Source organism: Miniopterus natalensis, chromosome 7, assembly GCF_054644295.1.
Source record: "Miniopterus natalensis isolate mMinNat1 chromosome 7, mMinNat1.hap1, whole genome shotgun sequence".
In the NCBI taxonomy this organism is placed as follows: domain Eukaryota; kingdom Metazoa; phylum Chordata; class Mammalia; order Chiroptera; family Miniopteridae; genus Miniopterus; species Miniopterus natalensis.
Genome location: NC_142087.1, coordinates 50,010,580 through 50,069,137, shown reverse-complemented (window position 1 = coordinate 50,069,137; position 58,558 = coordinate 50,010,580). Strand labels below are relative to the sequence as shown.

The window sequence follows — 58,558 nt, the reverse complement described above, 5'->3', positions numbered from 1 at the left end:
CAACCATCCTCTCAATCTCCTCTCTTTGCTTTCTATTGTCTACTCTCCTATACTCCAACCTCACAGTTTTCTGAACAGATTCTCATTCCATCTGCCCCTGGGCAGGTTTCTTTTTCCAGGTAGCGTAAGGGCCTGTCAGGGGCTATGCCTTGGCAGCTTGGATTTCCAGTAAGGCAAAACTAGCAATCTGCTGAATAAACCTAGCATTAAGCTGAGAAAAAGAATGGATAAATGCATAGCCCATGGACAGACAATAGTTCAGGGAAGGCCTGGGGAGGGGGCAGGAGCAGGGTGGATGGGGGTCATTGAAGGGAAAAAGTGGGGACATCTGTAATACTTTCAATAATAAAGTTAAATTTTAAAAGAAGAATGGATAAAGCAAACAATTAATTTTCTCATTTTGGACTTTAAGAGAAGTTTCTGTACTGCAACAATACTGTGGAATATATATTCCATTTTATGAATCATGCCAATGTCTAACTTTTATACAAACTACATTCCAATTACATAACTGTCTAAACATAATCCATCAACCTAACAATTTTCTTTAACTGAATCTCAGATGCTGAGACATGTATTTAAATATATAAATTACTATATTTAATCAGTGATCGTAATACAGAGGTCTGAACCCTCAGCTAGTGTAAAAGTGAGTTTCTAGGTGCTACTTTCTTTCCAAATCCACAGAAAAAAAGGCATTGACTTTTACTTTACCAAGGTTGGGAGCAAATCCAAAGCACTTAAAGGATATTGTTTAACCTCACTCATTTAGCATGGACCAAGTAAAATGTCATCCATCTCATTAAACAGTTTTTAAAAGTATACATATTTTTTGTTGTAATTGAAATCTCAGTAATATATTTCTGATTAATACAAATAGAAAATGATTAGTTATAACTTAACTTATTCAGTTTTATATCCAAATATTTATGAGCATGGGGTCTCTAGTGGGCAGGAAATAATAAAAGGAATACTTGGTGGTAAGAAATGTAGAACAAAGCAGTTAAGTGAAATTTACTTGTGATTTACTATTAGTTATGCTATACTATTAAGTAAAAAAATATCTTACTCTTATAAGTTTAAGGTCTCTTTGATATCATAAAATTAAACTTAGTAGATTTCTGCAAGGTCAATGTTGTGGGCCTTACTTGGCTCCTGAGAAAGTATCAGTTGAGATAATCTTGAAAAGGTTTGGTTAGCACTTCTTGGGCTCTTGAGTATTTCATCTCTCAAATAAATGAGATGAGATCCTAAAGCATCCCTCAGACAGAGACTTCCTGGGTGGTGCAGTAGAACATTTGGTTTTTAAACAGGAAGAGACCAGCATCACTTGTTACTGTTGGCGGAGGGATCTAAAGAAGAGGTTTAAAAAATAAATTTAACAAGTATCGAAATAGTGTTTACAAGGTACCAGGCTCTTCTAAACTCTTTAGAGGCATTAACTCATTTAATTTAATGCCCACAACAACCCTAATAGGTACCACTATTATCTTCTTTAGCTGATGGGGAAATAGAAGCACAGGGAGCTTAAGTAACCTTTGCCATCACTGGACTAGAGAGTGACTAAGATTCAGCCCCTGGCTGCCTGGCTTCGGAGGCTTGGCTGCCTGTGTGTGGCTGGTGATAAACAATGCTAACCTGTGCATCGGTTGAACTGGTTTTCTGGCACAGGCTTTACACCAAGGAGAACCAATCACTCTCAGCAAGTACTGTCGTGAACTTAGGAGAGATACCAAAGGCAGTCATCTATGCCAGCCAGGCACATCAATACATGGACTTCAGATTTAAAAAAATAAGATTAGTCATCAATTTCTAAGATGTTAACAGTTCCCTTTTAGTTTTATTGTAAACGTTCCTTTTAAAAATTCAATCTTGCCTGAGAAGAATTATCCATCACGAGGCCAGCATGGTTGTATTACTTTTGTAAACCACCAGTTGAACTGGTGCAAATAAACTGATGAAAAGTCAGCAGGGTTGGAGAGGGCAATACTAAAATTTTGCTTCCTCACCATTCATGGATTTCTTTCACTTGCACAGGTGTTTTTTTTTAAAATCCTCACCCGAGGATATTTTTCCATTGCTTTTCAGAGAGAGAAAAGGGGATGGGGAGAGAGAAATATTGATGTGAGAGAGATACATCGATCAAGGTTGCCTCCACACGCCCTGACCAGGCCGGGGATAGAGCCTGCAACCAAGGTATGTGCCCTGGGCTGGAAATGAACCCAGGGCCCACACTCTAACCACTGAACCATACCGACTAGGGCTAGGTGTTTTTTGTGTGTTTTTTAACAAGTGAATTTTACCTTTTATTTAACACTGTATGTTTTAGATTCCCCGTAAGCACCTAAAAATGTTACAAAATAGTGTCATATATTTTCACATTATCAATTAGCTAGAGAAGTTGAGTAACTTATAAGTACTCCAAAAAGCAAAATATTAAAAATTGAATTTGAATTAGTGATTTCATCTAGTCAACTCATGGGGTACAAATGAACCTCTTAGGTGCCAGACTTGAGCATTTTACAGTTATCCCGTTTAATTCCACAGCCTTGCAAGGTGGTATCACACCACCATCTGAGGGCTGAGAAAAGAGGCTTGCAGAGGGTAATATAGCTTGCCATAAGTTTCATAGTTAAAAAAAGGCCTTAGTGGAATTATAGGCTCAGGTGTTTCAGGCTCCACATAGCATAGCACTATCTCAGAGACAATCTAAGGCATGGATATCTTGCTAGGAAGGTACCAAATTTGCTGGCAATCAAACTTTGCCTTTTCATTTGGTTTGAAGCAAACCAAACTCGCTTCAGACCTACTGCATCTAGAAATACTGAACAAAATAATGGCAATAGGGAGCATCCACGTTACTAGCTGAAAAACAAACATCTGCACACACCTTGGAAAAATGTGATATAGCTAAGGATCCACATAATTTAGCTAGCAAAAAGGAGCAGCTTTTGAACAAAGGGTGGGCCACGGCCTAGACGGTGAATTAAAACAATTTGCCCATTAAAGCTCAAAGGCCTACAGGCTGCACGGGAGCCCTTTCCGCCCAGCTGAATGGATATACAGCAGTGACAGTGGGACTACCCAGTTCTCACCTTCATATGGGAAGGCAAGTCCTACTATCAGGGACATATATGGATCCAGATCACGTCGTGACAGTTCGTTTCCATAAGAAGTGCGGGAGGGGAGGTTTCATTAATCCAGGATGGGAAAAACACCTTGTTCCCGGAGCGTGTATTTTGGGAGGAAATTGCCCCATTGAAGTCACTTCCTCGAGATACCCCTTTCCCTTCAGGTATCGCATCCTTCATTACTGATCCCCAGGGTGGAGCTGAGCATCAGAGGCTCAAGACCAGCCTCTCAGCCCCAAATAGCGCAGCGAGCTCCGGGGTCCCCAGGCGAGCGGGGGCGGCGGTGACGCAGGAGGCGGTGGGGGCCCCGGTCCCGGCGCCTGGCGAGGGGGCCGATATTCCCGCGGTGCCGGCCAATCAGGAGGCGCGGTGTTTGGGAAGCGGGGTGGGCGGGGGGCCCCAGGTTTCCGCGGGTGCCGGCGCGGCGCGGCGCAGCGCAGCCCGCAGTTTCCAGCGAACGCGCGCAGCCCCCAGGGGTCTCCGGGCTCTCCCGCGCGTCCCGCTTTTCCTCCCCCGGCTCCCCGCCCCTGCAGAGCCGACAGCCCCGCCACCCACACGCGGCTCCGACGGCGCCCGGGCTCCTCCTCTCCGGGCCCCGCGGCTCTGCCCGCAGCGCCAGTCGCTGGGCCGCTCTTCGCGTGCGGGGGCGGTGCCGGCGGGGGAGCCTCACCCGCGCTGGCGGCTGTGATGCTGCTGCGGTTGCCGCCTCTGCGGGCGGACGGGCAGCTGGCAGCGGCAGGAGCCGGAGCCAGAGCCGGAGCGCGCTGGTCGCTGGCCCGGACGCTGCCTTCGCCCGCGCTCGGTTTCCGCGGCCGCCGCGGGGCGCCGGGGCCCGGTGCGGCATGAGGAGGAGGCTGCACGCCGGCGAGCTCGCAGCTCCTCGGCCCCCAGGGCCCCCGCAGGCCCCCGCGTGCCGCGTGCCCCGGCGCGCACGCTAGTCCCGCGCAGGCACCAGACGCCGCAGCCGAGCAGGAGGCGGCGGCCCAGGCCTGCGGCGCGCGGGCGGCCGGATCCCCAGCGCCGCGGCTCCTCGTCCCGGACCCCGGACGCGGCCGCCGGAGCCGCGGGGCAGCGGGGCGCGCTGCAGGCAGCTGCCCTTCTCCGCAGGGGCGCCGCGGGGCGCAGCCCGCGCCTCTCCCCGCCTGGGGTCCCGGCGGCCGCCTCTGCCGAGCGCTTAAGGCGTGCGTCCCCGGCCTCCGCCGGTCCCTGCGGCCCCTCTGCCCCCGCCGCCCTCCCGCGCCTCCCCTCCCCCGGCCTTCGGGCCTCCCATTCATTCCGTCCGCCCCCTCCCTCCCCGGCTTCCCTCCCGGGCCCTCGCCCCCGGGGCGCCCCGCGCAGACCCCCTCGCGGGCTCCGAGTTCTTGGCACGTTCATGGAAGTTTAGGGCCTGGACGGTGCCCAGTCCGGCCCGAGAGCGCAGCCCGAGCTGCCGGCCGGGAAGAGGAAGATGTCTGTGCTGCGGCGCGTGATGCGGGTCTCCAATCGCTCCCTCCTCGCCTTCCTCTTCTTCTTCTCGCTGTCCTCGTCCTGTCTCTACTTCATCTATGTGGCTCCGGGCATCGGTAAGCACCGCGACACGCCCTCGCCTCCCGCGGTTCCCGCTGGAGGAGACGCGGGCTGTTACTTAGGGGATTTGGAAGCGGTATAAGCAGAGGCCCGGCAGAAAGTGTTTTTATTTGAAATGCTGTTTCACGTGTGTCAAACTGCCTCGGGGCATAGCTTCGGTATGTGAGTTTTGTTAATGCACGTTTAAATTACCTAAAGACTGCATTAAATGGACATAGCAAAATTAAGGGGTGATGGCCTGGATGCCCCCGGTCTCTTTCTTGCGTGTTCATGACAGCTTTATCCGTGTAACATCAAGCCCTTAGGCTTAAGCGCAGGGCTTCATCGTAGTTTGATTCAAACACCCTCGTGTATAACATCAGGCTGTAAAAATGTGATAGAGAAACCAAGGGCAGGAAATGTGATTGAGTTCAAGAATGTAGGTGTTCTAGTGTTCTAGGTCACTTTATAAGAATGGGGTCAGTGAACATTTGTGCCATACTTTAGAAATTTTTAGGCCATGGGTTGTCTTGTATAAAAAAAAATGCTGCATTATTTAGTCTGCTTTTCAAGGATGGGTACCCTCTCCTACCTGTTAGGATGACTTCTGAGATAAAATAATAATTAAAATAACAATTATGCAAGTTAGTAGTTTAACATTTTAACCTATTTATCATCTTTTGGCCTTTGGGCTAAAATACACTTTTGTATAATCTGCTTGAATTGGCTTCTTTATTAAATACTCTAATTCCTCATCCCCCTTTGGTTGAAAAGATGTGCCAGTGTGGCATTCTAATGAATGAGAAATACCGACTTCAGATGATTGTTAAGACACACTGTGTTTCCAAAACTTTTCTGAGTTTCCCCTGGTTGTTATGTATTTAATGTTATATTGCTTAGTACCAGTGTGGCATCTCTTTTCATTTCTTGTTAGACACTAAGGGCCTTTTAAGCCAGTGTCATTTCTGCCTTTGATTTAGCTAAAAATGTATGGCCTCTTACAGAGTAAAAACACCTGCAGAATTTTGAGATGGAGTTATTATCAGGGCATTGTCTTGTGTGGCTATAGATTATTGTAATGAATTGTGGGGCAGGGTTGGAGGGAGAAGCAAACCTCATTGAGATAGTTTAATTTCATAAAATTACCATGAGACTTTTCCTTTTTTTAAGTGAAATACTTTTTAAACTCTTGAACAAGTTGGCATTTTAATTTATTTCAGTACTTCTCAAAGTAAAAAAATGGACTGAATTAATTTTTTATATCTTATTATTTTATTTTTTTACTAAAGTAGTTAAAATACGATATTATATTAGTTTCGGGTGTACAACTTGACTTTTTTCTTGGTTAAGTTTCGGATTCAGTGAAGATATAAGCTCAGAAGATGCTTGAGAAGACACAAATTGTTGAAACCTTGACTTATCCCAAAATAGAAGTTTGAGGTTAAAGTTGAAGAAGTATTAATATGTTAACATATTATTTCCCTATAACGCAGCTTTTCTTTAGGTTAATTAAGACACTCCTTGGAGCCTGTAGAAGAAATGACAGTGATAGCTTAGTGGATTTGAAAGTAGTTAGCTAAAATATTCAGCAGGCTTTTCTTAAGATCCTCTGCATTTTGGAAGTATTAGAAATTAACTCCTTATTCTAGTACTTTTAAAAATTTTCTCATGTAGCTCTTTAAGGATTGGACATCTTTGGGGGATGTTATTTTATTAGACACTTAACAGAGATTTTGGAGAAAAATTTTTTTTATATACTTAGATAACCATTTTCTTATTTTCTTGGTGTTTTGAGTAACATGTTAGAGTTATGTTACTCAGAAAGCTAACCAAAGGAAATCAGAGTTCCAGCTGGTACTTGATAGTCACCCATTTTTTGTTAGTGAGTTAATATGTAGATTCTTAAAATCCAGTTGAAGTGAAAGACTAATAAATTTTTCTTATTTATGCTTAATGTTTGCCATAGATCACTGATACGTCATTAAAATTTTGGCAATTTTCTTAGGTTCACACACTTTAAACTACTGTTTTGATGGGTCTTAGAATTTATAACTTTAAAAAATTGATTAAAAAGTAGCAAGAATGAAAAGCAGCACTTACAAAGTTCTATCAGTGTGCTAAATGGAATCCATTTCCTGAACCCAGTATTATTTAGTAGGGAAAAAAGCCTCCTTATTTATCTTTTAAGTATTGGGAAACAGTTTTCCAGAATTCACATTTTTGCTTGAAAGCTTGAATTTCATAATTGGCAACAGGTATTGTCAGTTTTTCTTGAAGTGTCAGGTTCACTTTGTTCATTTTTGGGAAAATGCAGGTCAAATACAGAAGGCTAACTAACCGTCAGTTCTTTCAAGTAAAAATAATATTCCATGAAAATCGTGGCTAGTTCCGCTCACAATGCAACAATCAGTTGCAGAATCTGAATTTCAAAACAACCATGGTAATTTGGTATGCTGCAGAAATGCTTTATGCATACTTTCCATTTCATCGTAGATTTCTTATTAATGTGACGGACTCAAAACTAATTAGGTTCTTATAAACTAGTTTACATTATAGGCACCTGGAATCTTTTTTAAATAATTCATATTTTAACCTGAATTGCATCTTGAGGCAAAATTTTCTTATGACTAAAGTATGCGTTGTATAAGAGAGCACTTTTTATGAATTTAAATAAATGTTTTGCATCTCCTCTGTTTAAAAGTTTGTATTAATCTTGTCCACATCACGCTGTTTAGTAGACGTGGATTGTATTTCCCTACCTTTTCCGTCCAGAGACCTGCTTTTCCGTGTGCCTACCCCAGGCGTCCTATCATTTTAGCTGCTCTTTCTTAGTCTCTGTCACCTGTGTTCTTCCCCCCCTCCCCTCACCCCTGTTTATGAGCAGATAGTACCACACTTGTAGGCAGCATAATCTGTTTAGCTTCTAATGTTTTCCCATGTTGCTCAACAATTTTTTGGCTGTTTGGGTCTTAATCTGCAATGAGTTCCATCAAACTCAAAGCTCATTATTTTATTTTAAGAATGATTTGAAACATTTTTCTCAAAGTTCTGAATCATGCAGGAAACATGAATAGTCTTTATATTATGAACTTGAGTAGTGAGGAAACTTGGTGTTTAGATACCCCCCACGAAAGCCCATGGACAAGTTGCCCTAGCCCACCTAGTAGAGGCAGGAGCCAAGAATTGGTTCTCCCTCAGTTTCTACCTCTGTGCATGCTTGCAGAAAGGTGAGTGCTGTTTCATTCCAGGGAAACTGGCTGGGTTGAGAATGGAATTCCATTTAGTATGAAAGCAGTTTCCAGTATAACTTCCACCACAACGTAGTCATTTTCCGGCTGTAGTGTTATAGGAGGAGGTGAGCTGACTTGCAGATTCCTTCAGCAACATGAGTAGAGAACCTCAGATAGGCTAGACATTGTTTGAGGCATGGAAGAGAGATGACTTAACACGCAGTTACTTCCTCCCTCACACTATGGGATGAGCACCACGAAAGAGCTGAAGCAAGTCCTTGAAAAGCATGTGGGGGGGAGAGGGGGGCAGTGGGGGAGGTGTTGAGGGCTGGTTAAGGATTTCCAGAGGAGGTGGTGGTTGCAGTGAGTCCTTGAGGATAGATAGGATTTATCTGGAGTAAGGAATTCTAGTCAGAGGGAACAGCATGGGGTTCCAGAAAACAGGAGTATTTCCATCTGGCTACCACTTCCGGTGTGGGGTGGTAGGTGGCCAGACTGGGAAAAGTCTCGGGGATCTCCTGCCTAGCCTAGTGTTTGGTGTTCTGGCGCTTGAGGTCCCTAAAATTCCTGGCAGAGAAAAACTGGTCTTGGCTCACGCAACTTTCTTGAAGCTGTCTGTGATTAAGAAAGAAGTTTATGTGCCTCTAATCATGGGGAAGATTGTATGACTCCCCTGGAAGTGGGGATTTCACTGTTCCTTTGACTCACCAGAGTCTTAGACAGCTGACAGGCTGCTTTATTCTTTGAGTAAAGGTGGAATCTGGTTGGGCCACTCGAGTCTGAATTCCCGTGGGCCCTTTGAAGGAATCTCTTGTCCAAGTGCTTTGTTATTTGGGCCTCAAGGGGGTTTGTGCCTTGCGGGGATTGGTGGAGTTGGTGATGGGTGGTCAGGATTTTGGGGTATATGTGCAAGTATCTGTGTTGTGGAAGTGGGTGGCTTAGTTAGGTTCTTGCTCAAAGCCCCTCCTGACCTTTGGCTGGGTTTTTCTTGATGAGCGCAGAAGTTCGCAGGTTGCCCTGCAGCTTTCCTACCGCAGCCCTTTAGCCTCTTGGCCCTGGCTGGGTGAGCCTGGTTGTGTTCCTTTTGATCTGTTATCTGCTTTGTGTTTCAAAGATCCTTTTAGTTTTCCCCTCACCAAGTGCTCTCATCTAGGTGGCACCTTTCAGGGGTTCTTTTTTTAAATTGAATTTATTGGGGTGACACTGGCTAACAAAATTATACAATTTCAGGTATACAGTTCTACAGTACATCATCTGTATATTGTATGTTCACTACCCCAAGTCAAGTGTCCTTCCATCTGTATATTGTGTGTTCACTGCCCCAAGTCAAGTGTCCTTCCATCACCATTTATCCCCCTTTTACCTTCCTCTACCTCCCCTTACTCCTCCCCTTCTGGTAATCACCGTAAGGGGTTCTTTTGATTTAAGCCACTGTGTTGGTCATTTCTTTCCTCTGGGCCTTTCTAACTAGCCATGCATCCCATGCAAAATTTTTTGTCTTGTGAGTCGTAGGAAACACCAGAAGTTTGGAAAAGGGGAATGATGCAGTCCTCTGTTTTAGTTTTTTATTTTATTTAAAAATATTTTTATTGATTTTTCGAGAGAGAGGAAGGGAGAGGGAGAGAGAGAAAGAGAAACTTTGACATGAGAGCGACCAAAAATGGAACCGACAACCTTTTGGTACTCGGAACAGTGCCCAACCAACTGAACCACACCGGCCAGGGCCAGTCCTCTGTTTTAGAGCAATTCTTCTATCTTGGAGTATGGATTATGGAGGACTGAACCAGTGGCAGGGAGGAAGTTATTTCAGTAGCTCAGTCAATAGAAGATTAGAACCTGATGATAACTGGATCAGGGCAGAGGTGAGAAGATGTGAATAGTTGGATTGAAGGAAAGGGAGATGCTTTAAGACAATGCTGGCATTCTAGCTTAGGTAACCAGGCTGTTGGTAATAAAGGGAATAAAGAAAGGCACATGCTGTAAGGGGGCTATTTTGGTTTTAGAGAAATTGAATTGGGATGCCTGTAGGATATCTAGGAAGAACTTGTCAGTAGGTAGGCAGGTGGAAATAAGAGCTTAGAGCCCAGGAGAAATGTGTAACAGGAGAGAGATTTGGGTGTCTTCAGCACAAAGGTGAGTGATACTTATCTATTTCTCACCTGACACACTTGAGTAGTAAAACTAACTCCAACAAGCAGAAGTGACTCCCAGGGTTAGTTACTCTTAAATGGGAAATATGGGGGCTAAATTGGAATATGAAGAAGATCCACGTGTAGTTTGAAAAGTTTCCCAGGAGACTCTGCTACCCTTTTTACTCCCCAATCCCAAATGGGAGTCAGTGAGGTTGACACCCTGGACAGTTTAGATGACTGGCTGCCTAAGAAGAGCTTGTGGAGGCTGAAGAGAAGGTAGCCACAGATGAGGTCCAACAGCTTAGAACAGGGGAGAAATAGGAGCAGGAAAATAAAGGGAGAGAGATCATGAAACTGAAGAGAGTTCTTTGTGAAAATAAATTAATTAATTAATTAAAATGATGCTCAGCAAGGCCAGTATTGCAGTGGGGTAAAGTTCAGTGGGGTGACGTCTGGAAGGAGAATTGTCGACTTGGTAAGTAGGAGACCTATGACAGCCACTGCAACAGCAGTTCTTGTGGTGTCATGGGGCTCCGACTAGTTGCCTTGAGTTGGGTAGTAAATTAGAGGTGGAGTGAAAGTGACTCATTTAGTGGAAGGCAGGGGCTGAGTAAAAGGGTATAGGGTCAGAGGAACTTTACAAGAGGGGAAGATCTGAGCTTATGTGGAGGCTTAGGGAGTAAAGGTGAGGTGTGAATATTTGAGAAAGGGAACATATTACGACATGATCTAGGAAGACTTCATTTTTACTTATTCATGCAGCAAATGTGTGTCTGTACAAGGAACTGTGGTTCAGCATTGAACAGGATCTACATGGCCCCTGTTCTCATAGAGCATGTAGCCAGTGGGAAATTCACAAACTTGACGGGTACCTATTCTAGAGTAGAGTGTGAAGTACAGTTATAGATGTACCAGTTTGCAGCCGGGAACACTAAAGTAGTTTAGGAATTAGGGAGAAGAGGAAGATTAAGCTGAAGTCAGAAGCTCTAGTTAGGTAATTAAAGGGTTGGGCAGGAATGGAGTATTTGAAGGCTAAGAGGTGAGAGAGAAATGGAAAGTTAAAAAAAAAAGGGGGGGGGGGACAGGGCTAAAGCATAGAGCCACAGGGGGGAGCGTGGGCTGAAGCCAGAGAGATAAATAGGAATCCATTCATACAAATTCTTGTAAGCTGGGTTTGAGAACTTGGACTTCAGCCTAAGGACAGTGTCAAACCATTGAGCTTGAATTTTAAGTAGGAGAGTGACATGATCAGATTTGCATTTTAGAAATATTTAGGCTGCACTGGTATGAATGTGCTAAAGGGAACAAGATTGGAATCAGGGAGACCAGGAGGAGGGAGCAGGATCAGTGCATAGATAGGTTAACTTTGGAGATGGGAGAGGGGAGGAGATAAAGGTGTTTGTGATGGCAAAAATTGGATGCACGTGGAGAGGGAAGTTGAGGGAGTTCCTATCCGATGATGTGGGTAACTGAGTTACCTGTTTAGAACGAGGGGCTCTGTTTTTGTGAACAATCCCAGCATGGAGTAAACTGTTGCCTAGACGAGGTGAAGAGATTTGGTTCCTGCCTTGACACATACTAGAGGCTTGGTAAAGAACTGTTGCCCTGGTTGGGTCGCTCCGTTAGAGCGTCATCACCCCGTGCACCAAAAGGTGGTGGATTCGATTCCCAGTCAGGGCACATACCTAGGTTGCGGGTTCAATCCCTGGTTGGGGCATGTATGGGGGGTAACTGATCGATGTTTCTCTCTCTTCCTTCCTCTCTCTCCAAAAATCAATAAGAATATATTCTTGGGTGAGAATGTAAAGGGGAAAAAAAAAAAGAATTGTTGACTGAACGTTCCTGATTAAATCACTTCTCTTGGTATGGCAGCTCCAGTTCGTTCTCTCGCCAGCCGACTCCTCAGTGCCTTTGTGGCGTTGGATGTTCAAGACGCCTTGGGGGAATATGGAGGGCATTAGGAACAGTGGAGAAAATGCCAGGATTGGCCAGTGTATTAGCTCTCTCTTGCTTTCCAGCAGATTACCCCAAAATGTAGGGGCTTAAAACAACACACATATCATCTCAGAGTTTATGCAGGTCAGGAACTTGGACATGGTTTGGCTGGTTGCCCCTGGTTCAGGGCCCCTTACTAGGCTATGAGGTGTTGGTCGGGGCTGTGGTCAGGGCTGTGGGTGACGGCTCCATTGGTGGAGGATCTGCTTCCAAGTTCACCCGCGTGGACTTGAAGGTGTGCAGGTTGTTGGCTGGAGGCCTCACTCAGTTCCTTGACACATGGGCCTCTCCATATTTTCTTTGCCATATTTTTGTTTTCAGCAAAGAGTCACTAGGTCCAGTCCACACTCCAGGACATGGGGAGGAGTTCCGAGAGATTGTCTGCCACAGTCAGCTTGCCGTTTTTGAGCAGTGTATGTAACTCAGCTCTATTGTTTCAGCGTTAGCGGATCTAAATCCTAGGGCCTTCTGGGAAATGAGGTAGTTTTGAAGGGAAAGTTGATTCATTGAACTCTGACAGTGCTAAACACCATTCTTCACGTTACTCTTTTATGAGTAAATTTGAGGTCTGTTAAACAATGTGGCAGGATGATATAGTGATGATTTTATTCTTCAACAGTGTTCATCATTACTGCCTTCTAATGTTTATCAAAGGTAAAAATAGCCCTGTCTGTGGATAGTTTTAAAAGAAAAACTCCTAATCTAGATTTGTAGTCTCTGTATATGGTAGATATTCCAAACACTGTTTGGAATTTGGTTGGGCACAGAAGGCATTTTCCTCTAGACTGTTATCAAGGGTGGGTAATTTTCTAACCCATCCTGAGAGCAGCCTGCTTAGTATTGGATGTATTAGAAGGTTTCTGAAGGCACTTGTACTGTGGCTTTAGTGATTGTAGGTGTTGCTACTCCCCTCCCCACCACAGCCCCTATATTTATTTACTCCTGTGACCAAGGGCCCAGGGCCATGAGAATCTTGGACACAGAGGCCTGTGTTTCTGGAGCCAAAGCTGTGTGCAAAGAAGCCTGAGGAACCAGATCCCAAAGTTAGCCCACTGCTTTGTCCGTGGAGGGGTCCCTGTCATACTCCCAACCCCACACTAGTAGGATAGCCTCGTTGTAAAGAAAGAGAAGGGAAGACAGGCTTCCAAAGATAGTCATTTGCCCAGAGTCTCACATTGCTGTTGGAAGAGCTGAAATGTACACCTTGGGATATCTAACTCTGTCCACTGTGCCTCAGTTGAAGGAACTGATTATTGTTGCCCTAGAAAATGGAAGATTTGGGGGAAATAGGAGCCCTCTCTTCTTCAGCTTAAAGGGATACCATATAAAAGAGAGATGAAACTTGTTTTGGATAGCTTCAGATAGCAGTGAGGGTAATTACAACGAGGAAGATTTTTGGTTCGTTGTAAAGAAACCAAACCAAATCACTCTAATTGAGCTGTAAACAATGAAATAAGTAGACTTATAAGCTCTCCTTTCATTTTATGCTTTCAAGTGGAGGGTTTCAGACCTCTTAAGGCAGGAGAAGGTGCCTTGCTTGGGAGACCGGACAGGCTTCTGATAGCCCTCTAAGCCCAGTTACTTTGTGCTGTGTTCTGCTCTGTAGCAGTCTTGCTCACCCAGCCAAAGGCAGACCTGCTCTTCCACCTGTCCCTTCTTCCACCCACACTTCCTTCTGTGACTTGTTTTCCCTTTCAGGGCTGCCTTTCATGTTTGTCTTAACCTAAGAAAAAATGTGGAGGTGGGTGGGGAGCTGCTGTGAACTGAGCCGAGAGGAAGGAGGTGCGTTGCAGTGATTTTTCTAGAGCTTGGATTTCCTAGGTCATGTTTGGGAGTCCTTAGAGCATTGAGAGCCTCTGAGGCTTTGTGTGTTTACAGTATTCTCCTTGTGGTCAGTTTTCCTGGCCTCTTTACTAAGCTCACTGTTGTCACCACTGCCTCAGACTGCAGTTTACCAGTTTAATCAGAACAGCCTGTCCATGTCATTTCTTTCATTCTTCTTTTTCCCTCTCTGAATCTATTTATTTATTTATTTATTTTAAATTTTTGGAGGACATGGTGATTTAATATTTAAAAGACCTTTTCTTTCCATTTCTGTCTTTTGTCAGGATAAAAAGACATGAAAATAATAGGTAGATTTTCTGAGGATGCCTAGAATGCCATGACATGCCCTTGCAAAATTAGGAGTTCCAATTATTACTAGGTATTTTTACCTCATGTCTTGGGACCACTGGAGAATTTCAAGTAGCACCCCAAATTTTATCTTTTCTCTACCATGTAAGTCCTATATTGGGCCAACTTGATTTGTTACGTATCATGGGCATATTTGGTTTTCATCATAGCAGAACTAAGCAGAGTTTGGTTTAAGCTACAGTTAAAACCATCCTCAGTTAAAATAAGAAAGGTAGCTTAGAGGATGTTCCTTGAAAAGATAAACAAAATTGACAGACCTTTAGCTAGATTTACCAAGACAGAAAGAGAGAGGGCTCAAGTAAATAAAATCAGTCTTGAAAGAGGAGAAATTACAGCTGATGCCAAAGAAATACAAAGGCTCACAAGGAGAGACTACTATGAACAGTTATACTCCAACAAATTGTACAACTCAAAAGAAATGGGTAAATTCTTAGAAACATATAATCTTCCAAGTTTGAATCAGGAAGAAATAGAAAATCTGAACAGCCTTGTTAATAGTAGTAATGAGATTGAATCAGTAATAAAAAAATTCCCCCAAAACAAAAGTCTAAGACGAGATAGCTTCATTGGTGAATTCTACCAAATATTCAAAGACTAATACTTATCCTTCACAAAATCTTCCGAATGGTTGAAGGGAAGGGAACACTTCGAAACTCATTTTACTAGGCCAATATTATACCAAAACCAGACAAGGACACCAGACAAAAAAGAAAATTACAGGCCAATATTACCGAAGAACATAGATATAAAAACCCTCAGGAAAATATTAGCAAACCAAATTGAACAATACATTAAAAGGTTCATACACCATGATCAAGGGAGATTTATTCCAAGGATGGTTTAACATCTCAAATCAATGTGATATACCACATTACCAATATAAAGAATAAAATCATATGATTATTTCAATAGATGCAGAAAAAGCATTTGATACAATTCAACATCCATTTATGATAAAACCTCTCAACAAAGTGAGTATAGACTGAATATACCTCAGCATAATAAAGGCTGTATATGACAACCTGACAGCTAACATCATACTCAACAGTGGAAAGCTGAAAGCTTTTCCTTTAAAATAAAAGTCAAGGATACTCACTCTCTACTTTTATTCAACATAGTATTAGAAGTCTTAGCCAGAGCAGTTAGGCAGGAAAAAGAAATAAAAAGTATCCAAATTGGAAAAGAAGATGTAAAATTGTCACTATTTATGGATTTATATATAGAAAACCGTAAAGACTCTACCAAAAAACTGCTAGAATTAATAAACAAATTCAGTAAAGTTGCAGGGTGCAAAATCAGTATGCAAAGATATGTTGCATTTTTATGTTAATAATGAACCATCAGAAGGAGAAAGTAAGAAAACAATCTGAATCACAGTTGTATCAAAAAGAATAAAATATCTAGGAATAAATTTAACCAAGGAGGTGAAAGACCTGTGTACACTGAAAACTATGACACTGCTGAAAGATATTAAAGACGACCCAAATAAATGGAAAGAGATTTTGTGCTCATGGATGGAAAAATTAATACTGTTAAAATGTTATTACCCAAGGCAATCTACAAATTCAGTGAAATCCCTATCAAAATTCCAATGGCATTTTTCATAGAAATAGAACAAACAATCCTAAAATTTGCCTGGACTCTGCGAACAGCCAAAGCAATCTTGAGAAAGAAGAGCAAAGCTGGAGCCATCATGCTCCTGGATTTCAAACTCTGTTACAAAGCTATAGTAATCCAAGCAGTATGGTATTGGCCTAAAAACAGACACACAGATCAGTAGAATAGGGAGCCCAGAAATAAGCCCAGGCATATGTGATCAATTAACTTACAACAAAGGAGGCAAGAATATACAATGGGGAAAAGATAGTTTCTTTAATAAATGGTGATGGGAAAACTGGATAGTCACATGCAAAAAGTGAAACTGGATCACTATCTTACACCATACACAAAATTAATTGAAAGTGGATTAAAGACTTGAGTGTAAGACCTGAAACCATAAAAGTCCTAGAAGGAAACACAGGCCGTGAGCTCCTTGACATCTGCCTTAGCTATGTGTTTATGGAACTGACTTCAAAGGCAAGAGCAACAAAAGCAAAAAGAAACAAATGGAACTACATCAAACTGAAAGGCTTCTGCATAGCAAAGGACATTATCAGCAAAATGGAAAGGCAAGCTACTGAATGGGAGAAGATATTTGTAAATCATACATCTGATAAGGGGTTAATATCTAAAACATAAAGAACTTTACAACTTGATAACCAAAAACCCCCAAACAATTTGATTTAAAAATGGGCCGAGGATCTGAACAGACATCTTTACAAAGACGGCAAATTAGGGCCAACAGGTATATGAAAAAATGCTCAACATCGCTAATCATCAGGAATGTGAGTGAAAACCACAATGAGATACCACCTCACACCTGTCAGAATGGCAGTTATCAAAAAGAAGAGAGAACAAGTGTTGGTAAGAATGTGAAGAAACAGGAACCCTAGTGCATGGTTGGTCAGAGTGTAAACTGGTGCAGACACTATGGAAAACAGTATGGAGGTTCCTCAAAAATTAAAAACAGAACTTTCAGATGATTCAGCAGTTCTATTTCTGGGTATTTACCCAAAGAAAATGAAAAACCTAATTCAGAAAATATATGCACCCCTATGTTCATTACAGCATTACTTACAGTAGCCAAGATAGGGAAGCAACCTAAGTGCCCGTTGATAGATGACTGGATAAAGAAGAGGTGGTACATATGTCCAATGGAATACTACTTAGCCATAAAGAAGAATGAAATCTTACCATTTGTAACAACAAAGGTATGCTAAGTGAAGTAAGTCAGGCATAGAAAGACAAACACTGTATGATTTTACTTATATAGATACAGATAACAAATTGGTGGTTGCCAGAGGCAGGAGAGGGTTTGGGGGGTAAGTGAAGTGGGTGAAGGGGATCAAGAGATAAAACTTCAGTTATAAAATGAAAAGTCATGGGGATGTAATGTACAGCATGGTGACTGGAATCAATAATACTGTATTGAAAAACTGAAATTTGCTAAGAAAGTAAAGCTTAAACATTTTTATCACAAGAAATTGTAACTTTGTATGGTGACAGATGTATGGCGATCGTTTTGCAATGTATACAAATGTCAAATCATGTTGTACATCTGAAACTAATATGTTGTAGGCCAATTATACTTTAAAAACAGAACAAATAAATTTTTAATCAGTATTTGGCTAGAAAAGGCTTTTGATAATATCTTTACAGTTAAGTAGTTATATGAAGTTTGTTTAACATGATATCTTGATTTAAATATTATCTTTTCTAATATTTGAGGCTTGTTAGTGCTAATATGACTTTACTGAAGCCATGTTATATATATTACCTTCTTGATAATTAAGTTAATCACTCAGAAGTTAAGACTTCTAATTATAGGGCAATTTCTTGTTTGACTCAGAGAAGGGAAAACTGGACTTTATTTACATTTAACTCAAGAGACCTATGGTAGAGAATTATAAGGTGCCTTGTTTATTGATTTGAAAATACTCTTTAGCTTTGGAAATCTTTGAAATTCATTTCCCATGCATTGTTCTTTTCTCTCCTGCTTATTTTACAGTAATTTTCCTTTCGTGAATAAGTAATTGTGAAAGGTATGTTAATTGTGAAAACACAAGGAAGTTGGGGATGATTATAAAACATAGAGTTCAGATTGGTCTCACTTATATTTTTTCCTCCTGATAGAATTTGTAAGTGGATTGAGATTCATTTCACATTCATCTTATGTACTCTGAAATCATAAATTTTCCATAATTATGTAGTGTTTCTGGGGGTTTTATTTATAGTTTCATCTTTTACTCTGTAATTTCATTAAGTAAATTTCCCTACTGATTTGATTCTAAAACTCTATTTAATTGTCTGCATTCTTCCTTCCCTGATTCCCTCATTTCCTTCTGATTCTGCTGTTCTCCAATGTATTGGTTTATAATTCTTAACTCTTTGGGCTCCTCTCATTCTTTAAAGAAGCTAAGCATTTATTTTAAGTAAATAACAGTGAATTAATAAATGACAGTGCTGATAGCTATCTTGTATTGGTGTTTTCATATTTCTATGTTCAGAATCTATTGTTTTCATTACCAGCTAAGTTTAAACTATCTTGAACTGATGATCTGGTTGTTGCAAAAGTATTTCCAATGTTTTAGGTGGTTTATGCCTCTTCAGGGTTTTGATATATATAGAGGCACTCCCATGGCTCCTTAGTTTCTGGTACTGCTTGGCAAATGGTAGGCATTCAGTAAGTACTGTTGAATAAATACATCTTTACCCTGAACTTCCTTAATAAGATCGTTGGAAAAGTCAATTTTTTAAAAAAATTCTCACCCGAGCACATATTTCATTGATTTTAGAGAGGCGGGGGGGTGGGGGTAGAGAGAGAGAAACATCGATGTGAGAGAGAAATATCCATTAGTTGCTTCCCTCTCCCACATGTGCCCTGACTGGGGATCGACCCCGTAACCTTGTTATGCGCCTTGACCAGGAATTGAACCTGAAACCTTTTGGTGCATGAGACAATGCTCCAACCAAATGAGCCGCCCAGCCAGGCTCAAATTTTATTTAAAAATATTTCACCTTGATCTGTACTCAAACACAAATAATCTCTAGAAATAACTTAAAACTGTTAAGCTGCAGAGTGCAATTGGCAAAACACCTGTTGTAAAGAATATCTTGTTAATTTTTAGTGTCTACATCATCAAAGCTTGAGCTGCTGGCTAAGTTCTGACCTACGTATGTACTGTATGTGATTGCTTGATCAAATGGGATGGTGAACACAGAATTCTTTCATTCTCTTTTCACTGGTCAGCCCATGGCTTGCTCTAAAGATGAGGAGGAGGAGATTGTAGGTTGGTAATTATTTGCACTGCGTATTTCCTTGAGCCCATACCTGACTGAATTATTATTACCATAGTAAGATACTGTTTAAATAGTACTTGGACATAAAGTGAATTGTTTGTTTTGTAGCCTGGCACAGCCTAGAAGTTATTTATTTATTATTATTTTTTTCTTTGTACTATTTTATTTTTGTCCCATTAAAAACTTTGAAATAATGTCCAAATAAAAATTATTTAAAATCATGTTTTTGAATAATATTTAATGGCTTAACCCAAGAGCGGTATTTCCTGTATAGTCTGATTTAATCCTGGGGTTTATAACATTATTATTGGAGAAAATATATCTAGCTTTATGAACTTGGATGAGTAATTTCTGGAAATTTGTTGAAAAGGGGCTAGATGTGGTAAGAAGAAAACCTTTAAGCTTCTGAACTAGATATTTAAAAGATTATTGTGAGTTCTTAGAAATTCAGAGATACCTGATTTGCATAGCTGTAGTTAACAACAAGGGGCGTAGGTAAGTGGTATTTTGCATTTTCCCCTATTGTTTATTTCCTTATGTGTTCTGTAGATAATATGGGAAACCGTTTTCTCTCTTGTAACTTTAAGGGCCCCCCTGACTTCCTCCTTGCATTAGTGGACATCTGGTTTATCCCTCCCATTGTCACTTCCCTTGTAACTGTTTACATTGAAGAGTTTTCTTTTCCTTTGTCCCTCCCTCTCCTTTATGACTTTCACCCATTTCTTCTTCCAACTTGCTGGCCCCCAGAGTCACTCAGACCTTTGCTTGAATCCTGATTTTTTAATTGTACCTATGTCACTTTTTTGATCTTATACTGGGGAAAGTTGTGACTATATCCTGGAGTGCTGTTCGTTTCTTAGGGCTGCCACACATCTCCACACACTGAGTGGCTTAAAACAACAAATTTATCATCTCACAGTTCTGAAGGCTCTAGAAAAGAATCCTTCCCTCCCTCCAGTTTCAAGGTGCCTGTTGGCGTTTCTTGGCTTCCTAGGCCACATCACTCCAGTTTCTTCCTCCATCGCCTCATTGCTTTCTCCCGTGCCTGTGTGTGTGTAAAGTCTCCCTCTGCCTTTTTCTTGTCTGAGCACTTGTCTCTGGATTTAGGGCCCACCCAGATAATCCAGGATGATCTCATTGATGAAAGAGAGGGAGAGAGAGAGAGAGAGAGAAACAGAGAAACACTGCTCAGTTGCCTCCCTCACTCCCACCAGGGGTCGAACCCGCAATCCAGATGTGTGCCTTGACCTGGAATCAAACCCTTCCTTCTTCACTGTGTTCATCTTCAGACTAATTTATTGTGGTTTGTCTCCACATCCACATCTGAACTTCACCTTCTTACCTCCTTTCTCGATAATTTTTCCTGTGGTAACTCACCACCATAGTTCCCGCTTTTACTTTTATACGAGTGTCTCCCCAAATTCTATTTCTAGCGCCTCTTTCTTAGCTCCAGTCCTACACTTTAAATTTTATAACTGCATGCCCAAATACCTGACCAACACGAACAGCCTCCCTCAAAATCAGATCTTGACGTGACTGACTTCTTGTTAAGGGACCTGCGGCTGTGTGTCCTAGTGGCTAGGAACGTGGACATCGGGCTTAGAGGGTCACTGTGTGTGAGTCCCTCAGAGCTCAGGAAGCCCCTCCAGGTCACTGTAGACGGGCATATTCTTGGCTTGAGTACTTTCACTGAACAAAGCTGGATGTGGAAAGGGATAGGGAGACGGTACTAGCCAGTGCGTTCCTTAGTTAAATTGAGAGTGAGACAAGTTCATAATCTCTTTCCATACAGACCCAGGGTAGGACGCCTAGAAGCTGTTGTAAACTGTTGATTTTTGAAGTGTGTGTGTGTTTTTTTTAAGTTGTCATAGTTTTTCTTCCCCTGGAAAGCAGAATGGTAAACAAGTTAAATTTCTGTCTCACCATGCAAAGGCAAATAGCAAATGAACTAAATTAGAGAACACAGCATGGTTTTAATTAAGCAAGAGTAGTTTTTAGTGTATTTGTGGTTGTGTTGAGACCGAAGGACAAGGCTGAGAAAGATTTGTTGATTTGTTTTTGAGATGTAGTTTCTTGTAAGTTGGAATAGAAATTTTAGACAAAGATTTCCTCCAACTTATTGGCTTGCCAATCAGACATTACATTTTATATTAAGGGTAATTAGGCATATGGTTATTTGAGTGTGGATTAACTTCGTTTTATGATGTTTGGAAATCAGATGATTTAAACATTTTCCTGCTGGCTTAGTGTGACTAGCAGCACTTTGACACATCGCTTCCTCCCTGTTAGCAGGACTCTCTGTTTAACCACAGCTTCATTTCTTAATGGGTTTTGATTTTTAGGGATTAAACCCATGAGGACCATTAACCTAAGGAATGTAACTCAATTAGCTGTACATGATTTAAAATAAATAGATTTTCCATTTGGAGAGGTTGTTATCTTTATTTTTTCTCACACTGATCTAATGAATAGTAACTATATTCTTTGGGTAAATGTTTCACCTTTGTCCCAGGTGCCATCAGTGATTTTTTTTTTTAAACAGTTTTGTTACCTGGTATTTTGAAAGTTTTTAGGAAAATTTGACTATTTTCTATCCCAGATCTTTCCTTTGCTACTTCAATTTGACTTGGTTTCAAGATGTCAAACAATTTTCTTTATGCAACTAGGTATGTTAATTAAAAGTAAAAGCTATATAGTTTTTAAAAATTCTGTTTCCAGGACACACAATAATGCACATAAGTTCTTACCTAGGATATCATTGAGTAGGCCAGTACTGCTTTCTGAAGTCTGGGTAACATTATTGGCCATGGCTTACCGCTTGGCTCAGTTCTGCTACTCTATGACTGGTCTTTTTACAGTTCGGTGCAGAACAGATATTGTAAGAAGGATATCTTATCCTTGTTAACACTGGTAAGTTTCGCGTATACCTTAGGATTAAATGATCCAAGGTGTTGTAAACCAATTGGTGTTAGTCATCTGTTTGATGTGTTTTTTTTCCCCTGCATCATTTCAGTTGAACTTGAGATCTTGGTTTAGGTAGAGTGGCTAAGGTTAGTTTGGCTTTTATTAAACATTTTCCACATTTTTGGTGGCCCTTTTTTCTGTCTTTGGTTTTCACTTTGTCTTTTTTTTCTTTTTCTTTTTAAAGTCCACTCAAGAGCAAAAACATAATCAAAACATGTGGTGTTTGTAACCCAGTATAATAAATTCAAGCCTAAACAAGTCAAATCTAATTATAGGACTGCTTTCTAGAGAGGATCGTAGACATGCTCTTAAAAATGATTGAGGTAAAGCTTATGCGAAGTCTGGATTCCTGTTTCTCTTTTATGAATCGAAGGTGAAAGGAAAAGTATTATTTTACTCTGTTTCTATACTAGTTTCATTTGCTCTCTGCCCATTTGTACTTTGAGCAGGTTCAGGTTTATATAAAAAATGGGAAAGGAGGGAGTAAACAATACATTTAGCTCATCTGTCTCTACTATCTTGAGGAAGTAGAACAGGGCCCAGAAACTGAGTTGGCATTTTCCGTTTTTTCCATTTGGCATTCATTCTTTCGAGAGTGTTGTGGCTGTGTTCAGAGGCAGCTTATCTTAAAATTGAAAGGGTCATTAGCTGAGCCTTGTACTTTCTTGGTTTTTCCTTGATAATGAGCCTCCTTCTCTTATCTGATTGGAATTTATGATGTTTGGGCTTTATGCTTGCATCATTTAGAGTAGAAGGGGCTTCAGAGAACATCTAGGGCAATATTGCCTTTTTGAGATGAAGAAACAGATCCTGTAAGCTGTCTAAAGTTGTGCACTGTGCCAGCAGAATCAGCACCGGGAGGGAAAGGATCTCTTGACTTTAGTCCTGTGCCTCTCTAAGGAGACGTGGCATCTCAAAAGGCAGGGATTTTTTTATAATCTTTGCCAGTTTACTAGTTTCTCCCAAAGGAAGAAATTAGGGGCCTATTTTTAAAGCGCTTACCACAAAGAATTAAATTGACCAACTTTGAGATGCACATTGATTTTGATTTTGTCTTGCTTTTACAATCCTGGTGGATAGATACGCGATTCAGAGGGAGTGCAAAAAAGCTCAAGTAATTAACTGTAGAGAGAAATGATCAAAGTAGATATTGATCCTAGGTAATCCTGCCCCAGCACGTTGAGAATTTGCAAACTCCATATCCACACGAGATATTGCAGTGATTTACGATACATTTAGAATTAGATGGGAGTCCTTGCTTTTGTGGGGTTTTTGGTTTGAAGGAAATCACATAGAATTGGAGAAAGTACATTTTTAAACTATATGATAGCATATTTGTAATAAAATGCCTCTGAAATTTCTAAGTATGTTTTATAGTAGAAAGTCATTTATGGATAACAGAATTCATTATGATATTTCAGGTTGTTCATTTGGTCTTAGTCTGTTTGATGGATATCACTACATTAATTTTTTTTTCATTTTTATTTTTAAAAAGCAGTGTTTGGGTAAGTTTTCGATAATGAGAAATAGTTATTTTATATTTCTACTTTCTCTTCGGACGTGCTAATGAAGTCAGTGTGGCTTTATTGGGCAGTTCCCCAACTCTGAATATTTTGTTAAATTTAACAAGAAAGCCTCCTGAGTCATGATATTCTCTCTCTCTTTTCCTTTTGTAGCCAACACATACCTCTTTATGGTACAAGCTCGAGGAATAATGTTGAGAGAAAATGTGAAAACAATAGGACATATGATCAGGCTTTACACAAATAAAAACACTACACTCAATGGTACAGGTAAGATTGCTTCCTGCTTCAGCTTGCTCTGCTTCTGCTGCTTATCCTTGTAGTTCCAAAGCAGGAACCAGATCTCTCAAGCTTTGGTTTTGCCTCCAGGTGACTCCCTGATAAAGGTGGGGGTATCTCCTACTAAGTGTACAGGAAAATTCTTTTACTGCCCGGGTTAGGACTGTTAAGTATTCTATTCTAGGATCTATAAAGGTATGGCCTCATGCCTCTGTGAAGGTGATGAGGGTTTTTATACAAAGATACTAAAGTGAATTCTTGCAAACATAAACAAAATAAAAAAGCAGCTTGTATTTTTTCAATTCTATTTAAGAGAAATGAACTACACAAAGAACAGTTTATTCATGGTAGCTATTCTGCCCCCTTTCTTTATGCTCATTCTAATTCCTAAAATGCTTTTCCAACTAGAAAATACTTACACTGTTTTTTTAAAAAAATATGTTTTTATTGATTTTAGAGGAAGGGAGAGAGAGAGAGAAACATCGATCTGCTGTTTCCTTCACGCCCCCTACTGGGGATTAAGCCCGAAACCCAGGCATGTGTGCTGACCAGGAATAGAACTGGTGACCTCTTGGTGCAAGTGATGACCCTCAACCAACTGAGCCACACCAGCTGGGCAATCCTTATTTTTAAGTATAGGTGGTTCTTAATAATTTTATGGACTCCTTAGGGGATAAAGGAGAAATTATACAAAATTGGAAATCAGTAGCTGCTCTTGTCTTTTAAAAATATTTTCTGGAAGAATGTTCATTAGAACCACATAAAGTTAAAATTTAAGCAGCAGGCCAAATTAATGGTGGTGAAATTGATGTAAATGGGTTTAACTATTGTGGGAGAATGCTTATGCTCCTCTACAGCGCTGTTTCCACATTGTCTCCCGAGAATTGTGAGGTGTTCTTTAGAGGGTTTGATGGCTGATTGTCAGTTGTTGCACCTTTAAACAAAGTTAAAGATTTAATTTGTGTCAGCAGTTCATTGTGTCACTGTAAACAGTATACATACATACTACTCAACTGGGACATTCCTATCTACCAACCACAGACTTTTTTCCTAAACACAAAAGGTAAATTCTTTTATGTTTTAGAGTAATAGTTTTTAAGGTAATAGTTTTTTAGGGTAATAGTTTTAGACCCTTCTAAAACTTCAAGACTGTAACATATAGATTCTTAATTTCACACATGCTTCTATAAAATCCATTCTAGTCATTTGCCAAATCTGTGTTATGATCACCACAAATCAAAACACTCTTAGTTGTTTTCTCTTTAATTTCTGTTACAAAGACTGTCTCACTGTAGTTGGTATTTTATTAGTACAGTGAAACTCATTAACTGGCCTTCATTAATTGGTCTTCTGAGTAGTAGGCCAACTTTAGGAGAAGTTTATACATTTTAAAAGCTTCTTTAGCACTTATTCTGGTTGAAAAAGTTGATTGTGAAGGTGTTCATTAACAGAGATATTAAGCATCTTTAGATGAATGAACTTGTACAAATGAATACTGAAAATCTGGGTATAATCAAGTTCTTTTCCTGGGGTATGAGTTAGTTATATGTGTGAATGTTAAGCATAATTAGGAGAACCGATTGCTTGGGCAAGAGGAACTTTTCCTCAAACCCCTAAAAGTGGAAAGAAAAAAAAGAAAAAGGAAATCCTCTCATCTCCTCACCAAGCCGTAGTTTCCATAAAGACCCCGTAGCCAATGCACACCTTAATTAAATTTTGCTTACTGGTGTGTGTTTTTTTTTAATCCTTGCCAAAGGACATGTTGATTGATTTTTAGAGAGAGGGGAAGGGAGAAAGAGAAACATTGATCATTTGCCTCCCAGCCAGAAATCAAACCTTAGTCCTTTCAGTCTACAGGACAGGACAACACTCCAACCAACTGAGCCACACTGGCCAGGGCAGATTTCGCTTACTTTTATGAACCGTTGAAAACTTCTCATGTGGTCCCCTTATTGGCGATAAACTGTTCTCAGGGACAGCCAGCTGCTGTATCACTTAGGAATTGGATTTGGTTGTAAGAGACCCCACTGGGACGCTTTGAACACGTGAGGATGATGTCCTTAAGTGAAAGAAGCTGGGCGGTCGGGCACCGCGGGCTCTGTGGGGAAAGGCTTCACAGGGCTGCCACCTTCTGCTTTGTTGTGGAGCTTCGCAGTCCGCGGTGGCTGCCAGGGCTCCCGTCTTTGTGTTGGTACCTGGGTCAGTAAGAAGGAAGAGAGGATGAGGGAAGAGAAAAAGAAGAAATAGAGTGCCCCTTTTAAGGGGCCGTCCCGGAAAGCCCCCGCGGTATTTGCTCGCATCTCACTGGCCACAACTTAGTCGTGAGGGCGCTGCGAACACAGCCTTTGAGCTGCCTCACTGGTGCTCTGAATGGAACTGGGGCTCTGTTACCTGGGGAGGAAGGGAAAGGGGAGCTTGAGTAGGCTGCTGTGAGGCTCTGCCATTTTCATTTATGGTGGGCAGTTAGTATAGTTTGCATGCTAACCTACGTATTGGGAATACAACTTTAACCCAAACATCCTCTCTCTATATGAGGCTCCTGGGAGAGATGGGAACATATTTGTAATGCAGTTGTTTATTTCTGTAGGAACCTTTGAAAACTTTTAATGTGGTTCCCTTATTGGCGATAAACTGTACTCAAATATTATACAAATACTATCTGCCAAAGAGGAGATAATTGCCAGTAAGATGTACAGAGAGGTAACTGAATTCCAGGGGAGAATTGATTAACATGTTTGGCTCATTTAAAATGTGATACTTAGACATTAGATCTTAAAAGTTCTCATCACCAGATAAAAATTTGTAACTATGTCAGGTGACAGTAACTAAACTTGTGGTAATCATTTTGCAACATAGACAAATATCAAATCATTATGTTGTACACCTTAAAGTAACACAATGTTATATGTTAATGGAAATATCTTATAAAAAATAAAAATTAACATTTAATGGTAAGTAAGTTGTGTTATTTATAAGTACATTTGATTTCAAAGAGGCGTTTTTAACCCTGTACCTGACTTTCTGAAGCATCAAATGTAAATAGATTATATGTAAAATATGTTTGTAAAGAAATCACATACTCTCATAATCAAATGGTGCCTGGCCTTGTAGCTGTGGAGTCAGTCGAATGACGAAGAGGACATCTGCAATACTTTCAACAATAAAGATAAATTAAAGAAAAAAAAAGAAGAAAGAAAACAAGATGTACTCAGTGAATGATTACCAGAGCAGATAATAAGGGTCATGCAATGTCAGAGCTGGTAGGTTTGTTAGAAAGAACCCGGCGCGCTTCCTTATGTAATGGATGCGTGTCCTGAGGCCCTGAGACACTGCCGGGCTGACGTGACGAGCTAGTGGTAAACAGATTAGAACTCTTATTGAGTTTCTATTACCGGTTTCATCTGCCCTTTTGCAGGAAAAACAAGGTCTGTGAGAGGTCTCCTTGGGTCCTGTTCTTTTCCCAGTGAGAGCTGGGGAGGGGACCTGTGCAGCAGTTTTCATCCTGTCTTTCCCCTTCCTCTGGGTGTGGCTCGGGAAGGGAGGAAGGAGGCAGAGGGCACAGGAGTCACTGTGTGTTCATCCATTCATTAGATGAAATAATGTCTACTCGTTAGAGCAGTTGTGGTGGATAGTCTCAGATGCATTTATCATGCATACCGTCTTAAAACTGCTCCTGATTTTGAAAGCAGTGGTTATGCCTGATGGACCTAACTGTTTTGTAGGAATAATGATTTTGTGGGTTTATTACAGCCAATCCCCCAAACCTTAAATTGTTGTTGGCCCTGTTATCAGTTGTGAAGTGTTCATTTGCAGTAAGTTTCTACTATGTTATAGGTATTTTATTAGATATTTTAAATTAGAGGCAATCTAATTTCAAAAAAGATATTCAGACTAGTGGGTACTAGTCAGGGGATACGTAACACACTGGAATGACATACTTGCCACTGGACTCAGTGCTCAAGGAGCACAGAGATACTTCTATAAGCCTGGCAATGAGTTGAGATCCGATGATAACTTATAATGTGGCCAAGAAAAACACTTTTAGCTCCAAAACTTTGTATTTAAAGGACGTGCATAAACTGACATTGCATGTCTTTAAGGTTTTTTTTAAACGTCGTTCTTTAAAAACTGATAAAAGTGATGCATGGGTTATTTTGTGAAAGATTCAGTCATTCTCTCAACTAAAATAAAAAGTGAGATAATCCTCTGGCTCTCCTGTTGCGAACAGACTGTCCAGGGGGAGCTAGAGTTAACAGTTTGTTTTGCAGCAGTGTCTAGAGAGCTTACTTTTTCTGTGACTTGGATGTGGATTTGCAGAATCGTAGTATGTAGCTAAGAGAAGGGGTCCCACGCATTAATGATGAGAATCAGTTATGCAGAGTAAGAAAATATTCTTGCTGAAAGTTAACTAATGACGCTAAGGATTGTACGAGAATGGTGATAGTTATCTGCCTCAGGATGGTAAGAAAATGAGTCTTTGGAACACATAAAGGCAGTGGACTCCCAAGGACAGCCTGATTTATCTTCTGTTTTTGGCTCCTGCAGATGCGTAGTGTGTAGCAGACGCATGAGCTAGCATAGCAAAAGTCCCTAGAAAATGAGAGCATTATTTTTGGAATATAACTTTAAATTTGGTATCTGTCTAGATATATTTTTAAAGGCACCTTAAGGAAAGAATCAGAACATTATTGGACTTCTGTATACTTATTTATGTTTAGCATCTTTAAATTTTTCAGTTATCTATGGGTGAGACACAGGGATTATGGGCTACTAGAGGGGTTTCTGTGGTTTTAGTCTGTCCCTGGGCACACAAAACAGTTACTGTCCCCTGAATCCCCCTCACCTTTGGCTTGGAAGATTTTCCTCAGATGTTTTCCAGGGCTTCTCCAGAGAAAAGCGTCTGGGAAGATGTTCTCATTGGGGCTTCCCATTCCTGGTGGAATAGGCCTTAGCCTATTGTACCATCATCAGTCCCTATTTGTCATGTTGAGGTTTTCTGGCAACACAGTTACTGATGCCCCGCCAAGTTCCTAACAGATTTCCGTGCAGTCCTTTAAAATGGACCTTCTGCTCCAGCTTCTGTCTCTTCCTCGGTACCGGATCCCCACAAACCTCTGCTTAGCAGCCTCTGCAGGGCCCCTTCCAGCAAGTGGACCTGGAGGTGGGCAGAGTCTCTTTGCTCTGAGTGCCATCCTGGCTCCCAGGCTGCATCCCTGGTGATTCCATTTTGATGATAAATGAATATTTATGTTAGGCAAAGGTATACAGAGAGGCGTTTAGTTTTCTTTGACTCTTTTCACATATGTACTTCATACTTAGTTTCCAGGAATCGACCATTTTTCCACAGTGAGGGGTTGGCTTGTATACCATTCAACAAGGTATATGATTTTGACCTTCAGGCTTTTCCGCTTGCTGGTCACTGACAGACAGGCCTCTCTTTTAAGTCAAGTGCCTGTTCTCTTTCCTATCTCTTTTCATGGAGGCCAGTTTGGATAGGACTCTTACTCTCATCAGAGCAGATCACTAAAGATTGAAAGAGCTTCTCCACGTTTTCCAGAAGTGTCTGCTAGAGCTTCATTTTCTGTGGGTCCAGGAGTCAGAGAGTAGTTTCATGGGCTGTTTCCACCTCTCATCTTTTACCCACTGCATGTTAGCCTCATCCTCTTAGACCGACTTCCTCTCACATAGCAGGGAACTGGAGGCAGACCCTTTGTTCCAGAAAGGGACTGAAATGTGATCTCTTTGGCTCCACGTACAAAACTCCTAAGGCTCTGACTGTCCCAGATTGGGTCAGGTGCTCATCTCTAAACCAGTTGCTCACAGCTACAGTTATTGAATATGTATATGGGCCAGGGATTGCTCTAGCACTTGATATATTTATCTTATTGGAATCTGAAAATGACTGCATGAGGTGGGCACACAGGAGAAACCACATTATTTTACCCTGGACCACAAGGTTAGTGTGTGTTGGGAGCAAGGATTTGTTTTTGTTTTTTTTTAACACTTTATATTAAATTTATTAGGATGACAATGGTTGATATGAACATGGGTTTCAGGTGTGGGTTTCTATGTTACAAGATCTGTATTTTGCTCTGCATGCCCACCACCCAAAGTCATATCTTCTCCCATCACCATATGTTAAGATCCCCTTCACCTTCCACAAAATGATTCTCCAAGCAAATTATATCCGCTGAAAAGCAGGTGTAGCCATACTTATATCTGACAAAATAGATGTCAAGACAACAAAGATAATAAGAGACAAAGATGAACACTTTATAATGATAAAGGGGGCACTCCATCAAGAAAACATGGTGAGAGGGACTGGAGAGGGGGGTGGGGCGGGGTGGAATAGGTCACTGGGGAGAAAAAGGGACATCTGTAATATTTTGAACAAAAATAAATAAAGTGAAAAGCCACCTCCCCCCCCAAGAAAAACACTTCTTAATATATATGCATCCAACCAGGGAGCACTGAAATATATAAAGCATCTACTCACAGAACTAAAGGGAGAAAAAGATAAAAACACAGTCATAGTTGAGGACCTTAATGCTCCATTGACAGCTCTAGACAGATCAACCAAACAAAATCAATAAAGAAATGTCGGCCTTAAATGATATGCTAGACCAAATGGACATCCTTGACATTTACAGAGCCTTTCATCCCAGAACATCAATTATACACTCTTCTCCAGGGCACATATTCTCAAGGATAGACCGTATGTTGGGTCACAGAACTAGCATCAACAGATTTAAGGGAGCAAGGATTTGAACTCAGCATTTGACTTCGGGGATCTAAACCAGTTCCCTCTATGCTTTATAGCTGGCTGAAACTAAAGATAATGGACCTAATGTAATAACAGTTCCCAGGCTCCCCAGGGAGTGCAGCCCACGGGTTGGAAACGACTAATTTAAAGATTTAAAATGAGCTGTGTTACAGAAATAAGTCGAGCGGGTAAATTTCAGATTCCTAAGTGTGGGGTGGTGAGAAAGCATTCCACCCACCCCTGTGTTCTGTGGATGCTAGCAGCAGTGCTGTGTCTGTGTGGTCGTCCTGAACACCCTGCTGTTGTAGTGGAGAGGATTCCCTGAGTCCCTGGTGTACTGTCATATGTCCTTTTGATCTGGGTCAGCCAGGGGAGGAATGGGAGCAGGTGTTCTCATGTGGTTGCAAATGGGCCTGCTGTGTGTGTGTGCACGGGTGAGGCCAGGCTGCTCTCTGGACTTGTTCTAGGGTTCCCTTGGGAAATCTTGCTGAGAGGTCCATTCTGGCAGCAGTAAATGATAAATGGGAGAGTAGCCATGGCAACTGCATTTTGCTTTTTGCTAATCCTTTATAGGTAATTCCTTGTAAGTATTTGTGTAGATTGTGTATTGCAGATCTTCTCACAGTAACAGGGACATATTTCATACTAGAAGCAAAGCAAAAGGCAATTTTTTTGGTTTTAACTTTTTTCTCTCTCTCCAAGATTATCCTGAAGGCAATAATTCAAGTGATTATCTTGTTCAAACAACAACATATCTTCCGGAAAACTTCACATATTCACCATACCTCCCCTGCCCAGAAAAACTGCCTTACATGCGTAAGTGTCATCTAATTTTGACTTAACTGTTTGCTTGTATTATAATAAAGTAATAAAAATCACATGATTTGAGCACACCAGGCTCAGATCATTATTATGGGTGCTAATGCTCACACTGTGTAGCATATTTGATTTTTTTTTCCCCCCAAGGATTTTTTTGGAGAGGGAGGGGGATTGAAAAGAGAAAGAAAAAGCTTATCCCTTACCCAGAAGTAACCTCTATTGTGGGTTTGATGTGTATTCTTACAGCTTATTTTAAAATTACTTTTTTAAACTCCTCACCCAAGGATATGTTTGTTGGTTTTAGAGAGAGAGGAAGGGAGAGAGAAAGAGAGAAAAATCACTGTGTGAGAGAAACATCTACGGGTTGCTTCCCGTATGTGCCACCAACCTGTGATCGAACCTGCAACCTAGTCCGTGCCCTGACCTGGAATCGAACCCCCTCCTTTTTGGCTTATGGAATGACCTCCAACCAACTGAGCCACACCAGCCAGGGCTAAAATGACTTTTTATAAAGATAGATGGCTGATAGAAAATTAAAATGTTTCAAAGGTTTTTAAGAATTTATATAAATGATCTTAAATTACATTTCATTCTGTCAGTTGCTTTTTTTAACGATTTTTGAGAACTATCCATGTGGATCCATGTAGATCTCTCTTATTTTCCTTAACTATTGTATAGTATGTCTTTGAATAAATGTACCAGATTTCATTTACCTTTTAGCTTGAAAATTTAGGTTGTTTCCAGCTTTTGCTCTCACAAAGCAATGCTGTAAGGAACAACAGAGTGCATATTTCTGTGTGCACATGTGTGTTGTATATGCTTGAAGGTTCATATCCAGAAGTGAGATTGCTGGGTAGCCTGGCTTGGTTGTGTGCCAAAGCAGCTGTACCAATTAACATCCCCAGCACCAAAGCATGAAAGTACCACTTTGATTTATTTTTTGAAATATGTTTTTATTAATTTTAGAGAGAGAGGAAGGGAGAGGGATAGAGAGAAACATTGATCAGCTGCCTCTGGCACGCCCCCTACTGGGGACTGAGCCCACAACCCAGGCATGTGCCCTGACTGGGAATTGAACCGGTGACCTCTTGGTTCATGGGTTGATGCTCAACCACTGAGCCATGCTGGCCGGTCCCACTTTGATATTGATGGACTTCTAAATTTTTGCTAATATGATAGATAAAAATTACATCTCATTGTTTCAACTTTTACTTTCCTCAAAACTGGTCAGCTCAAGTAACTTGTCATGTGTTTATGAGTGATTTTGAATTTTCTCCCAGTCACATATTTTATCATTCCCTTATTGGTTAATGAGACTTTTGTATTGATCAATGGGAGTTTTTTATATATGTTCTGGGAGTGACCTGTTGTCTGCTATATATGTTGTAATATCTTTCACAGGCCCTGGGTTTTTTAAAATTTTGTTTATGAAGTTTATTTTACAGCAGTTTAAAATTATGATGCTTTCAAGTGTATCAATCACTTTAAGGTTTTTGCTTTTTTTGTGTTAAGAAAGCTTTCTGTATCCCAATGCCATGAAAATGCTCTCCTTTATTTCCTTCTAATAATTTTACAATTTCATTTTTAACTTTTGTGTATAGTATGAGATAGGGATCAAGATACTGTATTTTAAGCATATATATTTTCAAAATTATAAAGATAACACATTATCACTATTAAAAAAACATAATCACTCATAAGCCACATGGCTATTATTTTGGCATTTTTTTCCCTTTTTATTCCCTCCACTTTAAATATACTTTATACATTTAAGTTTATATCTTGATTTTTATATAATTAAAATATAAACATCTTTTTGAATTACTTATTTATCATTGTGTTCTAATGTTCCTCAGTATCTAAGTGTGTTTCTGTGTGTCTTTACCTGAGTTTTCTTTACTGAAGAAATTAGCCTTTGCCTGCCCTATTTGTAGGATTCTTTTCAATTTGTAGTTCATAGATATTATATATGTATTTACAATAAAAAGAAAGATTTGTCTTTTAATATCATCTAAGACTGTGGTTCTCAAACTTTGGCATGTGTCACAATCACCTAGGTGGTCCTATAAAACACAGACTGCTGAGCCCTACCGTCAGTTTCAGATTGAGCCGTTGTGGAGATTTAATTTCTAACTGGTTCCTAGCTGACCCTGATACTAGTGATCCGTGGGCCACATTTTGAGACCCACTGATCTAGAGTAGTGAGTGGATCTCATTTCTGGTTGCACATAGCCTGGGGAGCTTTTATAATTCTTGGGCCTGACCCCTAAGTTTCTGACTTTATTGATCTGATATGGGGCCTGGGTATTTCTATTTAAAAAAAAAAAAAATCCTCAGTTGATTCTAATCTTACTGTCTCCTTACTTTGTTATTGCAGCCTTAGTTTTCTAAAAATTAATGTGTTTCTGTGCAGAAGTGAAACCACTGAGTAATGTTCTGTTGAAATATTGATTACAATAATTTCACTTTCATAATTTGGATACTCAAGGGCTTATAGTTTTTAGAAGATCTTTCCATTTTTTGTTTAGTTGCCATTTTCTTAATTAGTGCTTTGTGAGTACTAATTAAACTCTCTTTAGAAGCACCTGCCTGCCAGACCTTCCTAGTAGCACCCCTCTCCTCCAGGCCCATAACTTGTAAGTACCTCTGTTACGGTGCTTGAGAGATTGTGTCCTGGCTCCTCCTTACTGCCTTTTCACTGAATGTTCTTGATGCTACTGCGCCTTTTCTCTGCTTTTCTCAGTCTTGCATTCCTCTACCAGAGGGTCACACTTGTTTGGCCAGCTGCCTTTTCACAGGTGGCCTCCTCATGGGCAGCCAGCTTTGAGTTCAGCACCAATCACTTGTTCAGTTAGCTGTGGCCAGAGTGATGGGGTTATTTGGTAGAAAATATGGCCATGGACCGATAACTCCTTAGAAAGGGGCCATGGGCACAACATAATGAGGCTTCTGCTAAGAGAGCCTTGCATGAGCCATCCAGGAGAACCCCTTCACTAGTCGTGTGAATCTTTGTGAAGTGGAGCCTCAGTTTACCTATGTGTAAAATCTTTGATTACAATATCAACTTCAGTGTTGCAAGGATAAATTGAAGCACAGTGCTTGAAGCCTAACAGAAGTTAATTTGATATTCCCTTTCCTTCTCCTCACTTCTTTAAATGATATAATTGGGCTGTTCAGTGATCAAGGGCCTGAGAAACCTAGGAGAAATGTGTAGAGTTAGAGTTTTATAGTTAACTCTGCATCCTTAATTTTTTTTTAATTAACAAGGTTATTTCCCATCGACAATAGATCCAGCATAATAAAATTCCTGAGTGTAAAATCTTATTATAATGTCACACAAGATAAATGAATGCAGCATCTCCCCAGATAATAGTTAAAGGAAGTTCTTCGTAAGAATGAGATCTACTTAGATGAAAACCATTCAAGCGTGAATGATACTTCATTTTCTTACAATCACCATAAGTGAAGTTAAGGCTTAAAACTGGTGTGTTTGATGATCTAACTGTAACTTCTTTTTTATTTTTCTCTAGTGTAGCAATGAGACCACTAGCACTGGATTAGCATAAAGATAAAATCTGAAATTTCCAATAGGAATTCAGATAAAATTGACTTCACGGAGATCAGCAATATTTTATGTTCAGTCAGTTACACCATACAATCTATTTTAATGTGATTATTTATACAATCTGAGTGAATACTTTTTTGTTACTGTTAGTACTTATAGATTCTCTAGATGGCAAATACACTTTTTGTTTTATTAAATTTATGTGAAACTCTGTGCTCACAAAGTGAAATAGAAATTTCACTTTATTTAGAGCTAACAGGCAGTGAATGCTTAGCATGGATGTTTTGCTTTTTCTGGGTGAGGCAGAGATGGAAAATGTCAGTTGTGCACTTTGCATTAAAATGAAGATCGACTTACCTGCAGTTTTCCTATCTTTTAATTCCTATTCCAGTGGAATACATTTGCAGTGGCTTTTATTTTCTGTCCTTACTGTTTGTGGAATAGCTCCTTTTATGGATTAATCCTTTTATGGATTAAACTTCTATAGTTGCTAGCCTTTTCAACATAACAAAAGCTACAAGGACTTTTTGAGATGAGTTTAAACAATTCAAATGAAAATGGGCAAAGAGGGAAAAGGTTAGATCAACTTCAGGAAAGCTCAAATAATAGTTAACGTAACAAACCATCGTGTATATAGTTATTGTAGACAGGAGAGATGCGAGCCACTTTAAACAAGCAATTGTTGAACAGCCGCTGTACACGCAACAGGCTCTGCTGTTCATAGGTACAGAAGGAGAAATAAAGCTAAATGTGACCTCGTGTGCACCAGCTAGGACAGAGAATGTACTCAGAGAAAAGCAGTGTGCTGACTGCTACCAAAGGATTATTATGTGAGGAAAGGGAGATAGAGAGCATTTCATAGAGAGAGGCCACTGGAAGTGGGCCAGGGGAACAGTGTCAGAGCACATGAGGCTGTGTTCCAGGAATGGAGAGTGGTCCCCTGTGACGGTGGTGGGTGTGTGGTGGGATGTGTGGGAAATAAGGCGAGGGCCTTGTGTAAAGAACGAAGGAGTCTGAGGGCTTCGTGGGTTCCATGAATCCCTAGGCATCCATGGGATGGGCTTCAAAGGGAGCGGAGCCCCCAAGTGTGTATGCAACGGGTTGAGTTACGGTCTTGCCTTCAACTTGCTAAGGTGAAGGTGCAGAACTTTCAAAGGTCCAGGGGAAAAAATAATAAACAAACAAAAACACTGCTTTAGAGAATGTAACATTCATTTGCTTTAGGTGGACGAATGATGAGATTAGGATGATACTTGAGAAAGGTGGTACTTCTTATGAAAAGTTGAAAAATGGATGCAAGTGGGAAAATACTGGAACCTGGAAGACCCATGAGGAACTTATGATAGGGGGCCAAGAGGAGTGCTAAGGGCATATGCCAAGGCGGTGGCATTGGAGAGAGGAGGAGGCACTAAAGAGACGCTGTAAGTGTGCTCTTGGCCAGATGTGGTGACCAGCTGAGGGATCAGGGTTCATTTCCAGGTTTCTGGCTTGGTGGCCATGAACTGAAACAAGGAATGCAGGATAAGTGTCACATTTGGAGAACGAGGAAGTTGATGAGTTCAGTGTTGGGCCTGTTTTGTTTAAAGCTCAAGAGAGTTAACTTGAGCTCTGAGTTTCATCAGAGAGGTCTGGGCTGGAAATAAGAGGAAGTGAGACAGGAAGAAGGCTAAGAGTTGTTCCCTGGGGGACATCAGTCAGAGAGATAAGAGAATCAGAGAACATTGTCCCAGAAGCCAATGAGGAAAACATTCCAAGGAGACAGTGTTCCATCTTGTCATTTATCTCAAAGAAAGCAGGTAGAATGAGCGACTGAAAAGCCGTTGAATTTGGCATGTAGAAAATTAATGGGGACCACAGCTAGCACAATCTCAGTGCAGTGGTGAGGTAAGAAGCAAAATACACTGTCCTGAGAAGTGACTCCGATGTATGTAAAAACTAATTGGTTACAAAAAGAGTTTGGTGGGAAAAGGAAGGAGAATGGGGGTAGGGAATCTGGAAGAGGTGGGATTACGGGAAGACCAATTTAGGAAGAGATGGGCTTGAGTATTAGGCATTATGGAAAGAAACTATGGAGAGACAAGACATGGGATTAAGAGGGGACATAAGGGAAATATCCATGGAGCCACATCTCCAGTACATCTGGAGAAAGTGACAGGAAACAGAAATATGCTCAGGTTGAAGAATAAGCTTTGAAAAGTAGTAGGAACACCATCTATTCTGAGGCAAGAGTATATTTATTTGGAGATGAGGTGGAGAAAATTGAGCAGGTTCATGCCTGCTGCTTTTATGTTTCTAAAAAAGTATGAGGCCATGTACAAAGAGGGGGTGACCAAGAAGGACCATGCCTCTTGAAAGGAAGGAGAAAATATTTAAAAGTTGTAGGGAATGAGAAGTGGAGTCAACTAATCATGAATTAAAAGATGACTAGCCAAGAGGGCGCCTCCGCCACCCCTGTGGGCTCAGAATGCACAAATAATGTGACAAGTGTTTTTGTTGAAAGCTTACTATGTTCAAGGCAACATATTAGATACTGTCACCTAAATTATGGGATTAATCTATGTACTTACGTGATTTTCTTCAGTGGTATATTTTTGGGTGGAGAATTCAAATGTGGAAAATTGTGGGCCAGGCGTGGCAGGTCAGGAGTGGGGAGGAAACAGGAGTGTGTGTGAGGGTGTATAGGTGTGTCTTAGTCGTCTGGGTTGCTAAAAACAAAACTGCTATAGACTGGATTGCTTAGGTGCCAGCGGATTTAGCATCTGATGAAGGCCCTCTTCCTCATTCATAGATGGTCTTCCTTTCACTGCGTCCTCACATGGTGGAAGGGGCAAAGATCTCTCTCAGATCTCCTTAATAAGGGCACTAATCCCATTTATGAGGGCTATGCCCTCAAGACTCACATACTTCCCTGAGGCCCCACCTGCTAATACCATCACATTGGGGGTTAGGAGTTCAGCGTACAGATTTTTGGGCACTTTCAGTCCATTGCAAGGCACTACAATTGGGTGAAGTGTGTGGGGCTGTGTTTCTCTAAGTGTAGTCCAGGGATGGTCTGTACCAGAATCAGCTGGGATGCTGGTTGAAAACAGAGATCTCTAAGCAAAATCCCAGATCCACAGCTCAAGTCAGATTTCTTGATAACAAACCATGGAATAAAACTTGCTTCAGTTTAGGAGGAGAGGGAATTGTGAAATGATATTAGGCAGCCCTCAGAAACCCTGGGTGGCCACAGAAGTAGTTTCAGAGGTTGAACAGCCAAAACAAGGCCTAGACCACTCTCCTAAGAATCTCCTGCCGCCGCTTGGCAGAGATCGCAGCTCCTACCAGCAGCAGTGCTCAGGTCTGGAGACCAGAGGTGCCACTCCTAAAGCCTGAAGCTTCTGCTACCACTTCTATGGAAAGATAGTTTTGCAGAGCGCCCATCACCTCACATTGTTTACTTCTACTTCAGAGTCTCCTGCAGTGTATGTGGTCATGGGACTGCTCCTGTCCACTGCACAGGTTGGGAGAGTGGGTTCTAGCTTCCTCCTCTGGGAGGCAGGACTCAATGGTGGGCAGTTTAAACAGCTGAAATGTGTTCAGATAAAGCTGGGTGGCCACAAATCTGACCTGTGGGCTTCTACTGACTCAGGAGCGTTGAGAATGGGGCCAGTAACCTTCATTCTAAACTGGCATGCCTGGTGATTCTCAGCCACACCACCAAAATTAGCGAACTACTCTATTAGGAGACTGGATAGACAGGAAAATGGGGATATAGCAGAGAGAACTTTAAGCCAGAGCTTACAGGCTTTCAGCTCTGACACTGCCCATCAGTTCTAAGTGGCATCGATGCTCTCAGCTTGTGCATACAGAGCTGGGTGCACAGGATGATGTACAGGGTGGGGCCAGCACCTGTCAGTGAATGTGGCTGGATATTGAAGGTGGTATGGCTAAGAGTCATGAACTTAAAGGGAGGTAAATTTATGAAAGAAGGAAGTAAGTGACTTTTTGTAAGGTGTAGGTTTGAGTTTGCAGAATACTTTCCTTTATGTCTGGCTTCAAGATTATAGACATAGGAAAGTGAGACTTAGCATAATTTGAAAGGAAGAACACACTGGTTCACTTAAGATCAGCAGTGGGGGATGGTATTCTAGAAAAAACATTGAGATAGAGTATATGGAAATTTCTTGGCAATTGAATGGTTTCAGAAAACACATTTGAAAAGGCAGGAGGAGTATATGATATACCATATTTTCTTCACAAGATGCATCTTTGGCTTTTGGGGCACAAGAAAGAGGCAGTACATTAAATGCACACATCAGAGTAGGTCTGTCCCTGTTTCAGAATGCTAAACCATGAATGAAAGTGTCTCAGAGTTGAGAAGGTATAGTTGTAGTGGTTGTGGATTCTGACTTTAAAGGAGGTTGTCAGTTTATGAAGTCAGGGACTAGAAAGACAATTTGGAAGCATCTGACGGAGGTATGAGGCCTTTAGGGGTGGACCAAAGGTTTATTGGGTGGATTACAAGGCAAAACTGGGACAGAAAGCAAAGACTACTAAATAGAGGTTACAGTTAGTCATTCAGAGTATACAGCAAGAGAGAACAGTAAGCAGGAGGAAAACAGGTGTTAAAAACTGTATTGTGGCCAAGATTATCAGTCAAGAACTTGTGCTGTACAGGAGGCTGTTATTTTAGGTCATCAACCCATGAGACTCCTTTTGCACAAATGTCTTAAAGGCTTTTTAGCACCTGGTGGAGCCAAGGAGTAGAAATGCAGGTAGGAAGGAGCAGAGAGAGAAGTGAGAAAGACAGGACTGGACATGGCCAGCTTTGCCACTCCCATTCATTCATTCATTCATTCATTCATTCATCCATTCATTCATTCATTCTCGAGCTGTTGTGCTTGTCACTGGGGCTGTGTGACTTAAAACTGCTCTATTTATGTTTAGAATACTCAGATTTGGTTACTTCAAGAATGGTTAAGTAGGAAATCATTTGTATGAGCAGAGGTTATAAAATTTCATAAGTAGAGAAGCCTGAGTAAAGCATTGGAAATGGGCAGTTTGGCTCCCATTTGGCTCCAAAGGGGGAAGTAGGGGGCTAGGGGCAAGATGATTGGTGTAACTGGTCAGTCTCAGAGCTGAACTTAGACGGCAGCCCAGAGGGAGGGGGAGAGAAGGGTGACATCTTATCATAAAAATTGTTTTACAACTTTGGAGAGGAATTCACCCAAAGGGATATTTCTAGAGGAAATTCAGGTTTTTTCTGACACTGTTTCAGATCTTTGGACTGTGTACATTTGAAACCCTGAGGATGAACCCAAGTTTCCAGAATTAGGCTTTAGATACCTTCGTTTTCCCATTTTACCTGCTAGTTAACTGACAGCCCTCCTTTCTTTGGGCTCCCAGTTCTCTTGCTCTTTCCTTTCTATCTCTAGTACCACCTTCCAAATAGTGAGAATTTGATAAATTACATTGTTTACATTTATGTGCTGATAGATTACCCTCCTGGGTATGGATTTCAGCCAGTATATTTATTTTTGACCTTTTAATCTCTAATTGCAGAAAGAGTACACATGTTCTCACTGGAAAGCCTCAGATTTAGCACAGGTGGAGTGAAGGCTGGGAGTTGTCTGTGGAGCTCTGGATCCTTGCACTTCAGTTGCCCTTGACATCTTAGCAGGTTGCAATAAAGGGGCTGGCCTGGCTGATTGCTCACTTCTTACAATAAAGAAGGCTGTATTCTCTCCTGGCTTTAAACACTGGAATGCTTTCTGGGGTGAAATCTAAAGGGGAAGCCCCACATGTAAAGGGGATACAGGAGGTACCCCAAGCCCTCACTCTCCTGACCACAGGCTCATCTTGAGAGATTCTACTGGGGCCAGTTTGGAAACCATGTCATCTGCTCAGTGCCTCTTCCTGGCCACATTCTATAATATGCTCTTTCCCTCCCCTTCCTGTGAACAGGATCTTCACCTTAAGACAATACCCCCCCCCCATTAGTGTTTATTCTTTCTTTTCTCTTTCTTTCTGATTGTTCCCAGTGCTGTCAGTGCCTGTCCTGAAGGCCCATTCCCCCCACCTAGGAAAAAAAACAGTGACGTTGCTATTACCTCTGGCATGACAACCTCATGCCACTGGGTCATTTTGGGCCTTCAGCCAGCAAATTACTAGGATTGCAGAGCAAAGAACAATAAGCACATAGGAAAGCTGCTAAGGGACTCTGAGGAATGTGGGTGGGGGGACAGTCAGGAATAAGTGGTGGACACAGGAGGCCTTGTTCATTGAGGAGAAACATATAAGGCCTGCCTCTTCATTTGCCAGCACATGTGTGTTCAAGATGAAAATTCAACTGCAAATGATACTGGAGAAACTCCTAACAGTAATGATGATTACAGCTGTTGAAGCAATAAAGTTGGATAAAGGGGGAGAAAAAATGGTTTAACAGTGCGTAAAGAATACCAACTTCAGTTACTTATATGGACTGCTTATTATTTAGCCTAATTGCTGTCATTTTAGCAATCACACATACCATTAAATGCATCAGACTTATTTGTGTGAATTTCACTTGATTGCAGTGCTAGGCTTTGTTTTGTCAGCTGAGTCATGATAGTCTGTACTTACGGTGACTGATCACTCTTACATTTGACCCACTGTTTTTCTGCAAGTTCATAGGTAAATCTGATCTTTCGAAGATTAGCCCCTAAGATTTGCATATCTTGTTGCACTAAAGGGCCAGTATTTTGTTATAAAAGACCGCAGACATTGTAAGCAGAACGGGCAGATAGAAGATTGCCAATTTTTGCCTAGCTTATTCTGTGAAACAGGTATTTGCATTTTAAAACACTTCTTTTTAGCATGCCTCGGTGCTTCCTGGAACCTACTGATGAAGGGATGGGAAGAGAGGCAGCTGTGGCAGCCTTACAGAATCTAGAATAGCAGAAGTGAGGAAAGGGGCTCCCTCCACAGGAACTGAATGTTTTATATTGTGAAATCATGGCCACTGAGGCTCAGCAGACTTGAAATGGGAAACTTCAACATCTGTTGGTTTCTGTTTTATGAGATGAGAAGGCTAGAAAGCACTTAGTTCTGTTAGTTCTTTATTTTGTTTTTAATTAAGTGAATGGAAATGATTTTCTATCCAAGATCCATTCCTATTTCAATGGTATACATTAGAAAACCTATTAGTAAAAATACCTTCCGCAATGTCATATGCTTACTTGTTAATTTGGAGAGTGAGTGCCTAGTAAACCAGGAATATCTTAGAAGTCCATGGTTTTTTTTCAGTTTTGCATATCAAGGGGGTAAGTGGTAGTGCTCAAAATAAATTTGTAGGATTGTGTTTGCAGATTTCTTTCTCTTCAATGTCAGTAAACTGGATGCAGCTAACAGTAGCTGACATTTATTGTGTGTATACTTTGGTGCTGACATTGTACTTGATCTTTCACACACACTATGTCACCTAATGGATACGACCGCTTTGGCAGGCAGGCATTGTTACCATCGCCTTTTACTGATGGGGAAACTGCAGCACAGAGAAGTTAAGTAATTTCTCCAATTGACAGAAGGTGGGATTCAGCTCCAGGTCAATCTAACTGCTTAATTAACTCTTTTGTACTGTGCTCTCCTGTCCCCTTTGTTGATTATGTTTAAAAATAGTTTTAAAATACTTGAATAGCTGTTAAATCGCAATGATGTGCTGAGTTGTAATGACATGCAAACATTTCCCAAAGAATATTAAAATATTCATTACTCAAAACTAAAAAGTTTAAGCAATTTAATTTTTTTTGGTTGATTTACTAAAGGTAATAATAGGTAAATATAATTTATCATCCAAACTAAAATTGAAAGGGGTTGACATTATCAGTTAGGTGGTGATAGCAGGAACAAACAATACTGTTCTAGCAACTAAGTTATGCCAAGTAACCCTACTGATTGTTAACTTGTCTTCATCTTTGAGGCAAAAAATATTAAAACTGTTCTTCATGTTTTTGAACTTCTAGGGGGATTTCTCAATGTCAATGTAAGTGAAGTCAGTTTTGATGAAATTCATCAACTCTTCTCCAAGGATTTAGATATTGAGCCAGGAGGACACTGGAGACCCAAAGACTGTAAACCCAGATGGAAGGTGACGTAAATTTTCTCATGAGTAATATGACATTACCGTGCATTTGAGGAAAAGTGTGCTTGGTTCAGAATATATTGTGAAATACCTTTACGTCATGATAAATTTAAAACATCAACATTTTTATATTTAATGTATAGGTATTCACAGTTCAAATGTGATTTAATAGTGTTACTTATGAAGACTGTAACTGTACCTGTGCATATACAAAATATATGCTCATGACTTATTACCAGCCTTAGAGATCCTGGTAACAGATTTTTTTTCAGTTCTGTTCTGTTTGGAAGAGGGGCTATGATTTCTCTGCCTCTTGCAATTGTCCCTAATGATTACTGACCTGCAGGCATAGCCCCACCAAGTCCTGGAACTGGTGAGAGCTCATGGGGAGGGTATTAATATCATATCCTGATTTCCAGTTGGGTGCCTCAGTGGGATTTTCAAGCTCTTTTCCTCAGAGCCCCAGAATTCTAAAGAGGCCACTCAGGTCACTGAGACAAAACGGAGAACTTTGGGCTCTTCACCTCTGTTTCAGAAGGCAGAGCACAAACTTTTTATCTTTTTGTTATGTCAGAATTCTACTTAATATTTTATTTGAAAAACTATAAGGGAGAGGACCTACCTCTGCTGCTTAAAAATAAGTGAAAACCATGGTTTAGACTTGACTTGCTCTTAGTACTGTGAAATTGGTTAAGTGCATATTCATGTGATTTTTTTTATGGTTGAGTAAGAAGTAGTATTGATGTAATTCAAGTGAAAACTGCATATGGTTAAATAAAATGTTATGTCCTAAAGGATTGTGATGTAACCTTAATCTGGGAATGGTTTTTAATTTCTCTTTTAAACTCTTAGTATTCTGCTGAAATATTTGTGGGGTGTTTTTGGTACAAAAAAAATTACTGCTGGGAAGGAGAATTCTATGCTGTTAAGCTTATGATAAAAGTTCTCTTCTTGGCCTTGAGCTCTTTGTGTTTGGCGATGTGTATTATTTACATCTGCACTCCTAACAGAGCATGTCGTCATATACAGGGGTGGGCAAAGTAGGTTTATAGTTTTAAGTACACAAAACAGAGTTTATGCTTGTATTATTATTAACTAATTATTGTATTATTTATTTGTATTGCAACTGTAAACCTACTTTTGCCCACCCTGTATAAGTTAAGCACTAAACTCAGTTTTGTTGAATTGAGTTTATGGGACAAATAAATGCCTTAAGTTGTAAAGATGCTCAAATGAGTTTTAGTACAAATTTTGGTGAAACATTCTGTTTTACAATTGTCTTACGCTATTTTCCAGATCAGATTCGGTTAATAAATGAGCCTTTTCATATTTCATGATTGATTTTCCTCACATTTGTATGTATAATGTGGCCCAATTTATAAAAATTCCACTTTCTAAAAATGTCCTGGGCAAATAAATGATTTTTCTTATTTGGGTGATGAGTATGTATGTTGGATGCTAATAGAAGAAAAGCATATTTAGTCACAAAGGCCGTGGGTTAGCATGGAAGTTGGTCCTCAGACATATACTCATGTAGGGTGCTGGGCACCTCTCAGGTGTGCACTGTGTGGCATCATAATAGAGTAATTTGGGATTAGAAAAATTAAGTATTCTTGTCCTTTCTCCAGTGCTCTATATCAGACATTGCATTTTGAATTTTATGTTTTGTTTTCTTCTCACTTTCCAGCAGACAGGTACATCACACAGTTCCTACTTAGAGATTTAAGTAGACTATCAACTCCACATGGATCAGTGGACAACACACTGAAAGTGGAGTTCCTAGGAGGAAGCAAATTGAGGGATTTAAACATTAGCTTATTTTATTTAGGAACTATATGGTAATGCTTCTTTTATTTCAGTTTTGCACAGGTTCTACTGAGAATACAGTCTCTGGTTGTGAGCTATTCAGCTAGAGGTATGAGAGGAAATTCGGAAATCATTCAGGGATGACCTGTCCTTGCCATATTTAATTAATTAAATACCTCCCCCTCCTCCCTTCCTGTTTACATTCTAATAGTGTCCCATTCTAATCTCGCAACAGAATTGAGGCGGAGGGGAAGAAGAAATAACAAGATTTATGTTAAACATCTGCTACCAACTTGACTTGAATATTCTAGGTTCTTTTAAAGAAATTTTAAAAAATCAATTAATTAGTGGCTAGTTAATTGGAATTGAGATCTTCTGAAACTAGTGATTTCATCAGAACCTAGGTATATCTGAAACTGCAGGTTTGAGTGGAAGATTCAGTATAGGTTGGATTCTTATTTCTAAAGGAAATAAAAGATGGAAATGTATACCTGTGACATTGCCTTTCCCAGGGTTCAGGTTGAGGCCTGAACAAATGGTCTAAAACCTAAAGGCTTAAAGACCCAGGCAGCTACTTGATGCTATTATCTACTCAGAGGCCTGACGTTCCATTTCCAGTCCAAGGTTCCTCAAAGATAGGTGTTAGCCACCTGTCTCAGAATCACTTGCGGTGTTTGGTAAAAATGAAGACTGTGGAACTCAGTCCTCAGACATTCTGACTCTCTTGGTGGGGAGGAAGGCAAGTCTGAAGCCATGTCATTTAGGGACACCGTAGTTGGTGGTGTGCTCGAAGTTTAAAAGTGGGACAGAAATGAGGGGAGCATTTATGTAGGAAACATTTTCCTTGATAACCTGTTCCTGGCCCGTACAGGAGAAAATAAGCAGGCAAGAAAAACAGACACATAAACTCAGTAAGCTTAGTGGTTTTGATTAAAGTGGGAGCTGACTGAATGGGATAATTATGCTTGAACAAGAGGAGATGTGGAGAGAGTCATGAAGATGAAGTGTTGTTTTGCAGAAGATAATGACCAGATGTTCTTTATTGCCACTGGAGATGCATCAGCAGGAGAGTGGCTCAAACAGCAAATTAGGGCACATAGGAGAAAGAATGTCCTGAAACAAAGGCTGTTAAACCTTCAGATAAATGATCACAGAACACTGAGATCTTTTTCTAGGCAATAAATTGTGAACTACTGAGAATGAAATTCCGCAGCCACTAGAAGGGACATGTCGAGTGAAAATTTAAGATACCGTTTAGCTTTATTTTAATAAAAACTTTGCTTTAGGCATACTGTTCAGAATTTTTGATAACTGTCTCTTTAAGATGTGGACATTCATTTGCTATTAAAACAACAGTTTTGCTTATTTGAATTTGCCAAGGTGCCGGTAATTTTTTTCTTATGACATTCTCAGTTTCTTTATAAGATTAAAACAAAAATGACTCTTGATATTTTAAACGCTTCATTGAAGAAATTACTGTGTTAAGAGCTATGACTTTGCCTTTGTTTATTCTTATATGTTTAACTTATCACTCAGCCTAATTGTATTTAAATAATACAGATTTTTTAAAATACAGACTCTGGAGCTATTTAGTAATAGCCTCTTCTCTTAAATCTGTAATTCGCCTTAACTGTTTTTATAGCCCATTTACATTATGTCTCAGGCAGCCAACTTGTGGCAAGTTCATAACTGAGAAGGGGAAGCTCAGCCTTTATTTCAGTAGAAATTATCACACCGATACAGTTCCAGTAAGGTCAGTGGTAGGGATCTGTACTCACCATCTAATTCCTTTCTCTCTTTTAACTTTTCATAGCAGTTTCCTATTTTAAGAGTGAGCCCAGGGGTCTCTGAACTGCTTTGGGAATTGTATTTTTTGGGAGTTCCTTGCATATGCTAATAATTGATTCTGAAGCCCATCAGCAAGTTCCCAGTCTGTAGGGAGTGCCCAGCACCAGCAGTAGCCCGCTTGTGGGAGGGATGAAGGGGCTTGGATGGGGGTTGCTCTGGCAGCTTTGTGGCCTCAGATTCATAAGCCAAGAAGTACCTTAGAGGCAAACCAAAAGGGAATGGCATCCAAAGTGGGACTGGCAGGGGTCGCAGAACCTCTTCAGTTCCTACCAGTTATCAAATTTACTTGAAAATATCAGCCTCATAACAGCCATTTTTCTGCTCTCCCATTAGCATTAAGGGAAAATTAGTGGTGGTTTCTAGTTTAGATATCGTTAATTTTACTAAATCATCTGTTGTTTACTCTAAATAAAACTATAATGAGAATTTAAAAATTTCTCTCATTTGTGATCGTGGTAATATAAAAGACGCAGATAAATGTTACTAAGTTTTATTGGCTATATCTATTGCCATGTCTTGATTTTACAAGTAGGATTAGATCCTAAACCTGTCATTCCCAATTATTTACATTTATTCATTCATTAGTAAAATTTATTTGGTAGATGTGAAATTTTAATAAATCCCAGATTTAATGTTGTTAAATTAATTTTTTTAATAGCCAATTTAGATTGTTTAAAAATCCAGAATGTAGAGCGACACAAAAATTTTAATTAGATATATTTTGACTGTTATACTCTTTGAAAAGCTAATGATTTTGGAATTTATAGAAATGTAGAAAACTTATTTTAATTTCAGTTTTTTGTTAGAAAATTTACAATTATACTAAAGCCAGCTTAGCTCAGAAATTACTAAGAAAGCCCGGCCAGGCATGGCTCAGTGATTGAACATCGACCTAGGATCTAGGCTATCGGGGTTCAATTCTCGGTCAGGGCACATGCCCGGGGTGTCGGCTTGATCAGTGACTCCCTCGTAGTTGATGTTTCTATCTCTCTCTCTCCCTCTCCTTCCCTCTCTCTGAAATCAATAAAGATATATTTAAAAAAAAAAATGCTAAGAAAGGAATGTTTAGAAAACATTTAGCTATTTCAAGGGAAAACTGAATTATAGGGTGACTTGGCTTGTATGACAAAGTTTAGATCCAGAAAATACAGGATTTGAGTTAGTGATGATTGATAATTATTCATTTATTCTCATGTCATATTAATATATTTTATGTAAATTATGTTTTCTAGTCTTGATTTTGAGAGTTCCAATCAATGTTTTTTTTCTATTAGACAAAAGAATGATCTATTGAAAAACCAATCTAATTTCCATATATGTTTTTCTTTTTTGCGGGGATTACTTATGAACAAATTTCTTTGACTTATCAAAGACAGATTTCTCTGTTTTCTGTGCTGCTTACATGATCTTTTCTGTTAATTCAACATTTTTTAACATAATTTTATTGTCAACTTTAACCTGAATATTATCTTACTACTGAAATAAACATAAAATGTAGCAAAATTTAATTGTGCATTTTGATTAAATGAAAAATATTAGATTAATATCATTATAAAACTTCATGTATATTCCAGGACACATCTGTTATAGTTCTTAAAAATATCTCTATGCCAGATAAGTCATGTGTAGGATAATAGATACTTAAGTGGTATCTCTTTTACAGTCAGTTTAAACACCATGAAGTTATTATTTATGTTCTGCTTTAAAACCTTGAAGTTATTCTTGACACATCCCTCTCCCTCACTCCTCATCTCATCCACAAACAAATCCTGTCTATTTACCTCTTAAATGTGTCAAAACCACATGTGCCTCTCTCCTTCAGCCTCACCTCAGTTCAAGCTGTCATCACCTCTTGTCTCAACTATTGCATTAATTTCCAAATCACCTCCCTGAGTTCATTTTTGGTTTCCTCAATCAACTCTCCATAGTAGTCTCTCTGTGGCATCACCAAATCTGATTTTATCATTTTTTTTTCAATCTTTCCACGACTTCTCATGGTGCTCGTAGGGTAAAGACCGTAATCCCTAGAACAGCCCTGGGAGCCCGTTTATACCTCCTCAGGTTCACAAGACCGTAAGTGGCACAAAGGCAAGGGCCCTGTGGTTTGCTCACTGTTAGATCTCAGTGAGAAAATGCGTAAGGGTATGACTTTAAAACCATCATAAATTTTTAAGGATTAGTCTTCAGCTGTACCTCTTGGGCTTGTTGCTGTGTTATTTACATATGTGACTGTTTTCCTTTAAAGGTGGCGGTTCTCATCCCTTTCCGTAATCGCCATGAGCATCTGCCAATTTTTTTCTTGCATCTGATTCCAATGCTCCAGAAACAGCGACTGGAATTTGCCTTTTATGTCATTGAACAGGTGAGAATATTTTTCAAAATGGTTACCAAGTCTCCTGGAACATAATGAACATTAAGGTACGGTTTGATTCAAAATATTTAGCTTCTGGTTAATTAGGTAACTCAAATCCTTGGCTTTATATTTGGATAAAATTGAATTTTGAATTGAGCTGTTAGTGGTATATATCTCATTTTGGTAATTCCTTTATCAGTTGATGTGCTCCTATCATTTTTAATCATCTTATCTCTTACCTATTAAAGGAAAAATGTTTTCTTTATTCTTTGTATTATCAGCTAATTTTTCTCTCTAAATATTTTTTCTTGTTTCAGCTTTCCATATATACAATTTCTTTCAGTCTTATTTGAGCTTTTTAGAGATATTTTCCATACTTCTATTTTTCCCCACATCTGTCATTACCTAGTTTTACACTTGAAATGTTGAAATGTTATCTTTGATTTCTTTCTTGGTCTTTCCCCCACCCCAGCTCCCAAACATTAGGGTAATTGCTGAATTTTATCACAACTTCTACATAGCATTTCTAAAACTGCATTTTGTTTGTGTTTCAAATATACATAATTTGGATACTTCTGGTTTTGACATTAATGAACTCATTTTATCCTGATCTTTCCTTTTTTTTTTTTTTTTACTCACACTAAACTTGACTAAAAATGTATTTCCTTATATGTCAGCAGACAGAAAGTGACCTATTTTATGTTATTAGATACTGGTTTTTTTGGAGGTAGAAAGTATTTAAATTTTATTCCTAAGATTATAACATTTAGTGTATTCTGCAAGCTCCTGTGTGGTTTATTGTAGGAAATTCTTTACTCCTCTTTTTTAATTTCTTACTCTTAGCTTCTTGTCTCTATTTATTCTGCTGGAAATACTTGGTTTCTAATACAAGTTATGCTTTTCTGTAACCCTTTAAGGTTTGTTCCCCGTGCATCTGATGATCATATAGTACACAGTGCATATGTTCTTTTTTTACATAACAACCTATACTTTAAAAATTGACTTTTTAAAACCTGATAACAAATAAAAAATTTAGCTACTTTCATAATAGCCATAGTTGTGAATGTCTAGGTCAGTTTTCCCAATTGCTGGTTTCCTTTTTTAAAACTTCAGTCTCCATAATGTGTTAGGAGATGAGCTATCTGCCTCGGTGTTTTTAAAAGCTTATTCTCCTGAAAGTCCAGCATCGTTGAATTATTTTGTGCGTGCCACAAAGAAATCTTTGCAAAGCAACTGAGATCCATGTTTTATAAACCTTTTCAGTCAGAATCTCAGCTTCGATCGATACTAATTCAGGCCAGTGTACTTGACAGTGTGTAGTTTTGAGCAGTAACAGCTTTACCACATATGAAATAGAAGAGTAATTTTTCTGCTGGACTGATGCCCATAAGTGCTAAGCAATTGAAGAGCAGCCCAGAACTCCTAGTTAAATATGGAAGATTGTACACATATTCACCTCCTCTCTTTTCTAAACTCCTAAAATGAGAATGAAAGAAAGTACTTTTTAAAAAGTTATTAAACTACAAAGACAGAGAGATGGAAGTAGTTGGGAGACTTCAACACATTTCTGGAAGTCAGAAAGTAGATGGACCACTGGCAACTCCCTTAGCAGAGCAGAGGCTGTTCAAACCCATGTGCTCAGTGAGGGTGATTGTGACAAGAATTGAATCAATTTCCCGGACAAACCCCTATTCATGTAGACACTTGAAAGGTGTCATAGGAGATGGACCGAGCCCTGCCCTAAAGTAAGGGGATTACTTGAAAGTTTGATTACAAAACAATCAAATCCCCAGTTCCACATTCTCACCCAAGGACATGTTTTTATTGATTTTTAGAGAGGGAGGAAGGTAGAGAGAGAGAAATACCGATGTGAGAGATACTGGCCATCAGCAGCAGCTTTTTGGCACAGGGGCTGAGACAATACCAGGGTCCCTGGGGGCGGGGATGAGGTGCACCGGCACAGAGCCGTAGCTGCGGTCACCTTGCAAGGGACGGTGTGGGGCTTGCTGATCTTGCTCCCCCAGGAGCCTCGCCGCACAGGGACAATAAAAGCTTGGCCAGGATGATGGCCCATGGACGGCAGTGGCAAATGCCTCGAACTGGATTCTCTAGCCAGCACGTGTCCGTTTTTGAACCAGCCTAATCTTCAAAGCCTCTTCCTTGAGGGATGCCCCCAGGAAAGGGTCAGTGATCTCAGATTCCTTGAGGGCAGGGAGAAGAGGCAGATCTCCAGGGACTTGATGTTCATGCCCTTGCCCAGGTGGCCCAACTTGGTGATGAAGATCCCCTCCTTGTCCTCGGCCTCGCCTCTGAGAGCTCCGCAGCCTTAGCCCCGATGGGGACAGCAGCTGCGACCTTGGCCCGGTGCGGCTGCCGATCCTCCACAGAAGCCGCTCGGCCTCCCGTTCCAGGCCCCCGGGGCCTCCTCGGGGCCCTCTCGCAGCATCTGCGTCATCCTCTGTTTGGTGTTTCCTCGGAGAAGAGGCAATAAAAACCATTTTTAAAACCTTAAAGGAAAGCCGTTCAAGCTGATGTTGATGCACCAGTAATCTTACTATAATTTAACTTCCTTTCTCTTTTATTCTGCCCATTTCATCACTGAAGAAAGAAGCTGTAAAAAGTAAAGCGGTTTTTATTACCTTAAGTTGGTGCAGGACCCAGGATTAAAAATGAACCACTTTTCCCTCTTGCTGCGGCAGTCCAGTGCTAACCGCACAGTGTGTCTCCTTCACTTCTGTCATAATCCGTTTTTGTTTTATATTTTGGAAATTATTTTGAGAAATATTGATAAGGCCTAGGTAATTGCTGTTTAATTTTGATTAGATACAGAATGAAACTTTTTATTATCAATGCACCTTAATATAATTTCCTTTATAAAATAGGTAAGTGGTCATAATATAGGAAATTGGGTTCCTGTGTAATAAGTTTCCATTTTTCGTTTCATAAATACTCTTGGTATTTGTTTTAAGCAAGAATAAAGAAAATAGGAACTGTTTATTGCCCAGGCATTTTTATGTATTTTCCCTAGTAATAAAGGAAAATGGTTATAATGAAGGAAGTTGGGTTTTGTGTAATAAGTTCCAATTGTTTTCATCTCTAAAACTGTCTTTGTCTTTATTATAAGCTTCAGTAATCAGAGTTAGCCCTCCCTGGCCTTATTATGTAAGAGAAGGTTTACCAGTTGCTTCTCTTAATCTCGATAGCATATGGAAAGCTTCACTAAAAAATGCAACCTATGTAATTTTTAATGGTTTTATTTTTTTTCTGGCCATAAATAATCTGTCTCTTGATGTATTTGAAGTAAAACAGAAACATGAAGGCTGTCATTATATAAATGTGATGATCAACCAGTGGACTAGATAATAACATTGTTTTCTTGTAATTTACCGAAACATAAAATAATGCACGTAGATTTAAATGGTGTATTTGAAAATCCTGAAGTATGTTTATTATCTATTTGATTGAGACTTATTTATTATTTGACACCATGATTCAACAAGTTAGGAAACTTTAGAAAAAAATCAGATGACAAAGCCTGAGTGGCATTTCTGTTTTTCCCCCTGTGAAGACCGGCACACAGCCATTTAACCGTGCCATGCTTTTCAACGTGGGCTTCAAAGAGGCCATGAAAGACAGTGTGTGGGACTGCGTGATCTTCCATGATGTGGACCACCTACCTGAAAATGACCGAAACTATTACGGATGTGGAGAAATGCCACGTCATTTTGCAGCAAAGCTGGATAAATACATGTATATGTAAGTAATGTGCAACCTTCCTGATATTTTATAATACACTTGCAAAATCGTATCATCGAAATGGTATCATCATTACATGTCTGCATCTGAGAGTGTTCAAAGCCTGAAGAGTATGTTTAATTCCAAGCCATCCTCATAGGGAGCCAGGGGTAGAATCGCTTGACATTCTTCATTCAGAGGTTTGTGTGGAGTGGTCAGAAAGCCTGGTTTCCACAGTCAAGAAAATGTGAATTTAACTTCTGGTTTTCACACTTAACAGTTATAGGAGTTGATCAGTTGCTTGTACTGGGAACGTTGGTTTCCTCGTTCATTGGGCTGCGGTGTGATCACACGTGCTGAGCCTGCCCGAGTAGTAACAGCACCTGATGTCTCCCTTCTGCTTCTTTCTCTGCAGTGTATCTTCTTCCTGTGCAGGGAAGCTTCTTTCTCTGCAGTGTATCTTCTTCCTGCTAAGCTATGGATTCTTGACATGCTTATCATAATAAGAAAGACATTTTTTCATTCTTTGGAGATACCTTGAAATGTCAACAGTTATTGGAGCTGTGGCAGTAACTTATTTTTTTAAATTACAGTTTACATTCAATATTATTTTGTATTAGTTGCAGGTGTACAGCATAGTGGTTAGACAGTCATATACTTTACTAAGTACTCCCCCTCATATTTCCAGTACCCACCTGGTACCATACATAGTTATTACAATATTATTGGCTATATTTCCTATGCTATACTTTGCATCCCATGACTATTTTGTAACTGCCAATTTGTATTTCTTAATTTCTTCAACTTTTTCACCTAGTCCCACAACCCTTCTCCTCTGGCAACCATCGTCTTTTCTCTGTATCTATGAGTCTGTTTTGTTTGTTTGTTTATATTGTTCTTTAGATTCCACATATAAGTGAAATCATATGGTATTCGTCTTTCTTTGATTGACTTATTTCACTTAGTGCAATACCCTCTAAGTCCATCCATGCTGTTGCAAATGGTAAGATTTTGTTCTTTTTATGGCTGAGGAATATTCCATTGTATATATATACCACAGCTTTTTTATTCACTTGTCTATTGACGAGCACTTGGGTTGATTCCATATCTTGGCTGTTGTAAATAATGCTGCAGTGAACATAGGGACGCATATATTCTTTTAAATTAGTGTTTTGGATTTCTTCAGAGATATACCCAGAAGTGGAATCACTGGGTCAAAAGGCAGTTCCATTTTTAATTTTTTGAGAAACCTTCATACTGTTTTCAGTAGTGGCTGCACCAATTTGCATTCCCACCAACAGTGCAGGACGGTTTCCTTTTCCCCACATCCTCGCCAACACTTGTTTGTTGGTTTATTGATGGCAGCCATTCAGACAGGTGTGAGGTGATACCTCATTGTGGTTTTAATTTCCATCTCTCTGATGATTAGTGACATTGAGCATCATTTCATATGTCTATTGGACATCTGTATGCCTTCTTTGGAGAAGTGCCTATTCAAGTCCATTGCCCATTTTTTAATTGGATTGTTTGTTTTTTGGGTGTTGAGTTATATGAATTCTTTATAAATTTTGGATATTAGCCCCTTATCAGATGTATCATTTGGCAAATACGTTCTCCCATTCAGTGGGATGCTGTGACAGTAACTTAAATTGATATTAAAGCATGCCCGTCTAATCTAGGAAAGAGATCACAGTTTCCATTGGCTAATGGAAGTGGAGAGGAGGGAAAACAGCCTAGAGCAGGGGAGATGATTCCTATATGACAGTTTTACCTGCTGCCTGACCTACAGAGTAGAGAGAGGCAATGACACAACAGGTGAATCAGCACTAAAACAGAAAAAGAATGCCTTTTCTTGTTGTGCTGGTTGTTGTCATCATTAGAAACCTTTCCCTTAATACTACAGTACCTGAACTCCAAGTCTGGTGTTACCTTGGGAAGGTCATTCAGGTTCAGGATCTGTTTCTCAGCTCTTCTGGAACAATTTTGGTCAGCCGCTAGAGTCAAATTAGATTCAGTGTAATTGATTTTCTCTTAAAAATATCAGAAAGGTCATATAAACTAGGAATTCTAAATTATCTTTTTTTACCTGAAAATATTAATTTCTAATGAATTAAATATTTGTATCTACCAAGACTAATCCTAGGGTTAGTAGGGTATTTTGGAAGTTTGACTAGAAATGAGAATGCTAACTTAGAGAGGTGGTAGCAGGTCGAGGAATGGCTGGGTAGTGCAGACTTCAGCCCTGGACGAAGTCTGATGAAGCACCGTCACCTGGGACACTATGGTTGTCCTTGGGGTACACATGTCACTGTCTTGGGGTGCCTTTGACCCAGGGTTGATCCCAGATTGCTTTCTCCTGCAACCCTAGAGTTCCATGCAGGAGCTGCCTGTTCCATCTTCCCAGCTGGCAAATAGCACTTTTCCACTCAGGGAATGAGGCAAGAGTTTCTTCAATAAAAAAAATGAAATCTGCTTCCTTTCTCTGAGGCAACGGTGCTATAGTCCTGGCCAAATTTCCTTCAGCTTGATTTTCAGATGCTGTGCATGGTTGTTTTTTTTTGCTGGCCTGCCCCAGTGGCCTTTTAGGGGCTCTAGCACACTACTCCCCAGTAACACATTTGGAGCTGCAAGAATTATTCAAGTCTGCAAGTCTAGGGGTGCTACCTCAATATCAGAATTCCAACCTATATCTAAATGAATAGATTAGTTTGACAAATTCCTTAGATTATGAGTTAGGGAAAGGTAAGGAAAGTAAAATCCAAATTTAAAAATATACTCATTTGTCAGAGAAAACAAATAATGTGCGATTTCACTTATCTGTGGAATCTTAAAAAAACCCACACACAAAAACAAATTCATAGATACAGAGAAAAGATTGGTGGTTGCTAGAGGTGGGGGCTGAGGGGTGGGTGAAATGGGTGAAGGTAGTCAAAGGTACAGGCTCCCAATTACGAGATAAGTAAGTTCTCGGTTGTAATGTACAGCGTGGTGACTATAGTTAGCAATACTCTACTGTATATTTGAAAGTTGCTAAGAGAGTAGATCCTCATCACAAGAAAACAAAGAATTTTCACAAGAAAAAGAATTTTCTAACTCTATAAGGTGATGCTAACTAGACTTATTTTGGCTATTATTTTGCAGTTTAACATAGATCAAATCACTATGTTGTACATCTAAAACTAATGCGATGTTACATGTCAGTTATATCTCAATAAAAAGTCATTTCTCTAAGTATTAGTGCATTAAAAATAAATGTATTTGTAAATATTCATGAGTATTTTGGGACTATAATCAAAAAAGATATAGGAATAGGCACCTTGTCATTTTAAAATTAAATACTAGACTTGTGTTTGCTAATACATATTTATCCTGGTCTATATAATAAATAATGGGTTTATAATTACATTCTATGAATTTAGAAAATTTTATTAGCTTAGCAACATCTAACATTTCATTGACAGCTATTGATGGATTTAATTAAGTTTATTTTGCCATAAAAATAAATAATTTTTGAACACTGGGTTTTGAATATTATAAAGTAAACAATACTAAATATTAAATTTCAGTTACCACAAGTGTTTTATATAACACATTTAGATGTACTTGTTTCATTAGAATATAAAAATGTTTCTTAGGGTACTTTGCATTTCCCAGAATATGTTTTAATCAACATAATTATTTATTTGGAAAACTGGTGTATTTGGCAAGGCACATAAAAGACTGAAAACTTGATTTCATGTGGCAAACTGTTCTGATTTTATTTTTAGGATGCTCTGTTCTGCTTTTTTTTAGTCTTCCATATAAGGAGTTTTTTGGTGGTGTAAGTGGACTAACAGTGGAGCAATTTAGAAAGATCAATGGTTTTCCTAATGCCTTCTGGGGATGGGGAGGAGAAGATGATGACCTTTGGAATAGGTATGTTGAGGTACAAATTGCTTAATAACAGAATTTCTATAAATTTTCTTTCTATTAAGTAACTTATACTTTGCTATCCCAAGGAAAGATTCTTTCAGATGGAAAATTTTGAGATTCCTATATCCTACTTTGTGTTTCTCTTTTTTTTCACTGGAGGACCTTCTGAAATTATTGATAACACATACATTAGAGCATTTTAAATTGAACTCACATCATCAATATTTATGTCAGATTTTACTTCTTTATATTTTCATTTCCATGTATTGTATTGTAGAGTTCACTATGCTGGATATAATGTGACAAGACCAGAGGGAGACTTGGGGAAATACAAATCTATTCCTCATCATCATCGAGGTGAAGTCCAGTTTTTAGGACGGTAAGTTTAATATCATCTTCAGAGACCATGTTTCCAAAATTATATAATGTATGAAGGATTTAAAATACACATTGCAACCAAAAAAAATATTCTGAAGGGAATTTTCTGTCGATACCATTTTTTATAGAAGTGAAGCATTTTTGTGCTTGTTTTGAAGAGATCTACGTATATCTGCACACACGTGTATATTTATCTTATATTAAAAAGCCCAGTTAACTATTTATATAAAAAGTGTTTTCTTAGCAAAAAACATAATACATTTTATTTCTTAAGGATGTCTAAGTCATAAGGGTGCAGAATAATTTTTTCAGGTGGCATTTTAAGATCCATAGAAATGCTAATTTAGAACAATGGTTTAGAGAGTTTTTTTTAATTATGTTTGAGAACCAAAAATCATAAAGAGCAGTAGGTGCTTTAATTTATAAGAATGACCTTGAGCATATTCCCCATCAATTTTTGTTTTTGAACATGTTTCTGTTACTTTTCGTTTATTTCTCCAACGCTATAGGTATAAATTGCTAAGGTATTCAAAAGAGCGCCAGTACATCGATGGGCTGAACAATTTAATATATATGCCCAAAATACTGGTTGATAGGTTGTATACAAATATATCTGTAAACCTCATGCCAGAGTTAGCTCCAATCAAAGACTATTAAAGAAGTTGCTGTCGTGGCGAGAGAGACCACAGTGCTGATCGTAAACTTAGAGCGCGCTCTTAAGGGAGGCCGGTGAATGCAGGCGTCAGAGTGCGGCGCGTGGAAGAGCCGGCGGCCTCGACGGCAGCGCGGGGTTGTCTGCAGCCAGCCTCTCCCTCCCGCCCTCTCCTCCGACGCCCCCGTAGCGAGCACTGCGGAGACCAGATGCCCTTGCTTCAGACTGGAGTTAAGAGTGCCCTGCAAAGAAAAAATTTTTATATGGAAATCTATAATTTAATTCAAGAGAATGCTTTATTTCCATTGAAACATATTTTGTACATATGTGATGTAAATCAATGTGTTTAAATTGTTGAAAAATAAGATGTGTTACAGTTTTGCATGTAATTGCTTATGCCTTTATTGGACTTTTATAGACATTTTTTATTTGCATGGAAAAAACAATGTAAATTTATGAAACTAAACAAAGGTTAACCCTTGTGTGAAATGAAGGAACTGTCAATAATTGACAGCCAACTAATACAGTAAACTGTTATACTAGTTTTGAGCTTTAGACCTTCAGCCTTCTGTGTGGAAGTCACAGCTTTCTTAGGGTCCTAAAGGGTAAGAAGAAATGGCTTAAACAGCTTTTCTTCCTACCAGGATTACCTATATTTTTCCTTGCTTGTAATCTCATCAGATTTTGCTAAATCACAACCATAATGTTTATGCATATTGCATGAGTATTACCAAG

At 39.8% G+C, this 58,558-nt stretch overlaps 1 protein-coding gene across 4 annotated transcripts; it reads left to right on the top strand.

Annotated features, from left to right (window-relative positions):
• The first annotated feature begins 4,459 nt into the window (after positions 1 to 4,459).
• On the top strand, positions 4,460 to 57,999 carry B4GALT6 (beta-1,4-galactosyltransferase 6). 4 transcript variants are annotated; one of them, XM_016195925.2, is made up of 9 exons: positions 4,460 to 4,693; positions 23,766 to 23,882; positions 31,357 to 31,470; positions 43,021 to 43,145; positions 49,039 to 49,155; positions 52,715 to 52,902; positions 56,674 to 56,796; positions 57,071 to 57,172; positions 57,681 to 57,999. In XM_016195925.2, the coding sequence occupies exons 1-9, from the start codon at positions 4,579 to 4,581 to the stop codon at positions 57,826 to 57,828; spliced, it is 1,149 nt and encodes a 382-aa protein (XP_016051411.1). In that variant the 5' UTR covers positions 4,460 to 4,578; the 3' UTR covers positions 57,829 to 57,999. The 4 variants fall into 4 exon arrangements, with proteins under 4 accessions (XP_016051411.1, XP_016051412.1, XP_087675158.1 ...); XM_016195926.2 differs by lacking the exon at positions 23,766 to 23,882 and having other exon boundaries at positions 4,461 to 4,693; XM_016195927.2 differs by lacking the exon at positions 57,681 to 57,999 and having other exon boundaries at positions 4,466 to 4,693; positions 56,674 to 56,806; positions 57,071 to 57,169.
• Positions 58,000 to 58,558: the final 559 nt, after the last annotated feature.

What these genes read in the sequence shown, in the direction of transcription:
- B4GALT6 (XM_016195925.2), top strand. Translation starts at nt 4,579, where the DNA reads ATGTCTGTGCTGCGGCGCGTGATGCGGGTCTCCAATCGCTCCCTCCTC. An exon ending in CTATGTGGCTCCGGGCATCG is followed by an intron (nt 4,694 to 23,765) that starts GTAAGCACCGCG and finishes TTCCTTTTGTAG; the next exon opens with CCAACACATACCTCTTTATG. An exon ending in CTGGATAAATACATGTATAT is followed by an intron (nt 52,903 to 56,673) that starts GTAAGTAATGTG and finishes GCTTTTTTTTAG; the next exon opens with TCTTCCATATAAGGAGTTTT.